Here is a 72089-nt window from a genome sequence, read left to right as displayed (position 1 = left end):
TAAAACAATAAATGCCTTTGATATTTTTTATTTGATTTTAGTCTCTGATGCATGATTTTGTATTATTAATTGTTTTTGGCTTTTAACTAGCTTTCAGTTACTGCGAGTTTCTCATTTTTAAACAGATTAAACCGTTTGTTTCCCCGTTTGAATGGCTTTACACTGATCATTGTTGGGGTCCTTAATATATGTTTTAGCTTCCTGATGGGTGTGAGTCAAGGATCCGTGCTAAAACCGTACTGTGATCTATAGTGGTTTACTTTTACAATTTGTGACTTGCGTGGAGAGTTGTCTCATTGGCACCCATACCAAAGCCTTTTATATTTATTTACAATACCTTAATTGTATTAAAGACCGGACGTTTAGCATGATTGTAAAGGCAGCTTCAGACATACAATTTCGAATATAAAAAAGAAGATGTGGTATGATTGCCAATAAGACAACTGTCCACAAGAGACCAACATGACACAGACATTAACAACTATAGGTCATAGTACGGCCTTCGACAATGAGCAAAGCCAATACCGCATTATCAGCTTTAAAAGGCCCCGATATGACAATGTAAAACAATTCAAACGAGAAAACTAACGGCCTTATTTATAAAAAAAAATGAACGAAAAACAAATATGTAACACATAAACAAACGACAACCACTGAATTACAGGCTCCTGACTTGGGACAGGCACATACATAAATAATGTGGCGAGGTCAAACATGTAAGCGGGATCCCAACCCTCCCCTAACCTGGGACAGTGGTATAACAGTACAACATAAGAACGAACTATAAAAATCAGTTGAAAAAGGCTTAACTCATCAGATGGACAAAAATACAAATGGACGTGGCCGGGTACTTGTACATCCCGACAACAAAAAGACACAATAAACAGATCTGAGAGTACTCGCTGTTATCTGACAGCTAGTTCAAAGTCACTAACAACTAATAAAAAAAATCATGCATCTAAGACTAAACTATCAATTCGTACACATCCAACATCCAATGGATTTAGTGTAAAGGCGTCATAAACAGTCAGAGAAAAACATGACCTTGTGCAATGCCAAGTTACAGGTATCGACAGATTGTAGATTCATGAATGTGTATATGTATATAACATACTAGTAATATTTAGTTTTCTTTTAATTTACTGATAACAAAATCAATATTTATACCAGTAAAAACAATATTCAATGATATTATTACAGTGTTGAATTGGTAACCTTGTAGAATAAGTTTATTTAAAGGAGCGATAAGTCTACAAGGATCATTTCTAAATTTCTGGGCACGGTTAACAACATTTCCGTAAGAATGAGGGTGTGCTATCCCGTTTGAAATAAGTTTTCTACAGGTACAACCAAACTTCAAAACCAAATCTTTATATCTATGGAAAAATTTAGTAAAGGTTTTAAGTAATTTATGGTAACGATATCCCTGGTTTAATAATTTACCAGTAATACATAGATTGCGTTCGTTAAAATCAAAAACGTCACAACAGACACGGGCATAGCGAACGAGCTGTGAAATATAAACACCGTAAGATGGTGCCAAAGGAACATCACCATCTAAAAATGGAAAATTAACAATAGGGAACGAAAAATCGTCCCTTTTGTCGTAATTTTTAGTGTGGAGTATTCCGTTCAAAACAGAAATATCTAAATCCAGGAAAGGACAGTTATTACCGTATAAATTTGATTTATTTAAAGTAAGTTCCTTGGGGTAAATTTCAGCAGTATATTGAGAAAATTCTTAATTATTTAACGAAAAAATATCATTAAGATAACGGTAAGTGTTGTTGAATTTATCAATTAAATCGAGGTTAACTACCAACAAGGAAAATATAATGTTTGCGTTGACTTCCTCTCAATAATTCAACACCCCGAAAACCAGCGTCAGCGTCGACTAGAGCTAGAAGAAATAGAAGCTACATATACAGCACCGATAACTCCAGAAAAGATAACAACCAACAGATTTACAACGAAGATCAAAGTTTAGTCGTTCAGCCAGTCAAGATTAAAGACACATACGAATTGCTGTATCAGAAATGAAGACAGTCACTGAATCGGTTAATCGTTATCGATCGTTATGTGGATCCATGACTAATCATGAAGACCAAAACCACAAAGCTCACACCGGATAGAATCCAGGCTGCTCAAAATGAAGACGACGTTGTAGTCCGAGAGTAAAACCATTAACTTCTTTATGGTGGTGTACTGTTTCATAGTTATTATCCGTTATTATGTAATGCAGCAACCGAACGACAAAACCGTACATTGGCTTCATCTTTGAGAATATACTGTAATGATATGGTATAATAATTTAGTCTGTATTATTTGGTTTTTGGAAGTGAACCTCGGAATCCTATCGACATCGCACTTATTCCAAAATCTACTATAGGATTGAAAAAAGATGCGAAGTCGGCCCTAAAATTGATTGTTGATTGATAATCTCGCCCTTGCCAGACACATAGCTTAGAAGAATATTGAAGCTGCAAAATAGAAATCACAGCACGACAAAAACGTCGAAAATCAAGGTTGTATATTTTTGTCAAAATCTGACTGTATTGTACACGAACACCAGTTAGTTCGTCGCCCAAACTTCAACAAAAATGAATGCTCCAGTACATGCATATCGATTGAAGCAAGAGTCTACCCACGAACCCATCCGATTAAGTTAATGATGATCACAACCTATACCCAGAGGAACTCACGCACATGCCTGAAATCCTTGCCTCAATTATCAACCATACACAAAATCAATCAGTGACAATTGATTTGTTTAGAAAAAATATTTTGAATCAGATGGTTATTCTTGTCATTACAACTTCTAAATTTCTATTTTAGTTTTTACGATAACAGTCAAAACCAACAAAGATTCACACAGGTCATATTGGCCAGATATTTTTATGACATTTAACTTCAGCAATGAACGAAATTATTTGACAAAATACGTAAAGATATATGACAAATACACAATCAAAAAGTTCACATAGTATATCATTGAGCACTGTCATATTTGAAGGAAATAAGTTTTACTCACTTGATGGCTAAATTTTAATGATTTCTTATTCGAAAAAAATTAGCCAAATGTATAAACCACATGAGTTTTTGTGAATCTATGTAATACTTCTTTGAATAAGAATATTTGCCATGTCGTCGGGAGTGGCAAATAATTTTCAGTAGGAAATAGACCGTACAAATGCATCAAAGCAATCTTTCAAAACTTCATTAAAATACATTCCCTTGAAGCTGTGAATATGATAACAACAAACAGAAGATAGTTAAAAAATCAACTTCATTTGAATTTGCATTTTTAAGATTGAACACGTTGGTTTTTACTTATAATATTAGAAAGCTCAAAATTAAGGACCAAATTGAGGCCTTTTCTTAAAATTGACATTACATTAATCACTCCAAAATTGGTTACCTGATATCTTATTCTAAAATGTTATTCAGACACCGGTATAGAGTTTATTATAAGCCTATGTATGTTTTTCTTCTTTTGTATTAATGTCGCTCATCTTTTCAGCAAAGCGCTAAACTAAGTTGTATAAAATTTATCTAATTAAATAAGTATAATATCAAATGACCGAGAAAAAGTTTACAAATATCTTTCAGATTTATCATAGAGAAAAGGACAAGTCGTAGCGTTCAATAATATGAAATTGTTGTTAACTTTAAAATTAAAATGTAATACTATCTCATTTTCACAAAAATACTTTGTACATTTGTATAATTTATGTTTATAATGCACATACCGATATCAGCCTGTAGCGTTGAATATGCATCTGTTATAAACGCAGGATTGTTTCTTTGCACATCCGTATATTCATCAGATCTAAAAATGGATTCATAAACACTCACAACTGGTTATACATTTGTTGTATTTATAGAAACAGAATGAATAAAGTGTTCCGTGCTTAAAATGCCAAGTGATGATTTTTGTCTAGTAGTTAGACTAGTACCGTTATGACGCCTTTGGAAACTCATATGCATGATTATCCAAACGTGTTGCAGATTTTCTATGAATTTCAAACTGATTCCTCATTTGAATACTTTCAGCTTTTATTTTTATTTTTTTAATTTTTTTTCTCGTGTTTAAATTTAATACGTAGTCTTGGAAGTCTTCCACGAAAGTTCTTTATGTATAATGAAAATGCATAAAACAATTAGTTTCTCTTTGTTTATATAATTATCCTAATTTTTAAAGCTAAGTACATACTTAGATGATTTACACGTCTTTGTCTTTGAACCTTAAATGTAAATCAAAATGCCAATAATTTTAATGTTATTCACCCAAAAGGAATGTTGTTGTTCTATTAGAATGCATCAAGCTCAAATTGTATTTGCAAAATTGCATTTGGCAAATGATATAAAACTGTTGGAATCATTCATCTTGTTCATGATTACGTACTGTATTAATTTACCAATGGGGTTTTAAGTGTTTATGTATTTAAAGGTTTTCTGATCAGAAAGATGCCAACTTGGGTCACTATGTGATTACACCTTATCGCCTTGTATTATAAATTAAAAGACTTCATTGATGGTAATGCATTTTCGTGATTAAGTCCCAAACATCCGACACGTCATGGCATATTCAATCCTATCCTATTCCATGGCAAAAAAAAACACAACGTAAAACAATCAAACGAAAAACAGCAGTACATTAGACGCAACATAAAAAGCTTAGGACTGAGCAATACGAAATCCACTAAAATCGGGAGTGATCTCAAATACAGTTCGCAGATTTTACTCCACATGTGACGCCCGTCGTGTTGCTAATGAAAGAGCAAAAGTGATAAGTATAATTAGAGGATAACAGTCGAGGAGAAGAGGACAAGATTGTTTTTACGACAAATGTATAATCCGAACATGCATATCGTTATCTTTGAAACAGACATTGCATAACGGCCAACCAGCTCGTGATGGTGTTCATAAACATTTGGAAGAGATGATTAGGTTTAGTTTATCATCGTTACTGAAATGAGACGAACGGTTATTCATGAAAAGTTGACTTCATCCAATTCGTTTACACTTTTGTTTCAACAGATGCAACATTCGTTTCATACGCCTACATACGCCTACACACACAAAACGAGAAAATAAAATAAAATAAGGAAGGCACGAGGGAACTTGGTTGGATCGCTGGTATTTAATATACACAAAATGTGATGAAGTAAGTCGCATGTTTTTTCTCCAGAAGTGAGCAGTGGTATTGAATACTACATTAAAATAAGATGTATTAATAACGTCAAATTGACATAGTTGTTCCAAAATGACATAAAACGTATGAAATCCTTAGCTGCTAAGAAAAGTTAGTTCCAACATGCGTTCAGTGCTTGTCTTCTATCACCAATAATTAGTAAGGTTACAACGATTCTTGTTATGTAAATTAACGTATTTTATAACATTACTAACTATATTTGAATGCATATGTCCTAGGTTAGGTCATATACTAGCAAATCAGTGACTCTTAAAGGTTGTTTCCCTCTTTAAATGTTTTGATGATTTGGCCATTTAATTTGTCTAGTATTAATCATTAAGGTTTTCCAATTAGTTTTGAAAGTTTACATTTAATTTTATTCAGTTAGTCGACTCGGTTACCTTCAATTGAAAGGTCAATTCATATAAAGTCACATGATGCTACGTTTTTGTTTAGCTCAATAAAATCATTGTCCCAAATAAAATTTAGAGTTGTACAAAACCCATATGCATTCACACGAGATAACATTAATAACAAATATAGGGCATGCTTTTATCCAAGTAATGCTCGTTGTAACGTTAATTTGAATACAATGGTAAGATAATATAGGATTAAACGCCTTTTTAAAGGAATTTATTGGTGTATAAACTGGACCAATTCACTCACAAACAAATACAAGTCCGAAGGACTTTCATGATATGTTTGTGAGTGACTTGGTCCAGTTTATACACCACTACATTCCTTTAAAAAGCCGTTTTATCCTTATAATTCTTTAAAATTGGAGATAATGAATATATTGTTCCTCACTCGTAACCTCTATCGCACGTAAATTGTATATTTGTGTCATTAAATAGGCCTGGCGCATGAATTTATTTGTTGGCTTACGCAAAAATGTGAACTCCATGAAATTTGCGATCTGATAAAAAATAACCTACAAAAACTCTTATTATCATTCATACGAATGCTTTTGTTTTTGTTATTTTATTTAACGATTAACGTGCCGTGAAATAAATTTTGTTAACGTCGGTGTTATTATCGCCGCCATATTGTTTACATTGGTTACGAAAAGAAGTTCGGTCAACGTCAAGATCAACTACCGGAAGTTCTATCGACCTATCATATCAACGTATTCCCTTATATGCAAATCATATCAGAATTATTATGAAATGAATTGATTTTATCAAATCAGTCATAGTTGTAAACAAAATTATAACATAGAAGTAAGAATTATAAATTTTCTATCAAACGTGGCATAGTATATGTAAAAGGTTCTGTTCACTGAGTATGGTCATAAAATGCATTCAGTAAATTATGTCTACTCAGTGATTGTCTGATATCGTATCATGGGGATTTTGCGGGTCTGTATTTGTTTTTAGAGTTTATATGTTGATGACAGATATCTATCTATCTCTCGTTTAGAAGAGAATTCATTTTTAGCGAAGATACTCCAGCGTGAACACCTGAAAACTACCAAGTGTGTGATATAGCAGATTACCAATTTGATATAACAAATTATCAATTTGAAATAACACATTATGAATGTCTCTACCAGTAGTATGATTTGATAATAATAATGATTAAATGAAAGATTCCGTAACCCAAACAAGCGCATTTTTTGTATTTGTTGATTGTTTATTTGACGTTCAGTGACAAATATATAATGCATATTAAAAACTCTATCAACACTTTAATGTTCCCATCTTCCTCCTCCCACTTCTCATTTATTTGTGGCAGTTTTGGGGAATAATTTCTCTATTTAAAACATTAAATCTTGCGTTGTTTCTTAAAACAAACGAATATAAGAGCAAAAAAGGGGGCATCTTTGACCAATTTATATTGCATATTTTCGAGTCAGAACGAAATAAATAGTTCTATTGAGATATTGTAATGTAAGGTGCTCTTTATTAGGTATAGTAGTTTCGACACGCTGACGTCTTGAATTGCGTGTCAAAAAAGATCCACAGAAGAGGTAGATCGGATATTTTGATATGTGTTATTCTGTGATATTTCTGTTAATGGTATTTACAACATCTATGTATTACGGATGACTGCATATTGACCTCTAGATATCATCTGGTTGTTATATATCACTGTTTATTGACGTGCATCAAAATTAATTTTCCTTAACCATAATGCATTTGAATAAATAAATTACTTACTGTTCCGGACCACAAAAAATACAGCTGCTGTAAGGGTCAACAATCCAACAACTAAAGTTGTTATTCCAGCAACAAACATGCCGGTATATTCATTTGTCAGCTCACATATCTCTTGTGTTAAAGATGCTATAAAATATATCATATTAATTATAAAGATGATTTTTTTCTGATTTGGTTAACTCTGCATGCATCGGCATAATACGTTCTTTATTTATATCATGTTTTCTGTTTCAAATATTTAGCACGCAGACGCAATCTTGAATAATATGTTGAGCGGAAATCAGGTGGAAATCATGTTCATCTGATTTCCGCTCAACATATGTGTATGCCTAAAAGTTTTAGGCTACACATATTTTTCTTTTAAGTTTTAATCAAATTTTACAAAAAGTACGGGATATTTCTAAATCCATATAACTGCCCTGCTTTTTTCATATCAATTGGGAGTATGCTTGATTATCATAAATTTATATAACGATACTTCGGCAAAATCAAAATATAAGAAGAAGTTGCACGGTTCGTACTTGGTATAATAAACAAAACTACGTATGACAATATTTATTTGAGCTCCGTACCTACCTCACAGCAAATAACATCCCATGGCCAATAACATAGATAATTATCCTCATCATATAACAAGCAAATACATGTTACAAAAGAGTCCAAAACCCCCAAAAGGGGTTACTAATGTGGTATAAGGGAACTAAAGGTTGAAATGGCTCTTCGACGTACATCCATATCAGTGTCTATATACCGAGCAAAAACAATCACTTGATCACGCAGTATCCTTATAACCTGATGTCACTTTGCGAGAGTTCTACTTTACTACCCCATATAGCTGACCCTCGACGAAAAAAACGACCGCCATAACTTGACTGATCCATTATGAATGTAGCAACATAAAACGGAAGCTATTTAGATATACACTAAAAGTAAGACAAGATTGTTCTGATAGCAAAAAAGGGGTCCAATTGATCTCTTGCTAAGGCTACGACATTAGACATGGCTGAAGCGGACTAGTGTGAAGCTAGCCTGTTATTGATGGCTAGCTTCACACTAGTCTGTAGTGGGACAAAAAGGATGATTATCCAAATTGAAGTAAGGCAGTTCAACCTCTATTGACTAGAACGAAACTGAAAGGTCTTGATTACGTGGAGGATAAGCAACATGCCCGAACTACATGACAAAACATAATTAATCTCTGGATTAAACGTTCTCCTAACTAAGGAATTATTAGGTCGCAAAAAAACGAAGCCCCGGTTAAACAAGCAGGTACAAAATTATTATGATTGACATATCTAAACATGTTTTAACATTAAACAAAAGCTAGGACTTTTTTTTATAGTGCAGCAATAAGAAACTCAAAGTACTGTTTGAAAACATGGTCCACTGAAACAAGGCTTGGAAAATTTGGGTTGTCATAGGATGCAGACTAAAAATTCCTGTTTTACAGTAAACAGCCAAGCAGAAATTACGTTCATTTATGCAATTGATTTGATATTAACTTCATGAAATAAAACACTCTCCTCAAAGGTGAGTAATTAATAATTTACATTTGTCATTAAATAAATAACAAGTGTTTATTTTTTACACTGGCACAAGTGCTTTTGAGATTTTTAGCATAGCACATCAATTAGATTGTTTTTCATGTTTGATTTAAAATATCCACAGGTGTCATGTTTGTTCCCCACATTCATTTTGTTCCTTACTTTCCATAATATCCATTTGGTAACAAAAATCCTTAGAGACTACATAGCATGTGTCGCTCACCCAGGTCTATATGCATCTTCAACAATGGAAACTCTCCAACATTGTAGACGAGACTATAGTTCTTGACAAAAATATGTTTAATGTAAATCGTGTAAAATAATTGCTGATATTTTTTTTCTGTATACATTTTCTTTCATCTTCTTTACTTCTTAACAAAAGAGATAAACAATCGTCATTTATCGGCAAACACTCCTATAAAGTGTCAAAACACCAACTTTTGCAAAATTTGACTTATAAATTGTAGAAATGATCTTGCTCACGTTTGTTCTCTTCAAAGTGTTATTAAGACAAAAACAGGCAAACACAAAAAATAAATAACAAAAGTGCACACGCTGAAATGTCTCGACTTCTTTACTAATCATTAATATTATGTGGATAGTCCTAAATATAAAGCTTTATTACAACTGTCACATAAACTTAACATTGACCAAGAAAACTAAACATTGACCAATGAACCATGAAAATGAGGTCAAGGTCAGATGAACCATGCCAGGCAGGCTTGTACAGCTAACAATTCTTCAATACAACAAATATAGTTGACATATTGCTTATAGTTAAAGAAAAACAGACCAAAACACAAATAATTAAAACTGAGCAATGAACCGTGAAAATGAGGTCAAGGTCAAATAAAACCGAGTGACGGTCGTGTTTTTATAGCTAGACAGAAATCCTGTCATTTTACCTTCCCATTCCGTACAGATTTCCAACTCAATTGTTTACTTCTTTGGAATACGTTTCCAAAATGTATCGCATTTCAAGCACATTCGAGCACATAGGCTAAATGATATCAAGTTTAACTATTAAATGTGTACCAGTACTTATCATATACTTGTATCAAATAATACATTTTACAGTTCAATAACATAAAAAAAAAAAAAAAATGCTATGCAAAGATTATAAGGTGTATTAACCAGATTCCTACAAATTTCCTCGTTTGGTTGATAAAGGGACCTTTATTGATTGCTTCCGGAATGTTATCGCATGCCTTTTCGTTATTGTCCGTGGGGTTTATCACATGCAACTTCGGGCATTTCCGGAAATTCCAATTGTTTGTAAACATGGCAGACGACACGGACACTGCTGCTTTTGTCGAGTCGTTGAACAATGATAATATAGTTAGGAAAACTGCTAGTGATATGAGACTTTTTACCAAATGGTTAAAGTGCAATAACGAGATGAGGCTAGCGGAAGACATTCCTGTTATGGAGCTTGATAAATGTTTGGCTCGTTTCTTTATGACGAGTCAAACTATGAACCACAATCTGTCAGATCAATGCAGAGCAGCATTTCAAGATATCTTACCGAGAAATTTGGAATTAATATAATGAGTGACAATGAATTTCATCATTCTAAAGATGTGATGTCTGCCAATCTGAAACAATTTAAATCTATGGGAATGGGAGCCAAAAAAAAAAAAAAGCAGACCCCTTCAAAGCTGAAGAAGATAATATACTATATGAAAAAGAGCTGCTTGGTGCAGGTAACAATTTTTTGTATAATTATTATTTTTGTTATTGCTGTTTTAAGTAATTTTGTCATTTTGTTTGATTCTTTGTGACGTTTCAATTTCCTCTAAAAAAGCATGCATAGTACAAAATGATATGACACAATGTATGATGTAATTAAAAAATGATTTGACAATAATTTGAATGATCTTCTCCTGATATTGTACTGTCTTAGAATATATATCATTATAACCTAATTGTATATAGCACACAAGTCTAAATCAAATATGTTTTACTCAAACAAATCTCTCAAATTTATTTGCTGGAAATCGCCAATCTCTTGTAAGAACAGTATAGATGGATAACACTTTACATTTTGGTTTGCGTTCCCGGGAAGAGCATACAACTTTGAGATGGGGAGACATTCAAATGAAGGCTACTACTGATGGTCAGCAGTATCTTGAACACACTGAAAGAATAACAAAAACAAGAAATGGTGCTAACTTGGATACACGTGCCTTTCAAGCCAAGATATTTGCTGACACTGGTAAATTTTTAATTTAATTACAGAAAAAAATTAATTAATAAGCACACAACATAGTATACATGTGGTGTAAATGCATATTAAACAAGATATCAAGATATTGCTATCACAAAACAACAACCTTACATTATAATTGTAGCTATATATATTGTATGCATGTGTATAATAACGACATTTTAACAATCAATATTGAACTGTTTATTCTTATTTCAGGTAATCCTAGATGTCATATATAACAGAAGATATGGTTGCAGATGATTGTCCTTTTTATTTGGGGTTTTCCAGGCAAATAAAGGATGTCTGGTTTTCGAGACAAGCTTTAGGAAAGAACACTTTAAGTACTTTTGTTAAAAAAATGTGTGAAGACCATGGTATTCAGGGTAGAAAAACCAATCACAGTGTCAGAAAAACTACTATCACTGCCTTGGTACATGAGGACATACCTGACACACGCATAATGCAGCTGAGTGGACATAAAAACGTTCAATCCATAAATTCCTACAGCTCAGCATCAATTGAACAACAGAAGGAAATGTCTAATATTTTGAATAAAATTGGTACAGTGAAAATAACTTCAGATAAAAACCCAAGGCCTCTGGACGATAACAACAATGATATACCATCAGATGATGATGCAGAACTTTTGTCTGCTTCCCAAGAAGCCGAACTTTCTATTGTATTGAAAGACATTTCAAATTTCGAGTCTAACTCTAAACCAGTTTTAGCACTAACAACTACAGGAATAAATGAAATGCCAAAAATCGTACATGAAAATTACAAAGGGAAAGCAATGCATATGTTCTAAGGGGCAACTATTACAGGAAATGTGACAATTAATTTTTCCAAATAAGAATATTATACATGTTCTTGTTGTCATACATTTATACACATAAAATGCTTTTTATATCATTCAATAAAAACCATTAAAGTTCAGAAATTTGTATTTGGTTAATTAAAATTATTATCTTATAGTTCAAAGAAAGACAACATTTTTAATGGTTCTTGTCTGTATTTATTCTGTTGAAGTATATGATAAAAAGATAATTACATGTCATTTTTCATATCATACCCTTTATCAGCCCTCAGTAATGATATCATCCCTCGAGCCTGTGGCTCTTTGGCTGATATCATGATCTAGGCCCGATAAAGGGTATGATATGAAAAATGCCATGTAATAATCTATACTTATCATATACTTGTATAAAATATTAAAAGACTATGAAAGGATTACTATGTTTATTAACCAGATTCCTACGAATTTCCTCGGCGGGTTGATAAACGAACCTTATATATAAACGGGTGCCACATGTGGAGCAGGATCTGCTTACCCTTCCGGAGCACCTAAGATCACCCTAGTTTTTGGTGGGGTTGGTGTTGTTTATTCTTTAGTTTTCTATGTTGTGTCATGTGTACTATTGTTTGTCTGTTTGTCTTTTTCATTTTTAGCCATGGCGTTGTCAGTTTATTTTCGATTTATGAGTTTGACTGTCCCTCTGGTATCTTTCGTCCCTATTTTTTAATTGACTGTTTCCGGAATGTTATCACATGCCATCCCGTTCATGTTCGTGACGTTTATCGCATACAAGTTCGTACATTTCCGGAAATTTGTTTGTAAACCTGATAGGCTGCGTTTGTCGAGTCTTTGAAAAACGACAATTGAGTGCGGAAAACCGTAAGTGATTTAAGACTTTCACAACATGGTTAAGGAGCATTAATGAATTAAGATTAAACATATTTTAAACACATATTTAACTTAAACTCCAACTATATAGACAGGTTTCAGCTTCCAACAACTTTAGGCATAAATGGAATACCAGAAATTGTCCATGACAGTTATAAAGAAAAACTATGCAGATGTTTTCGGGGGCATCCATTTCATGAAAGGTGACAATGAATTTTTCAAACTAAGAACATGATAACTGTTGTGACAAGATAAAAAATGTTTGTAATATGAATAAAAACAATTTAAGTTAAGAAATTCGTATTTGGTTGTCTAAGATAGTGTCTGTAATAATCTGATAGTATTTATATTTTTAGTAATACTTTGCATAATAGCATCTTCATTGATGTCATTATCGTGATTTACGATGAGGGTTTGAAGTATTTAAATATTACTTCTTTTTATTTTATCAAATAAGCACCCTTTCTTTCATGGGCTATCCGTGAGTATCCTTTTGTGTTACCGTTTCGATCGTATAAGCTTTTTTCATTTAAATTTAGAACCAAAAAAGATATTTTTAAACATGACCATTCGTTTTTGCAGGTATACATGTTTGTACAGCATCACCATGTATCCTTTTCGTTTGTATAGTAAAATGGATTTTGAATCAATCTGTTGACATCACTTTTATTTCGTCCGTTGACAATATGTTTTTTTTATCGATATGCGTGATGATTGTTTTTAGCACTTTAAAAAAACAACAACAGACAAAACGTGAATTTGTGCTATGATATAAATTAAAACAAAATTCAAGAAATGTAACAAAAAGTCCTTTATACTAATTCAGCATAAAATGTAAAATTTCAGTAATGATGTAAAATAAATCCTATACTAGCGATTTATTTTTCTTCAAAATTTTCACCACCTTTTACTACAACTTCCATACTTATAAGACTTTCAAACGTCCCCGTTGGAACATTCCTAATACTCAATAAATGGCAAAGTGTTTCCTTGAATAAACGGAAGTTGGGCATCTTATACCAGCTAGACCAAAATTTCCAGGTAGGATAAAGCACGGATTTGTTTTCAAATAGGTCCAAAGTTGGGATATGACCCCTACTCCACCATAATTTTGAGAGTTAATAAAAAATTGCCTATGGCAATACTTTTTTCAACACTACGTACAAACGGAAGTTGAGCACCTTGGGCATACTTGACCAAAATTTCCAGGAGGGATAAACCACGATTTAAAAACTAATAGGTGCAAAGTTAGATTATGACCCCCTATCCCACCCTAACTTTGATAGCTAATACAAATATTTATACGTTACGGCAATAATTTTTACCACAAACGGAAGTTTGTCACCTGGGGCCTCTGCTCAAACATTAAAGGGTATAACACAGGTTTATGAAAAAGAGATCCACATTTTGGATATGAACCGTTACCCCACACTTACTTTGAGAGTTAATAAATAAATTTCCTACGTTAATGTTTTTCGCCACTATTGCTAATCATACCATGTTTTCTTACTTTAATTATGATAATTTAGTCTGCAAGACGCGGTTTCGTCAACGTTAGACTAATCGGTGTACTTAAAAGAATAAAAGTCGAATTCCAAAATAGTGACGAAAATAATGAGCATTGAAAAAATCCCAAATCAAATCCTTAACTTAAAAATGCACTTTGATACACAGATAGACTGCCTGTACTGACCAGCTACTAGTTATGTTTACAACAAAACTTGTATAGAACCAGTTTGGCAAATTAAAAGATACATATATTAAATCACAGTCCATATGGTGTTGAAGAATTGATATTTCAGATTATTCATATTTCAGATTATTCAAAAAGCATGTCCTTCTTCTCTTAAGATTGTGTATATATTACAAAGCTGTTTTACTGTATATGAAAAGCTTTTTTGCACCTACCAAAATGCAACTTAAATGAAACGATGGTCAGTGCCTGAAAATAGTATATGACGTGACGTCACTTGGATGAATCTCCTTGATGTCTCAAAGCGCCCAAAATTAAGTACACAACCTGTCAATATTTTTATTTTTTTACGCATTATAACCAGAAATATACAAAGACAACTATTAAATAAACTGTTAATAAAATAAAATCTTATAATTTGCCAGCTTGGGTTTAAATGACTGAATGGATAAATGGATAAAAGCTACAAAGTTTCAAAACATTGACGGTCTGTTTGATGTACTTTTCGGATAAATATGCATGCAAATACGTAGAAAAAGTTTGTGGAGTACAAAGTTTTAAAATAATTTTTTTATTGATAAGTTTTCAATAGTTAACTGATCTCTTCTGGGTTATATGTAAGTCGTGTATCGCATTCATTTGAATGGACTTATATGTCGGATAGTCCTCTTGCAACTCGGCCAGTGGTGGACAAACATATATATATGTCCGATTGGGATTGAGAGGGTTATTAACCTGATGATTAACATTGAAATTGATATATTTTCAAAGTGACCATTCTTGACAATTGCTATCCATTTCGATACTTTATAATTATAGAACAGATCCTAGGTTTAGATGAAGAGAATCATTCGTTGTATTGAACAAGAGAGCTCTGAGAAGGGACGAAAATCAAAATTGGATATGAATATAAAACAGTCTCCGGGACAAGTTTGCAATTCCGCTGAGTGCAAAAGTTGTCACCTTAATTTTTGGAGTTAAGTCAAAATGAAGTTGATAACTTGGTTGGTATTGGTTCCCTGATATTTGTCCTAAAAAAATTGGCTCTAGCACCACTGTTGAAAAAGTAATGCCCCTTTTTTTTAACAATTTCCTCAGAGGAAAAGTAGTTTTCCTCAAGGGAAATTATTTTTTCCTCAAGGGAAAAAGATTTCCCTTAGGGAATTTGCTGCATGAATATTTCCTTCGAGGAAATTCTATTTCCTCTGAGGAAATTTGCTGCTTCAAATTTTCCTTTGAGGAAATTCTTTTTCCTCTGAGGAAATTTGCGGCTTCAAATTTTCCCTTGAGAAATTCTATTTCCTCTGAGGAAATTTGTGGCTTGAAATTTTCCTTTGAGGAAATACTTTTTCCTGTGAGGAAATTTTGAAAACTACAATTTCCTTTGAGGAAATTCTTGATAAACACTTTTTCTTAAGGGAAAATTCAAGACTACAAATTTCCTCTAAGGAAAAACAGTGTTCTCTAAATTTCCTCTGAGGAATTTTTTGTACATCAAATTCCCCCAAAGGAAATGTTTTCCGCTATTTTTCCTCTATGGAAATTTCATAACAGTTCAAACAGTATGAATATAATTTTTTCTAGTATGAATAATTGATCATTGTTGATACAAATGATAATTGACATAATTAAAACTTCAATAAATTTTCATTAATGAGTAAAATACAAAAACAATAGTCATGATAGTCTGGTTGATTAATACAACTAGAACACACCCGTGATATCACGGGTCCGTGACTGAATTAAAGTATATAACTATGTGCAAGCCTTATTTTAGTATTAGTATTGTCATCTGATAAAGTCATGCCGATTATAAGATACACAGTTTTTCTCTGCTTTCAAGTCTTTCTGTTTGAACCCGTCGAACTGAAACAATAATATTAATTATTTGGAAAACAAAAGGTCCTGGAATGGAGTATTTTTTAATCAACAGCATTGTCCTATATAAGTTATAAATAAAGTTGAATTCTTTGCTTCGCTGTTTTACGTCATGCCCACTAACAAATTGAAAACTACCTATACGCCTTATTTTTAGTCCAGATTTTTAGTGTTCGTATTGTTATCTTAGAAAGTCTTATTGATTAAAATACTACAATAGGTAACAATTTGACAATTTAGTAGTGTCAACCCTGTGGTTATGACCCGTGTATATAGCATATTAATCCTGAATACAACGTTTGGTGGTGCGCCTGTCAGATGCGGAACGTACAGATAAGGTAAAAGGTAACAGGTGAATATACTATTGGTATCAGTAGCGGACTCGACCCGGAACTTCTTAATTATTGGCAATATTAATTACGTGGAAAACAAAAGAGCCAGGAGTGGTGTAATTTTTAATCTACACCTTTGTACTATATTAGTTATATATAAAGTTGAATTCTGTGATTCGTCGTTTTTACGTGATGACGGCTAACAAATTGGACCTCGTAATTTTAGTATTATAGATACATTTAAAAAGCAAAACGCTATGAATATCATACCATTTGTGATGTTATTAATATTGCACTCATATATATTTGCAGATTAAATAAAATAAACACTTTTCATGTTAATTCAATTTTTCTTCTGTTTCAGCTGCTGTGTACAGTTATTCAATCCCCTACATAACAGTTCAGTACATAAATAATTCCATCCACCAGACATCTTCCTTCAATTGACAGAGAAAACATTTTTGCAATCTGTTCTTCAAACATCTTCCTCTGTCATTGGCTGTATATTTGATATGACGGAGCCATGTACATAAACAGATAAAGCAGTTGTTTATTTTTCTACATTTCTTACTAATCCTTCAGTGAATATGTAGGTTGTTGCGTTTACACAATTGTGTTCTTATGCATCTATGATAGTACTCCATTTTTTTTTATAGCCATTTTGTTGAAATTTTCTATTTCTTTTTCCTGGAGAGCACACATTTCATTTCACATTAATCCAATTAGCACACAATGATGAAAAGTATTAACTTTAAGTTTCCTCTTCAGTATTGACCTGTTGATGAACATGAGAACCCAGATGTCTGACCTATAAATACAAAAAATGAAGAAAACAAATTTATAAATGGAGAAATAACAGCGATATAAAATAAGCTTATTCTTTCATGTTTAATATGAACGTTTGAATAAACTTTTATTGGATATTCTTACTTATGAGTTTTCTTATTTCAGTGCCTTGTGTCCACGACTTAATATTGGTTGTTTTAGTGCCTTGCAGTGATATTTTAAGTTGAGCAACTTGCAACAGTTTTTATTTGTTCACATGTTGTGCTATTTGAACCACTGTCCTAGAATAAGATTATGGTAAGGTTGAGTGCTCACAGACATTTTTTTATTAATTGTTATTAGTTTTGAATTAATTTGGATTGCTTAAAACTTTTCATGTTTGGGTCTTTAACAGCTGACTCATAAAGTTTGGCAATGGCGGATCCAGAACTTTTCATAAGGGAAAGGGGGCCTCTCCAGTCATGCTTCAGTGATTCCCTATATAATCAACCAAATGTTTCCCACACAAGGGGGGACAATCGGTTTTCTCATGATCGAAGCCCACCATTGGCCTTTAATCACTTGCATCAGGACCACTTCATTGAACTCTGGTGGAAAGATCACTGAATTTACCATACCGAATCTTCTTATTTTTTATAATAGTCATCATTCAAGGGCAATCACTTTTATTATATAGAAGTGGCCTTACCATTTAGGCAGTGTTGTCTTCTGCTTATCTTGTTTTGTCTATCATTTCTACTGTAACTGTTTACATATTTCTTTATCTTCTATATTCCTTGCCCTACAGTGGGAAAGCCACAGATCAGTTCTGCGCCTCCTTCCATATGACGTAACGGCCAAAAAATCAAGGGCGACAATCGCGATTTTTACATAGACGGCGACCGTATCGCGCCATCTCGGTAATTTGTTTACATCGTGTACGTGTGATTTTTCAAGAAATTTACTATTAAAGACAATTAAACTTGTGTCATTTCATCATTAATTAGTTATATAGGTAAGTTTTACAGGTGACTATGCTATATTTTCTTCTTAGGAGATTTTATTTTACAAGAAACAAACATCTGAAACTGGCAAGACACGTTGTTATTTTGGAAGATAAAAATATGGCGGGTGTTTTCCGCTTCTGAAAATAACTGATACATTCGCATCCTATTGGCTATTTAAATATAAAATGACCAAAAATAGTATCTATGATGATAGGAGTCCCTAAATATTTGCATAAATACCCATCACTCCTTGTAAAATTGTAACTGAGGCTGCGAAAAGGAAGCACATAAATCGACGCCATTTTTCAACAGATTAAGGTTTCTGAGCTCACGAAATCCTACTATTATTACTTTTAATGGTTAGTAGAAAGATATCAACATTATCCATAACATAATTCATTGATCAGATCGGGTTATGGCTATATGTTTGCCTCTTTTAGGATGCTGAAATCCATTAAATTCCCCCAGACCACACGAAATAAACGCCCCTTTTTCAGCCCGAGACTTCAATAATTTTGATTAAAACTTGAATTTTGGCATGTTAATGTTAGTTTTATAATTTTAATTAAATTATTACGGTTGTGTTAAGCATTTGTGCTGATTTGTTTGGTTGTCTCGAATAGTATAAAGGTTAATTAAATGGTTTTATATTATTATTTTTGAACCCAAAAAGTGTGTGACACTCAGGTGTGACAAAAACAAACAAAATAAAATTATAGGAAAAATATAACAGCTACATAAGTATAGTTTAATTTTATCCTAAACCTCTATCCATCATTTCTTACAGATAGTACAGGGTGAGGGTTCACAAAATAGGGAACCAGGGGTGGATACAGCCATTTTGAAAAGGGGTTCCCTACCCAGGATAAAGGGGGGTTCCAACTATAAATGTCCCCTTTCAAATGCATTGATTGTCCATAAAAAGGGGGGATTCCAATCCCGGAACCTTATCCCTGGATATGCCACTGGGAACTATGGCTAAAAGTATAAAAAAAAAATTGGAGAACTATGACTAAAGGAACAAAGAATAGAGAAAATTGACTGTAATAAGGAATAGAGCAAATGACATGCTAGTCAAAATAATATGACATCTGACAAGGCTATTTTATTTTTTTATCTAGGACGCCTTCCTACGCATCCCAGAAAAAATTATAAACATCCTAGCCAGACGTCATAATATTATTTGAACTATTGATGTGCTAATTTATATATTGAGAAAAGAGAAATGATGGACAAAAAGTATAAAAAAAAATAGAGACAAATGAGCGTAAAGAATAAATGATAAAGTAATGGAAAACACCCCATCCAGACCCTTGTTTATCTGAACAACAGAACTATTATTTTTGCTGAATAGTGCATATAGGCATTTCCCATTTGAATGGTTTTACAGTAGTAATTTTAGGGCCCTTTTTAGCTTGTTGTTCGGTGTGAGCCAAGGCTCCGTGTTGAAGGCCGTACATTGACCTATATTGGTTTACTTTTATAATTTGTTATTTGGATGGAGAGTTGTCTCATTGGCACTAACACCACATCTTCCTATATCTATGTAAAATATCTTTTAAAGATTTCAGGTACATGTATATGAAATATTAACCAGTAGGACAGTATAAATTCTGTCCCTCCTTCCATGCAAAAAAAAAACAAATTATGTGATTTATTGTTGAATTTTATTGCCACATTCAGTATTGGCTAGGTGTTGTGGCCAGGTTTTATTGGTGGTGGATACATTTAATATCTATTACTGGTATGAAGAATTTAAGATATGAATGATTGAATGAAAAGTTACCTTTTAAATAACAGATACATGTAAGATAATTTAATGTTGCATATTAAGTAATACTTTATTTACACATTATTTAATATACCTATTAAAAAGATTGATATGTTATTATGTTGATGGATTTAAGATATTGAAGTAAATGAATAAATAAATAGAAAATTTGTGTTGCTGTATATGATTATTAACTTTTCTTGATGGAGGGCAGGACTTTTTCGGGACGTTTGGATTGGGTGTTTTTAAGCTCAGGATTTTCTTTCGTGATTTTTTTTTTAAATTTGGGACCTCAGAAGATCATGTTTTTAGCCCGGGATTTTGGGATCAGGACCCCTGCAACATCTCCCACCTCCTTCTTTGACATATAATATAAAGTCAGTAAAAATATATCAATTATTTACATCAAAAGTCTAAAATAATTTCTTTATTTTTGTTGAATCATATAAACCTCCTTTTGATTATTTAAGATTAAAATAAGAAAGATTTCAATTTAAATGAAATGATAACACACATCTGAAAACAATCATAGTATATACATTATGAGATTTTCTCATGTTTAAAGGCTTTCATGTAGCAAAAAAATGCCTATATATCCACTCCAAATGAGTATTTTGGGATAGTTGTCTCATTGGCAATTATTCACATCTGATTAGTTTTCCATTAGTAAAATTCAAATAAAAAGCATTCAATTCCAATTTAAATGTGAACCTTCTCATTCTTGGACCACATAGAAATTTGTAGACAAGTAAAATATATTATAATTTCATATAACAACTGTAGAAAAGTTCAAAATTATTTTCATTTGATAATATCATCTGCATATATTATATATTTTCAGATAACAATAGGAATAAGAAGAGCAGGATTTCTATTTTGAGGATTTACATGTATGGGACAGAGGACTATTTGACTTGATTTTACTTTTAACTTGGACTTTTTAACAATAATACTCTTAAATTATTTAAAATATTTTATACGTATGTTTCATTTTAACATTATTTTTATGACTGTATTTATTTATCATTTAATAAACGTTTATTTCTAAACATTTTTATATTTTTAAATATACAATGTGAAACACTCAACAATTTTATATTGATAACGTGGGGTAAATGTACATGAGACAATAATGCTGTTGCAATACAATAAAACTTATTGTCATTGAAAAACCTGAGATTCATAGATGCAAAGCTAGCATATTCATAGGGGTCCCTTTTGTGGTTGGTTAAATAGGGAATCACTGGAGCGGGTCCCTCTTAAGTCAGTCAGCAGCCCCCTAGAAAAAGTTCTGGATCCGTCACTGATATCAGGCATATACATGTATGTACTGTAGTATTTGAGACATAAAAAAAATCAAAGATATAAAAAGTAAACTTGATGGTCTTTAATGATTGATTATAGGTGTGAAGGACTGAAATAGAAAGGTTTTAAAATCGTTCAGTTCTCCTAGACATAGTGAGGTATCCTTGAGGTCTCTCAAATGGCCTATCATGACGACTTTTCACTGGGTTTTTTTTAAGTGTGGTAACCCCTGCACCTAAATAAATCATTTTCAGTAGTCTCTCTTTTTTTCATACTTTTTTGATGAAAAGTCTAAACTAATATTCAAATTAGAAAAAAGAAAACTGAGCAACTTAAACCCACAACATACAATTGATATCAGGTGTTCTGGAAGAGTAAGTAGATCCTGCTCCTTGTGTAGTATTAGGAATGAGATGTCCTGGTGCTCTTTTCCTATATGTTATCACATGATTTTGCAAATTATTGCAATTGTGTGCTTTTTAAGAATGGAGAAAAATGTGTGAAAAAGTATTATATTGCATAAAAATCAGCACACAGATATAGGAATGGTATGATTCTGATTAGACTATAGATCCTGTGTCCAAGCTTTGTTTTCTTGTAGATTGGTGTAAAATAAAAATGTGGGTCAAGCATTAATATCAATGCAACAAAACAGGATCCCCAAAATCAGAGTGAGACTTTCATATGCAAATTTCAAAGTAGACCTTAGAAGTGATACAGCATTTTGTTAATGCTTTAAATGGTCATATAGCTCTGACATGTATTAAGAATTGGATGTACTAGGCATTGTGCATTCCTATTGAATGTTAATCTCAAGTTCTCAAGAGTTAAACATGCCCCACGGCCCAGACACACTCAAACATGAATGGTTAGTGTACACCATGTTGCTTGATATGCATGATAAGGACAGGACAGACATCAAGTTATAAACATGTTCGAGTGTCAACTTCCAACTTGCTTAGTTTTTTTTATAGAAACAACAAGAACGAATACTTAAAATAAAGTGAAAATTATAGATGCAGCAGATTAATATTTGTTGATTGGTACTTTTTTTAATTGACAAGTTGATTTCAGATTAATATTTACTGAATCAAAGAATGACTATAACCATTACCCTACAAAAAATGGCTTAAAACAAAGATTAACTGAGTGCTTACACTTTGCACATGCGTAGGATTTTTATCCAGACAATAACTTTTGACTTACCCCTTCAGCTGAAATTTTTGAAAAGTTGGGGGAAAAAAGGGGGGTTCTTCCAAACAACTGAAGTCATTTATATGGACAAATTCGTTCATAGATTAACCTAGTTTCAATGTACTACATACATCTGTTACACACTGCAGCATAATTAAATAACTACAGAAAATGTAATACTGCGAGGAGTTTGAGCAGTCTGAGCAACATGAAAAACATCAACAAATGACGGTGTAAAGCCTTCAACCCATCATCATTTTTAAGTAAAATATATTTAAAATCCTGGAAACATCATCACCCTTCATTGTCTCAATCAGTTTCGTGGTTAAAAACTGTAAAATATGACATAATTTGCTTAATTTTGCGCCGAAATAACTCCAAAAACGTTAGAAAAGTGTTGAATTTTGACCTCCGGTTGAAGTATTTATTATGTAAACAAGACTCAGAGTGACGGGGAATCCTATACATAGTCATGTGCCCATATGTTTCTGGGTCACATTTATTTATATCTCGACCAATGAAAAGCTTTAGGATGCATTTGTGTCAGTTCCTAGCAAACAGGGGGATTACCCGCGGTTTTTTGGAAATCTACGGAGGACGTCTTTTGATTTATCATATTTCAGTAACGCAGCACTTATTTTAATACCTATTTTGGCAGTCGTGTGACAAAATCTATTCTAATGAAAAATTAACCTCAAATACTGATGGATGTTTAGTTGTTTTAATAAATTTATTGTCTGAAGCACAGGCTATGTTTTTGTTTACACGCTGGTTACAGCGCCACCTCAAAATTTTTAGATTATCTCCCCTTTCCCGCGTGACCACCGGAAGTAGCTCTTCAATGTCACTGGCTTTCCCACTGCTAGACCTAAAAAGGGTGAAAACTATCATTTAATGACTATAGTTACATTACATTACATTATTATACATCATTATGTGTTTTTCTATATACAATAATATAAAATAAGGAATGAAATATTTCTGTTTTTTTTTCATTTCACAGACTATTTGCCAGTCAACAGTTTCAAAGACTATTACCATGATTACCTCGGTCAATAGTTTAACAAATAAACATTCCCGTACTTTTTCTTCATCGTGTTCATACTAATTTTTCATTGGACAACAATGACCTGATTAATTATTCTTTTATGATTGGTAGCTTAACAAGGTTAAACTCTGAAATATTACTAACAGTATAATCTGCATGTGTCTGTTGTCATAAATTCAAATTAATGTATTACAGTCTGGGATATGACTCTACTGGGTTTTAATATAACTTACATGTATGTTATTACAGATACTTGCATGACTTGTCTACTCTTTAATCCTATTTTTTTCTAAATCTGTAATAACAAATGTTTGTTATTTTAAAAAAAACTTTCTACAGTTAACATGGTTAACTATACATAAAGACAATAGTAATATTAATAGAACTTGTATATATTTTGACAAAACTAATGATGTATATTATTGTCCCTTTGAAACATTTAACATTCTTTTTTTTTTAGTCCACAACAACAATTGTAGGTTATTTTCTGTAATAATCCTATAGAGTTATATCCTTGACTGTATTACTTACAGAAGCAATTAAAACAAGGGGCTCTCAATTAATTGCCTGAATTGCTTTTAAAAACTCCATTTAAATGTTCTTTGTATCTGTCATATTTTCTTCATAAGCAAAAAAAAAAAGGCATTTTACTCCTATTTTTAGTTATGGTGGGTATGTTTCTTGAAAATAAAATACATAATTTATACTATATACTCTGAAACTCATTCAGCTGTTTCAAAGGAGATTTTTTTTACAGTATACCATGTATACAAACTAAATATACAATTTTTGGAAAAACTGTCTTTAAAGGGCAATAATTCCTTAAGGGGTCAATTGACAAATTTGGTCAAATGAAACTTATTAGTAGATTTTACTTTCAGAGGCGGATAGCATACATGTATACTGGTACATTAAAGACTATATGGTCATTCTTATGTTTCAACTTTGCTTTGGGGGTTAATTTTTTAATGTTTAACATGTTTACGGCTTACAAATTCAACTATCAAGATTTGGGCCAACATAATTTTTAAAAATATTGCAAAATATTGCTTTGTATATATATATATCTCAATTGATCTCAATCTATATAAAAAAGATGCCCGAATGGTTGGCTTTAGGACTAACATCACCCGCCTTAGACCCTGGATAAGAGCTTTAAACCTTTATTATTATGAATATATGGGGAAATTAGAAACCCGAGACATTTGCTGGGCAGATAGCCCCGAGGTAATCACGAAAGATGACCCACTTAAAACTATCGCTGTTGAGATCAAAACATCTGAGGACAAATTGAACCCCCTTCTTTATAAGATAACTTTATTTGTGCGAACTGGGTTCATACAAGCACAAGGAAACCACTTTGAAAAGTTTGCAAAAGAAGACTTTCCTCAACTTATCCACATAATGGGAACTCTTACTGATGAAACCTCACAAAAACAAATAATAACCGACACAACACCGCCAACAGATGCTAATAATAATGGCATTTACACGAAACTCAAAACTCCAATTTCAACTAAGAACCAACATACTGAAACTGAACAAGTAGACACTAAAATCACTGTTACTGATGAAATTCAACGTCTAGAAACCAGTGTTACACACAAGATATCACAAATGCTGGATAATCAAAATTCAAATTTTCAAACATTGAAAACAGAGATAGAACAGGTAAAGTTGATAATAAAGTGTACTAAAACAGCAGATGAACTTGACACATTGTTACAAGCATCAAAAAATGAAGTAATAATACTAAACGAAAGATTGAACAATAAAAAGGAAGAGATAAATCATCTCCATATTAGTAATCAACAACTTAAGGACACTCTTAAGGAGTCAATAGAGGACCTTAATACTGCATTACAGTCATCAAGAAATGAAACCCATGTTTTGATGGACAAACTCGACAAAAAGGATGAAGAGATCGAAAAATTCAGTACCAGCAACAGAAGTTTAAGCGACAAGTTGGATAATCTTTTTGAACATAATCTTAACCTCAAATCACAACTGCTTACATTACTTGACCCACAACAGGCAATTCAAGAAAAAACACAGGACATATTCACCTTACAGAAGGCAGATACCTCACACCTTGAACAAGAATATGTCCCAAAAGTTCTTCTGATTGGTACCTCAAACACTAAAGGAATAAAAGAAGATAAAGTAACTAATGCAGTCAAAATACACAAATCAATTCAATACACAATAGACGAGGCAACTACTTACATCACACAATATGAAGAACAACCAAATCTAGTGATCCTGCACATTCTTACAAATGATCTAAAAAATATGAACCTACAACATGTGTTGACAAATTAATGCACCTAGTGCACCTTATCGGACAAAAATGGACTCAAAGTAAATGTCTGATATCACTAGCTACACCTAGAGCTGACGATATTAACCACCACACTAATGGTGTGATCATAAATGCCTTGATCAAACAGAAAATATCGAATTGTCACCATGTTACGGTTGTAGAACACACAAACATGCTATCAGGAGGAAACACCATGATGACACTATTGTCTGATGACAAATATCACCTGAACGACAAAGGAACCTCAATACTGGCAAACAATCTGAAACACGCAATACATTCAACCCTGAATATAACAATACAGCCTAACAGAAGCAGATCCAGAATACAAACAGTGGACAAGTAGGACGTGGACGTGGTCGTGGCCGTGGCTTAATGGGACCGGCACCTCATAAATAACTTTAATTATTAAGAGTTATAAAAGAAAATTATTGTATACAAAAAATATTGGACAAAAATTTTTACTTTGTAAATTGCTCTAATTTTTCTTTTTTAAGATTTTCCCAGTTTACAAGTACTTAAATCGAACTATTTTTCTAAAACAAAGAAATTCTACCAAATTATCTGATTTGAAAAGTTATTTCAAGAAAGAAAAAAAAAGAAGAGGAAGATTTTTTTTTAGCCTAAAAAAAAAAAAAGCACTTTTAACTTTAGACTCATTAATATACTGGAGTTATTCCTCTTTAACTGAACATTGACTCTTTTTGGTTTATCAATACCAATATTTTTGTACTCTAAAAACTACTGGTGATAATTTTAAGTAATATTATAAATATTAGTTTTTATAGTAGCAGACAACTACTTAAACATTTTTTTCTGTATCTTATTTTGTTTTATTTGTTATACATATTTTTTACAGACTAAGACATGACTATGTTATTTTCAACATTGAAAATGTGTACTTGGAATGTTGGAGGGCTCTTTTCTGGTGACATTGATAAAACCCAGGATAAAACCTTTATAGACTCAATTTCAAAATATGACCTAGCATTCCTTGTAGAAACCCATGTTGGTTATAATAGCAATATTAAAAATGTGGGCCCTTTTAACTACTATCCTGTATGTAGACCTATCACTAAGGCTAACAATAGATATTATGGTGGAATAGCCATTTTGAGAAAACCTCACATAAAAGATCATGTGAAAATTTTGAAAAATTCGAACACTGATTATCAATGGGTTAAATTAGAAAAAAAATTATTTGGCTTTCACAGAGACCTATATATTTGTGTTATTTATTACCCACCTGCAACATCAACTTACACAAAGAAAGGAGGCATGAACTTTTTGAATGTCTAGAAAATGATATCACATTATTTTGTAAAGATGCAGATATACTTCTTTGTGGTGATTTTAATGCCAGAGCTGGATCACACCCTGATTTAATTATACAGGATGAAATAGATTTTCTTCCTTTATACAATACATATCCTTTGGATAAAAATATTATGTTGCGTAAAAACAGAGACAAAAAGCTTGATTGAAGAGGGAAAGATTTATGTGAATTTTGTATTTCTCATCAGCTCAGAATTTGAAATGGGCGTACACTTGGTGATTTAAATGGTAATTATACCTGTTATACTCCTAATGGAGCAAGTGTTGTAGACTATTCTATTGTGTCGGAGAGTGCCCTTGATTATATTTTGTACTTTAGAGTGGCTGAATTTGTACCTACATTATCTGATTGTCATTGTAAAATTGAATGGGAAATGTCAGCCCAATTTAGTGCTAATTTAAGAGATGATTGTATTGATCATGATTTGCATACTATGCCTTCTCGATACATGTGGTCAGAGAACTCAGCTACAGTGTTTCAGGAGGCTCTAACTTCTCCATCTGTACTTCAAAAAATATCAGATTTCATACTTAAGGGGCATTTTACTTCCAAAATAGAGATAAATGAAGCCTCAGTTAAACTAACTAACATTTTCATTGAGGCTGCTGAACAATCTTTGAAAAAAAACCCTAAATATAGGAAAAAGAAAAAGAAACACAAAAATTTCTTTGACTCTGATTTGCACTCAATGAGAAAGAATCTTATAAATTATGGAAAAATTTACTCTTCTAACCCGAAAGATCCAATGGTTACAAATCATAATTACAAATTATATAGGGAATATAACAAATGCAGAAAAACCAAAAAGAAAGTTTTTAAGGCAGATATTTTGGAACAGTTAGAAACTCTTCATGAGGACAATCCCAAACTATACTGGGGATTGATTAATAAGTTACAGGACAAAAATCATGATTCCTCAGTTAACAATATATCACCATCTGATTGGCTTCATCACTTTCAAGATTTAAATTAGGTTAATGATAATTTTTTAGATAGGGTTAAACATCTTGAGGAGAGTTTAGAATCTGCAGAGATATCCCCGAAATGTTTTAATGAATTAAATTTTGTAATAACTGATAATGAAATTATCACTGCCATCTCAAAATTAAAGTGGAATAAATCCCCTGGTTTGGACAATATTACAAATAATATGATTAAATGCAGCCAAAGTATTTTAGTTGGTTGCTTCAAAAAAATATTCAACTCTTGTTTGAGTAATGGCATTTATCCTGAAAAATGGGCAGAAGGATATATAGCACCCTTACATAAGGCTAATGATATTCTTGATCCTAATAACTATCGTGGTTTGACCATAACCAGTTCAATAGGAAAATTGTTTAATTCTATTTTAAATTCCCGACTTGACAAATTTCTAGTCGAACACAAAAAAATTGATGGCTGCCAAATTGGCTTCACAAAAAAAGCTAGGACCTCTGACCACATGTTTGTAATCAAGACAATTATTGATAAATATTTTAATAACCCTGGTAGTAGACTATATGCCTGCTTTGTTGACTTCAAAAAGGCCTTTGATACTGTTATTCACACTGGAATCAAATTGAAACTACTAGATATTGGGGTGGGATCTTCTTTTTACAACATCATCAAAAGCATGTATGAAGTAAGTAAATCATGTGTAAAGGTAAATTAAAACTTGACAAATTCCTTTTCAACACACCTGGGGGTGAAACAAGGAGACAATCTTAGTCCAAACCTCTTCAAGATCTTTATTAATAATTTGACAAACTATTTAAAACACTCTGAAGACCCAGTTTCAATAAATGATCAAGATTTACACTGCCTTATGTATGCTGACGATATTGTTTTATTGTCAACATCTCCGAATGGTTTGCAAAAAAAATTGGACATTTTGCAAAATTACTGCAATGATTGGTGCTTAAGTGTGAATACAAACAAAACAAAGGTTCTTATATTCAACAAGGCAGGTAGATTGATTAACAAATATGATTTTATGCTAAATGGTGTAAAACTAGAGTGTGTTAACACATATAAATATTTGGGTATACATTTTTGTGCATCTGGCTCCTTTACAGTAGCCCAGGATGAATTGTATAAAAAGGCACTAAAAGCCTATTTTAAGTTATCTAAATATTTTTTATCCTTGCATCCTTCAGTCAAAACAAGCATGCATGTTTTTGATCATACCATCAAACCCATCTTACTATACAGCTGTGAGATATGGGGTGCCTTTAATCCTATGTCGTCTAAATATAGAAATGGAATTTTTTCATTTGACCATATTTATTCTAAATTACCTGCTGAAAAACTTCATACTTAATTCTGTAAATTTATTCTTGGAGCTCCAAAAAAAAGCACCAATTTTGCAGTATTAACTGAGTTGGGAAGACAACCAATATATTTTAACAGGGGCGTAGCTAGAAAGAAACGATGTGGAAGCAACTACCGCCGAGCGGAGCGATGCGAAAAAATTTTGGGACCCTATTATGCAGATTTTTTAAATTTTTTTTCGGTTTTCGGTCATAGGACGGTTAAAAGAGGAGCTATATGTAGATAAAATTTATGAATGTAAAACTATTAATAAATCTTCTGAATATAGTAATACATAAACAACACATATTTGTGATACAGAATTTACTCAAAATTGTCCAAAATCTGCTCTTCGGGTCTGGGCAGAAACAAACTTCTCTATTACCTTGTCAACATTCACACTGAATCCCGATGAATATGCAGTAATGCTATGCAACTTTCGTTGTTCACTGTTGATCGTACAGTTTGTTTTCAATTACATGCGTAGTACCGTGACTGATAGATCTCAGGGCCATCATGGCATGGTAGCACTCGCGAGATGTTATAAACCAGCGTACGTGTTCGACATCGAGCGACCTCCCAATTGAATTAGTCAAAATTACATGCTAGGTCAGTTTCGTATGTTTCAGACAATATTGAGATTTGTTCGTTTGTGATATTTCCTACAACACGATGAAGCAGATACAGCACAAAGAAGCGATTTTCTGATAACTTGAAGCGACTCCACTCTCCAGTTGCCTTATCATATGGTCTATGAACGCAAAAAATAATGAGACTTTCCAATACTGTTTTGGCATGGTTGCAAGGTGATTGGCTCCGGTAGTCTGTCAACCACATCGCCTCGGCATATTTTCAACGATATCGAAGGGATCTGATAATTCTAATGCCGATTGGTACATCTCATTCCAAACTGATGAACTGTACACTGTAAAATGTGCTCCAAAACTACATATCGTAGACTGAGTACTATTACAAATTCAAAAGTAAAAATCTTGTAAAAGATACAAGTAACCTTCCTATTTTGTCATAATCTCCAAAAAAAAAAAAATTATTTTGAAACCAAATGTCGTTATTTAATGATATTTCATCAATTAAAAAAAGTGACAACATAGGTGTTTCCTTTAACATTCAATTTATAAATTTTTATTTTGCCATTTCTTTTTTTTGCATGGCGAATCAATGTGCACGCAACTTCAGAGCTACGATCTTTTTCTGAATGAACAGCTTCATCAACACTTGTAACTAGGTTGGCAAACTAATATCAGGGATAGACGGAAAAGACACCAACAGTCTCCGATTCCAATTGACCAACTCATCTCTCTCTCTTCTGCTTTTTTTTTTTTTTTTTTTTTTTTGTGAAAACGACGTGGATGCACGTGCTGTCGTGCCTCCGGGTAGCTACGCCCCTGTTTAACATGATTAAAGCAATGACTAAATACTATTACAGATTAGAAAAGTCAGACACTAACTTTCCATTGTTATACAATGCATTTATAGAATCAAAGAAATTGTATGAGTCAAAGAAACCATCGTGGTATATGTCATCTGAAAAACTTCTTTCACTGATTAATAAACATCAAATATCCTCAGACACGGCTAAACCAATTGACAACAAAAAACTAAGAATTGCCATGTTAAAAGATTGGGAAAAGAATCTCAAAACTCACTCAGAAGGAAAACTTTGCACATATGTTACCTTTAAAGCAAATTTTGGTTGTGAAAAATATCTTGATATTGTTAAAAAATTTGAAGATAGACGTAGTCTAACAAGATTTCGCATATCTGCTCACCATTTACTTGTAGAGAGAGGTAGATATAGTAATACTCCCCGACACAATAGAATATGTAAGAGATGTTGTAGTAATGAGGTCGAAGATGAAACACATTTTCTTTTTAACTGTGATAATTTATCAGATCAAAGGAAAGACATGATAACAATGATAAATAATTGCTGCAAGAATTTTCAAAATCTTGACCCTAACCAAAAACTGATATGGTTAATGAATAATGAAGATGAGAATTTATTATCAGAATTATGCATGTTCATTAAGAAATATGAAAAGTTTTAATGGGATTTATCTCCCTCTACTACTTGTAATTTGAACTTTATATTTTCTCCATAGTGAGTTCTAGAGCACCGTCCCTTGATGAATATTGTCCAGTAGCAATGTTAACCCTTGCTGTTGTACATTAGTCATGAGGAGAATCACTATTGGAGTAATCTCATGTATCTGTAGCTAGTTCTGAATGATCTCCCCTTGATGACCTTTGCATTGTTGTGATGTAAAAGACCCTCACTACTGTGCACTGGTCATGAGGAGAACTACTGCAGATTGAGATACTATATTCCCGGTTCTATTTTTACTATTTTTTAGTTTCCGTACTTTAAAATAAACTTAATATCATATCCTTTTAATATAAAATCCGCCTCATTACACTCAATGTCTCTCACCATAATTATATCCTACATTGCTCATATTATCAATTTATTATTTATGTATTACTTATTGTGTATTTCACTAATGTTTATATAATCATTGTATTATGATGTTTTTGTATCTTGCCTGACAAGGGCCCATGATTGGAAAAATAAAATAATGTCTAATGTCTAATGTCTATATGACTTTATAATTTTGTATGTCACATGCATAAATATTTTAATGTTCATATCATTTGCTGTCTCAAGATTTATTTTAATTCTTCAAACATCAAATTTATATGAGCCTATGTCTGAAAATAGAGATTTATAATCGGGCGGATCCAGCCATTTTAAAAAGGGGGGTTCCAACTATATGCTCCCATTCAAATGCATTCATCGTCCAAAAAAAAGGGGGTTCCAACCCCCCGACCCCCCCCCCCCCCCCCCTGGATCCGCCAATGTTTAATTAAAGGGCGAGGAGGCTTATGTCAAATTGATTTTTTTTATACAAATTTATTAATTTGTAAAGTAATTTTTTTTATATCTAATTCTTCCATATATACCATGTCTGATTCATGTATATATAAATATAAAATAATGTATATATATATAATCTTCATATTTAACAGTGGCGGATCTAGAGGGGGGGGGGGGGTTCCGGGGGTTGGAACCCTCCCTTTTTTTGGCCGATCAATGCATTTGAATGGGAGCATATAGTTGGAACCCCCCCTTTATTCTGGGTTGGGGACCCCCCCCCCCCCCTTTTTAAAATGGCTGGATCCGCGTCTGTTTAATGTATAAATATCAGAAGGTAAAGAGTTACTTATTAATCATAATCATAATCATTCCACATTCATGAGTAAAACCAGGTCCCTGTTTAGGCCATGTCAGTTTCCGAATTTTATTTTTTCTGTGACGCCATAGCCGTAGGAAAAAGAAGTGAAGTGACTTATACTATATATATAATCCAGAGACATGTAATACAATGTCTCTTATATATCATACAAACCCAACAGTAATAATTATACCTTTTAGATTTTCATCGTTCAGTGCAAATGGATGGCTAATAATAGGCAGCCCATAAAATTGTAGGGGAATGGAACCAATACATTGATCGGATCCGATATGAAGTTCCCATTAACGGAGAATCTCCAACTTTGAGGTAATATTATTAGTGTCGTTGGTCTCACAAATGAATCTGAATTAATGTGAATATTGCAAGTACATTTTTTAGCAGAGAAGAGACAATTGTCAACTTGCGCATTATTCATTATCTCGCAGTTATTTGCGGTTAATTATAGCAGCTGACAGGTACGTGCTCCTGAATACAATGTATTTTAATAATCAATCAATAGAATTTTGTGTATTTTTCTGCTACAAGATATTGTTTTTGCTTATTATCATACTCGTTGCTGGACAGGGTACCATAATTAAAATTGTGAACCTGAGTCCTCAGTACTAGTCTATGACTTTTCTCGTCGGGCCGGGGGTGGCTCGGTTGCACCTCAATAATTAATTGACAGGGGGTACCGCTGTGTTATGTTACCCCACCCTTTTCATATAATTTAAATTTCTGAACTATATACCTTTTCATATGATATATTGCGTACGGGTGAAAATGTTACTTTTTCCATTTTTTTTGTGTTCGTTTGGTGGGGGATACGTGTATAGCCGAGATGATAGTTTCCCCGACCTATTCACATATTTTCAAGCTTGAAAAGATGACATATTCCAGCGGCACGCCCAATCACCTTGTATATATAGGAAGTGGACCCTCCGAGAACTTTTAAATAAAAATTATATTTATATTCAGTTGTGGATCGAAAGAGGATGGGATACGAAGGTAGGACTCCTCTTTTTGTGAACAATCAATGCATTTGAATGGAGACATATAAGTTGGAACCTCCTTTATCCTGACTAGATCTGCCCCTGATATTGCATGCATGTTTATCAAGTGTTGGGTTACTTTAGCATAACGGATATCACAGAGAGGGTTTTAAAATGACAAGAAATTATAAGTATACAATTACTGAAAAGAGGAAGAGTGCAAGGACGAATGGGAATTAAATTAAAAATTTGCCACTTCACGATATTCGAAAAAGTACCTTGAACGTTGTTTTCATCATCTTGTCTGAAATACTCAGAATAATGAGCTTCAAGGCGAAGCGCGAAAACATATTAGTCATTTGAAAATAAATACCATTGACAAACGTTGTACGGACAAACCCTTTAAAAATCCCTCAATAAATATTCATGTTGCGTTTTCTTCTTCCAGTAGCAGTCACCGTCAACTGGTCACTATTTTGGAGTGCGCTCATGAAAACAATTTTAAATTTCATAACAAAAAACAAAAAAATGTGTGAAATGAATTAGTATTTTGTTTAACGACAAACTTTTTTTTTAAATTGTCGTGGCATGGTCAGTTAACTGATTAATTGCATGGCTGATTACCATTATACAGGTGACCCAGTAATTTTCCATATGACAGTAGCGTGTACTACCCTTGGGGTGTGTATAACTTATTTTGAATACCTTAATTTTCTAGGGAACATCCTGTACACGTGTAATACTTAGTATATATTGCAACTGAGGACATTAAACAAATTTTCATTTTAGCATCGGTGTCCATTTCATGCTCAACCACTCAAATTATCACAAAAAAAGGATAATATTATAAAATCATTAAAAAGACACTAACAAATAAACTTCGTATTGAGTAAATGGGGATTTGTGTTTTAAAGGTCTTATTTCCAGTGGACATATTTCATACTATACATAACTAGACCTGAGATAACTTTAACTATTTATATAGGACAATTAAAAAATCGATCTAATACACGTACCTCCAAAGAACAAAATTTTGAACAGCTTCACATATAAGGCCTTATCATTGGTAATGTACCATATTTGTCTCACTAATTGCTGAGAGTGTAACCAAATTAAAACGACGAAACAGGCTCGAAACCGCATTTTTTAAAGATATTTTTTTATCCCAAAAAAGAGAATGGACATAAAGATTAGAGTCCAAATGAAGATTTATATAATTTAACTTTCTTTTCTACCGAAGTAAATATATTAACAATGATTAAAAATATTAATAAATGATGAAATTCATCAATTTTTTTTAAACTGGACAACTAGACTAGTCAATTATAATTAGTTTATAATTGTTCAAATATATAAGAAAAAGTTCTAAAAATAGATTTATATTTTTTTTTTTTTTTTAGTTTAGGAAAGTGTTTATTATCCATGAAGCCATTTACGTACCTGCCATTTTAAGTAATTGTTTGCTTAAATTAATTAATCATTATTGACTTTTAAAGAATACATTTTTAACTAAATCAATTTATTTATAGTAGTTCAAGAAAAATATACATATTTTAGATAACTTTTTTCTTTATAATCAATGGAACAAGAAGCAAAATTCGTTAGCGAACTAGGGTAACTATAGAAAAAACGTCGTTACAGGTCTTCTTCTGACCGGCAATAAAACTTTACTTAGAAGTAAAGAGGGACGTCCATTGGGCTGTGCTGAAGCCACGTCCAACTGGGGACGTTGAATAATCGGATGCCTAGCTCGTGTAGCAATAGTGCAATACTTTTCCACATGAAGAACCCTTGCAACAACTCTACCATGCAGTAGACCGTAAGTAGCCTAATATAAGGCCAAATTTATGTCCCTCCCTTTTCAATGGTAGTCGAAAATTTTCCGACCGTGTCACGGCCGGTCTCAACAAGACGGTCTATCGTATCTATTGCTATTTTTTTGAATTTGTTTTCGTCCTGAGCATACATTAAATATTTTCCACTGGACATTAATTAACCAAAACTCAGGACATACAAAGTGCACTAAGGACATGACATATATGTTTTAGTGAGTGGTGAAGGTATGCATTCGATAGATAATTTAATTCTCCATCTTATACTTTTTGTTTTGATAAAATCATTTTAACATTAAGGAGTTATTGAAATTTTCATCGGCACGCGCCGTTTTTGTGAAATATGTCAGGCATGACCGAGGATTATATTGAATAACAATTATCATGTTGATTAGGTCGTTTGATCTTTAATAATTAGGAGTGATAAGGGGCGTATGACATTTGCGCCGATTTTGAAAATTTTCATTCTTTTATTTGCGCCGATTTTATATTTGCTCCTAATTAGATTTACAGGTAAGTTAAAACTTGTACATGTACTGTGCTATACCATTGGTAAAATCTGGTTATAATTGTTTTTCATCCATGTTCAAGTTAATTTTGATTCATATTGTTCTGGAACTTCGTAGTAACTTGATGGTCATTTTGCACATTGAAACGGACCGAGAAGTAAATTCTTTAATCATCGAGGGCCATACATATCGGAAGGTCAGTGTTCTCAAACATAACTACATATCTTACTAATGTACCATAAATTCGTGTAAAGCCAGAGTTACCACGGATTCTATTGTCAAAACACAGATCGAGCATAACCATGAGGTAAATGTCTGAAAGACAGATGCTAAAGAACTACGGATACGGTAAACAAGGAAAACAGTCTGGAGATGTATCTTGTAGGCCTTCTTCCACCTCCCAGTGGTGAGCAGGGGACAACAGTTATATACATGTTGTGATTGACAATTCATTACATTTGTACAAGTGGCAAATGGAAGAGGTCTATAATGATAAATGAAAAATAACATGACTTGGATGGAGAGTTCTCTCATTGACACTCACATCTTCTTATATCTATTCACCTGTAATTTACCTGTAATAAAATCGGCGCAAATGAAAACAAAAATCGGCGCAAATGAAAGAAAAAATCGGCGCAAATGAAATGCAGATCGGCGCAAATGAAATGCAGATCGGCGCAAATGAAATGCAGATCGGCGCAAATGCAAAACGCCGGTGATAAGTGATGGTCCTAACTTCATACAAGTAAGCTTGGCAAACAAACAAAATCAAGATGTCTTTTAAAAAATAAAGAACAATGAAGATATATTGTTTTAGAAAAAAACCGTTATATTCATAATTTTTTAGGAAAAAAAAAACGTTAAATAATCATTTTTCTTTGTGTTTGTAACAATTGAAGCCAGTCGAGAAATATGAGAAATCTACATATATAGTTGGGAAATGTTCGATAAAAAAAATAAATATCGTTATTATTTTCTTTGTATGTTTTCGTATTTTATTAAAATTTCGTGCAATAAAAAGTTTAGTTTTATTCTTTATAGTTCAAAAATTAAGAAGAATAATTCTTTCGTATTTTCATATCTCTAGATATATAATATACAATAGAATTAAATTGCATTGTTCCATAGTTAAAAAAAAAAGAATCGGTGAAACACTATTTATAAATAATTTACTTTCAAGCTAACAGCTGTTAATCTGATCACTCACTAAAAATAGCGTTGAATTAAAAAATATTGGTATCATTGCGTTCTAATTATTATTTATAAAAAAAAAGATGTGGTATGATCACTTATGAAACTCTCCACAAGAGACCAAAATGACACAGAAATTAACAACTATAGGTCACCGCACGGCCTTCAACAATGAGCATAGTCAGCTATAAAAGGCCCCGAAATGACCACGTAAAACAATTCAAAGGAGGAAACTAACGGCCTTATTTATTTCAAAAACAAATATTTAACACATAAACAAACGACAACCACTGAATAACAGGCTCCTGACTTGGGACAGGCACATACACAATAATGTGGCGGGGTTAAACATGTTTTGTTCTATTTTCTTGTCTTTGAGATTCATTCAAATAATTAAAACGTTTTAACCAATGAGAGGCTGTGTATGTATAACATAACGATTCAATCAAAATTTCATTTAGTTTGATTTATTCCCCTTTTAAAACTCGTTCTTGCTCAGTAAAAAAATCCTTGAACGAGTTTGAAAAGGGAAATTTTGTCATACTTTTTCATGAATTAAGATTTAGTTTTATAAATGGAACCCGTTCTTAACTGTAGAAGCCGTACTGACCAAAATATCATACGCTTTTCAAATAATCAAATCTCATTTAGTTATTGTCCTTAAACGAATTCTAATGTGAAAATAATTTCTGAAAAATTAATATATCATATTTGGGTATTATTTCTAAATAATTTCTAAGTAAACGAAGTCCGTCCAAACCACAACTTAGTCTTCGTGCCTATAATGGTTTACTTTTATAAATTGTTACTTGGATGGAGAGTTGTCTCATTGGCACTCATACCACATCTTCCTATATATGTTGACACATCTGTGTCATCTCTGCTATCGTTCACTAAAATATCGTCATTTGAGCTTAATGGACCAGCAATAGGTTGTAATTTCGGTTGGATTGGTAGGTCCGACATCTCTGCTTGCTCCCTCTGCCTCTACATCAACATCTACTAGACCACGCCCACGTGGTCTAGTAGATTTTGGTGGCATGACTGTATTGTTTCCGAGAAATCTACGTATTAATCAGAAATAGAAGGAATGGAACTGTATTGATATGGAACACGATGTTGATGGTATTGCTGAGAGCGTATAGTTAGATCGCGATATGAACGTAGTATAATCGTCAGTGGCGGATCCCAGCCGGGGGGGGGGGGGGGGGGGGTTCCGGGGGTTGGAACCCCCTTTTTTTGGTCGATCAATGCATTTGAATGGGAGCATATAGTTGGACCCCCCCCCTTTACTCTGGGTTGGGAACCCCCCCTTTTTTAAATGGCTGGATCCGCGCCTGATCGTAGTAAGAACGTGCTATAATCGCAATAGAAGCGTGGTAAGATCGTGTTGCAATCGGGTAACTCGTGGTATGGTCGTAGTGAGAACGTGATGAGCGTAGAAAGATCTTGATAATTGTAGTGAGGTCGCAGAATATGTCCGATGAGAACGTGGTATAATCGTAGCGGGATCGTTGTAGAAGCGTAATGAGGACGTAGTAGCATCATTATTTACATTTTCATTTTCATTTACATTTCCATGCCGCTCATACCGCGACCTCACCACGATCTGAATTTATTTTAGATCGCGGTGAGCGTGGTGCGATCGTGGTCTAGTGGGAATGGGGCTTAAGCAAATCATATAAATAGATACTGATCTGTCTTATTTAGGTTAAATTCTAAATATTGTCATTGAAAATATAGGAACAGTTCATAATTTCAATAAACTTGTTATCTTTATTAAGGCTGTGAAAATCTTGAATAAATTTTGAACATTCATGAAAAAGGTTATAACGAATATCGTCGTAAAGTGTGCATTCCATAAGTTAATGTTTTTCAGTCTCTTCACTGTAACTTTCACAAAACTTAATTTATTCATTTTAAAGAAACACAGTACTAACAACACAATTCAAGATAAGACAAGACAATAAAGATAATCCAATCAATTTTTGTTGATTAGATAATTCACGGCCCAGTAGATGTGTAATCAGTGCCACGTGCCCTCATTGTTTCATAAGAATTAACATATCTATCGAAGTTCGATTTCAAATTCTACCAAAATTTAACTCTTAAATAAGCAGCGTGTAACGAATATATTCATCCATCCTGTGTGCAGATATGATGACTATGAATGGGGTAATTATTACAGCCAGATACAGCTAACAATTTATCTAAAGAAAACGAGATGCTATATTCCAATTCTAATATATGAATCTAGTTCTGTTAAAAAAAAAATCAACATCAAATTCTACACTTTCATTTATCTGGGTGGTTTTTTTTTGTCTCCGCTTCGAAGCCGCCATCCCGTACCAAACATATCTGGGCGATATCTTTTTGCGCCAAAAAGTAACTCATTTGCGCCACAACTTAATTGCGCCAATACCTCTTTAGCGCCACCTAATTTTCAAAACTATAGGTATCATTTGCGCCAATAAAATAATCATCTAATTGCGCCATTTTTATATATTTTTATTTATATATAACAACTAAATGATTGTCTAGGTACCAACAGCAAAAAACTCATCTGAAATTGTACACTGAAATTTCAAATTAGCCTCGCATCCTAATAAAATTATACCGCTTTCTGGATCGTTACACAATACAAAGTCATCATCTTTGTTTGTAACAACACCAATATCATCCAATATTCTGTGAAATTCTGCTCGATTTTTAGATTAAGCCGGACGCAGTTTTCTTCTCTCTCTATACATAGGCTAACACACATATTTTAAATCTTTCTTTTCTAAATTTTCTTCTACAATTTTGAAGATCTCTGAATTTATTTTTGTAGGTCGCTCTGACAACACATTGGTTGCTTTTCTTTTACACGCAGTTCTCAAAATTTGACGTTCTAATTTCTGGACACTAATAACGAAAAAAATATTTCTTTTTACAAATGACAATATGGTATTTTATACTGCCAAAATCTGCTATGAAATTTTGATAAAGCGAAAATGTATTTTATATTCGTGATAGTTGACTTGTATTTGCATTATAATTTTAAGAAAAAAATGTTTTATAGTCTCTCAAAACTCTTTATAGAGTGGCTCTTGTTGTTAACTTGTGTTTTAAAAAGCTGTATGTTTTATATGTAACAAGTGGCGAGACTTTAACAAAGTATTTGTCTTGTCTTGTCTTGATATAGGTAAAACATGACGTACAGGTATGATATAGGTAAAAAATATTAACAGGTAAATGTGGCGCAATTTCATTTCATTTATTGGCGCAATTAATACCATCAAAATAAAAGAGAGTGGCGCAATTAATACCTTTTCAAAACTGCAATTGGCGCAAATTGATTCTGCCCACATATCTATGCACACGTACGATGTTGGGGTTTGGCAATATACAATCAAAGTTAGTAATATACAACAGGCAGTATATCTGAATTTGTAAATTGGTATTTTTGATTTTACCTGATTAGGACGTGTCTCGTTGAATTTTCTAATAAACTTACACACACATAATCTAGCTGACTTTTAAGGTTATGAGATCCATGAGAACATAGAGCTATAGACCTAGTTGCATGCAAATCTATACAAATTCTTCAAATTAAAAGAAAAGAAATTAGAATTAGCTTTTTTTTTATAAATATATAATAAATTCACCGTAACAGACATAAATACGATAAAATAAGTCCGTGAAAGCTCTCAGACTGTAAGATCCCGGCACTTTTAACTGTTTTATAACGCGTGCAAAAAAGGCAGCACCGGGTTTATGAATGTGACCCGGGGAGGGGGGGCACTTAAATATTTCATTGATAGGGGATGTGACCGTGTCGCTGGGGTTCTGTTACCCCACCCTTTTCATATAAGTTAGATCTTAAACATGTATGCCTCATTGACAAATCATACCACATTTTTTTTATATGTATACCTTTTCATATAGTGCGTAAGTAAAATTGTAACCTTTTCACATATTGGTTAAGTTTGGGGGAGGGGTGTTGGAAAAGTGGAATATTTAAGGCTTAGATTCTGTGTGTAATGTTTACATTCGGCGAGACTTTTGGCAATGAAAAAAAGACCGGACTTCAACTTGAGTACATGTATCAGTTTCATATACAAGTAACTAGATTGAAACGTTATTTATCAACCTCATCATATATATTTCTGATAGTTTTCCCCACCTATTCCCATATTTTTAAGCTGGTTCAGTAAAAGTAACCTATTCCAGCGGAACGTCCTATCCCCCCTTTTCCCACGGAACTGTGACCATGCAGGGTTTCATTTGCCAAATTATTTTCATTCAATTAAATATGGTCGTAATTTAAGTTATGATAAGACGTGATCTAAAATGTTGCATGCCTTACGAGTATTTTCACTTGAACGTTTTTTTTGTTGTGAAATGAGTCTAAGAGAATACATGTAAATCAGGATACCGACTGCATAGTAAAATATGCTGACGCTCATTTTGGTCTTTTAAGTAAGTTTCCTTCCCCTGCATTTCTTTGTCGCCTTTGTAAAAAAAAACCAACCAGCACAACAGCAGCACTCGACGTCAGTATTGTACCAAAAAATGAAAAATTATTCAAAAAGAAGACTCAGAAAATTCAAATATTGGTATGCACACACACTAACATCTCACCACAGACATGATCTTTTAATATATAAATTATAATGCGCCAAAATCGTTTCCTCCGCAGGACAACTAAAATGTATACTCATAGATGTAATACACATCTATGGTATACTTGAGCATGTTGAGTGTTGGGTCAAAGGGGTGTCATTGACGGATCCAGGGAGGGGGGGGGGGTTCCGGTGGTTGGAAACCCCCCTTTTTTTAACGATCAATGCATTTGAATGGGAGTATATAGTTGGACCCCCCCCCTTTTTTTTAAATGGCTGGATCCACCCCTGCACCCTTTTCGAGTCATAGGTTGACGTAGATGTAGATGTAGACAATGATGTTGATGGTGGAGAAAACCCACCATATCAATATTTCTCAGAATGCGAAACTATCCTGTAAAGGTTTTTTAACACATATTTCATATTGGAAAGGCACATGTATATTAATGAAAAATCATTATATGATTTGAAGTCAGAGAGATAAATAGTCCATGGTCTCCACAAACAGTTGTGATGTTGCTTCGCAAAATTCGCACCATATAGAAAGCTGTAAATATAATAGAAGGCCTCGAAATGACAAATTTATGTAAAACAAATCAACATGAAGCCTAACATTTTAACAGTAGCGGATCCAGAACTTTTCCTAAGGGGGGCCCGCTCCAGTCATGCTTTAATGATTCCTATATAATCAACAAAATTTTCCCCACGAAAGGGCCCCCCCCCCCCCCCCCCCGGATCCGCCTATGATTTATAATAGAATTTAAAATATAATTGAGATTCGAGAAAGGGAATGTGTCAAAGAGACAATCACTCGATCAAAGAGCAGATAACAGCTGAAGTTCACCAATGGGTCTTCACTGTGGCGAAAAAAGTTCCTGCACATGGAGTCATGCTTCAGCTGGCCCTAAACAAAAATGTATACTAGTTCAGTGATAATAGACGTCATACTACATGTACTAAACTCTGAAATATATGAAAGAAACTAATATTAAAAATCATATATTACAAGACTAACAAGTCAAAGGCTCGTCAGTCATGACTTGGGACAGGCGCAAAAATGAGGTGCAAAAAAGACTATATACTGAAAATATCAGACTGTCTGTCTGTCCCAAAGTTGTTTTTTTGTCTCGCTTGACAGAGTCAAAAAGAACCACTAGTGGTAAGTCAAAGATATTTGGTATGCAGTTGTATAAGTATTGGCACATCTCATTACCATGGAGATTATTTGGCCCCACCCCCTCATTTATGGTCTGTTGAATTTTTTATAGGCAAACCACTAGTGGTTTGTTAATGATAATTGATATGCAGTTGTATATATATAAGCATTGGCATATTTCATTTCCATGGAGATTATTTGGCCCTGCCCCTTCAGTCATGGTCAAGTGACTTTGAAATTTTTGCTTAGTTTTCATGTATTATAGTTTGTGATTAGTAGATATAGGAAGATGTGGTGTGAGTGCCAATGAGACAACTCTCCATCCAAATAACAATTAATGAAAGTAAACCATTATAGGTCAATGTACGGCCTTCAACACGGAGCCTTGGCTCACTACGAACAACAAGCTATAAAGGGCCCCAAAATTACTAGTGTAAAACCATTCAAACGGGAAAACCAACGGTTTAATCTTATAAAAAGGTCAGTTTATCATGTTTATGGGGAACCACTAGTGGTAAGTTAATAATAATTGATAAGCATTGGCATATCTAATTTCAATGGAGAATATTTGGCCCCGCCCCCTCAGTCATGGTCTATTGACTTTGAAATTTTGCTTAGTTTACATATGTATTAGTTTGTGTTTAGGTTTGTTTAAAGGGAAGTACTTAAGATAAGTCAATGGTATTTGGTATGCAGTTGTATTACAATGGACACATCTCATTTCCATGGAGATTGTTTAGCCATGTACTTTCAGTCATGATTCATTGACTTTAAATATTTGAAAACTTACATGTCAAAGTATTGCTATTTTAATTTCAACATTTGCATTATCGAAATTACAAAAAAGTGAGACATATATCTGTGATAACAATTTATGTTCTCTAACTGTAGTTTGCCTCAACCAAATGTTTTGAAACTAAGCTTATAACTACAAAACTCGGATCAAGTGTGAGTTTTTAGTAGTGTCAGTGTAACTTTTTGTAGAGTTATGCCCCTTTACAATTGGAAAAAATTGCTGAATTTTTGGTTTCTCGTTCCTAACTTAAGTTTGCCTCAACCAAATGTTATGACACTTGCACACAATGCTTTTAACCACAAAGTACAAATTAAGTTTGAATTTTGGTGGTGTCACTTTACTGTTCTAGAGTTAATAATATGTCCTTTACAAATGGAAAATTGGTGATTTTTTAGTTTCCGTCCTCTACCTGTCACTTTTACCGTTCTACAGTTATGTAAATAGATATAGGAAGATGTGGTATGAGTGCCAATGAGACAACTCTCCATCCAATATTTGCACAGTGCTCACAGTTTTTCAAGTTGACCATTAAAATTCATTTAAAGCCAACGACCAGCTACTTATAAGGCACTCTGGTACAACTTTTTATTAAACCTGCATTAATATATACATAAAACAGCAAAATAATTACTGATACAAGATGTCATTGAATAATATTTTTAACTCTTTTTATGTACAGGACAAGAATTAAAGAAGATACAGAGAAATTATAAACAGCAAAAATGATAGTCAACTAAACTTAAATGGTAAGGCCACTTTTATAAAAGTTATTGCACTTGAAAGATGATTATTATAAAAATAAAAAGATGTCATATATTAAATATGAAAACTTTTGATCATGGCTCTAAGACAGCCTTCGATAATGAGAAAAATATCGAATAACAACAACCACTAAATTTTAGTGTCATACTAAACTACAGGCTCAGAAATTGGGACAGGCACAATAAGAATATGACAAGGTTATATAAAAATAAGAAGATGTGGCAATTAGACAACTCTTCACCAGACAACAAATGACATAAATTTCCTGCAAAAAAAAAAACACTGACCGGGCTAAGAAGGAAATTTATATATTTTCCTTAATCGAAAAGAGACAAAGATCTGTTAGTACATTTACTCACAATTACTGACAGTTAATTTTAAATCAAGAACAACTAATACATATGTTTAAAAAAAAACCAAGTTTGTGAGCAGTCAACCCTACCCTAACTTTGGACTGGTTTAACAGCTCAACATATAAAGAACAAACTAAGATAACCTTTTCAATTTCCTCAACTGAAAAGACTGATAAAATGCACAAAATCAACTGATATAAAAACCTGGATAGACAAAATAGCCCTGAATTAAGAGAACTCACAAATTAGAAAGGAAATATTCTGTAAATGTTCATAAACATGACAAATAAGCTTTTTAGCTCACCTGGCCTAAAAGGCCATGTGAGCTTTTCTCATCACTTGGCGTCCGTCGTCGTCGTCGTCTGTCGTCGTTAACAATTTTTCAAACATCTTCTCCTCTGAAACTACTGAATGGATTTGAATGAAACTTAAAATGATTGTTCCTTAGATTATCCTGCACAAAGTGTGTGCTTCAATTTTTGATCCGTCAAAAAACATGGCCGCCGTTACTTAAAATAGAACATAGGGGTCAAATGCAGTTTTTGGCTTATATCTCAAAAACGGAAGCATTTAGAGCAAATCTGACATGGGATAAAAATGTTCATTAGGTCAAGATCTATCAGCCCAGAAATTTTCAGATGAATCAAACAAACCTTTGTTGGGTTGCTGCCACTTAATTGGTAATTTTAAGGAAATTTTGCAGTTTTTGGTCATTATCTTGAATATTATTATAGATGAAGATAAACTGTAAACAGCAAAAATGATCAGCAAAGTAAGATCTACAAATAGGTTAATATGACCAAAATTGTCAATTGACCCCTTAAGGGGTAAAATGTCCTTTAATGACAATTTTTCACAATTTGTTCATCATATTTGCTAACTTTAAAAAATCTTCTCCTCTGAAACTACTGAATGGATTTGGATGAAACTTAGCATGATAGTTCCTTAGATTATCCTGCACAAAGTGTGTGCTTCGATTTTTGATCCGTCAAAAAACATGGCCGCCCTTACTTTAAATAGAACATAGGGGTAAGTTTTTGTGTTTTGGTCTGTTTTTCTTATACTATATGCAATAGGTCTACTAAAATTGGTGTATAGAATGATTGTAAGGTGTACATGTCTAGCTGACATTCTTTATTTATAAACAGTAAGTCATATATATTTGTAATATTGAAGAATTGTTAGCTGTACATGTTTGCCTGGCATGGTTCAAGATGTTCAATAAGGCATTGTTTACCAGGTGAGCGATTCAGGCTCTTGAGAGCCTCTTGTTTATTGCTGTTTCTCTTTCCATCATGTCCAAAAATTTATAACATTTTATTTATTTATTTATTTGTATTTATAGGTCAGACATCTTGGTTTTCAGGATCAATAGGTCAATACTGAAGATGAAACTAAAAGTTGATATTTATCTACATGGTGCGCCAATTGGATTAACAGATTAATGTGAAATGGGATGTAAGCTTTCCTGCAAAAAAGAAATAGGAAATTCAATCATAATCAAATGATAATGGCTATAAACAGAATGGAGTTCTATCATAGATGCACAAAAAACACGATTGTATAAATGCAACAACAAATGTTCGTGTAAAGAAGGAGAAATGTAGAAAAATTAGTATTTTGTTGTTGAAAGGAACACAAGCTTTATCCACTCATTCACATCGCTCCCTCACGCAGTAATGTTAAGGCAGTTCTCCATAAGTTTTCAACGATTCTATCGCAATCTAATTGTGACGTCATGTAGTCGTTTCTATTGGTTGTCAGCACATTTATTCTTACACTCAACGTCATTTCAAAGCTTGAAAAGGCATCAAAACAAGCAAGTGCGTGTCAGCTGTTTATGAGTTTTTCATACAATTTGATGATGTTCCTGACGGAAAACATGACTCAAGTATCCAACTGTAAGTACAATATGACTTATGTCATGTTTGTTTTCATACGATGTGTTAAATTCGCGAAACGTTAGGTGTTGTTTTCTTTTTCTTTACAAAAAAGGGGGAGGTGTTATCGAATTCCAACTTGACCATGTTAATTTTATAATCTAACCGCGTGATCACTATGAAGTGTTCGTTTTTTAAGTCGAAAATAAATCTGGATTCGGGCATATAACAGTATTTGTTATTTGTAGTGTTCGTTATTTACTTACAATAAATTGCCATTTGATTTCAGAAAAATTCAATTATAAATATTTACAAAAATTTACTGATTGATTGTCTAATCAGACTGACATGTATCATTAGACAAACCTGAATTTGTATTTATTTCATCGGTACTTTATTTCATGGAAAATAGTATAGAAATAAAAATGTGGGGATATTTTTCAAATGAAAAGTTATGAATAATCAATTTTAAATATTGATGTATAAAAAAACCATAACTCTGAATATATTGAGAGTTCAAATATATTGTATGACAAACTTAATTACTTCATTGTTTATAAATCTTTGTCAAAATAACTATAACTTTCATTCAGGAGAAAGAGGAGGATCATAATTGCCCTTTTCATAAATGTTTCATTTATTTCTCTATAAATTATAATTATCCAGTATCAGGCTAAAAAGTTGTAAGTGTGTGCACATTATATAAATGTCTGTGTAGCTAGCTAGCAAGTACAAAGTATTCATAGTTTAAGGAAAAATGCCTTTTTTTTTTTATCCTTTATCATATCACAGCATGAATAAGTAAATAAATATATAAAAAAAGGTGTAAAAAAGATAGCCTTGCAATATAAAAGGTATAGATAGATCTTTAATCATTTATTTGATTGATCAAGATTGTTTGGATAAATTATCTGATTTAATTTTGGCATATCAAGTTTTTCAATTATTCATGTGTTCTCTGTTTTCTTTAATACAGGATGTGACCAAACTGTGCTGTACTTTGAAATTAATATGTCATCAATTGGAATTGACTAAACAGGTAAATTTCAGTATAAAAAAGAGGTGTGATTGCCAATCATGATTAAATAATGATAGTTTTTCCATCTGTACTACAAAATGTATTCTGTTTTATTAATTTATCAGTAGTTTAACCTAAACTCTAGTTTTCTTGTCATTTCAAACTAAATTTGAAATCAATAATTTCATTTAATGGACTGTTTGCATTAATGATTATAATTTAAATATGGTACTAGATTTGAATTTATAGAAATTCCATTGAACAAAATGCATCTCTTTAATTATATAACTTCAAGCTCATGTTCATTGCTGTCATTATATTTACATGTCAGAACACAATAACACTTTTTAAAATATGATCAGCTAATTTTTTTATGAAATTTCAAAACAATCAAGACTTTTAATAATTTAGAGCTGCACATTATTAGATTTTACAAACAGTTTCATTACATATGTATAAATGGTATATGACATGTATTTTCTTGGGTCCTGATTTCACAAGTCTTGTTGACAGGATGAATTCCTGATAGTGTGTTTTGAACAAGCATTTATGATGAAGGTGATCACAATCTTTGGAGAAGTTATAATGATCATAGTATATTTGTATATTAGTTAAAATATTCCAATGCATTTGAAACATCTACAATGTACATGACTTGTTTGAAATTTTGTGTTTAATTATTATGAATAATGGTGGTTGACTTGTTTACAGTGAGTTAAATGCATAATGATCAATGATTTGTTAATTTTCATTATTATTATATTTCAGATCAAATGAATATATCCAAACTGTGTTAAAGTGACCTATATATTTACACTAGAAGTAAAACATAGCTTTTATGATGTCAACTGGATAAACCCTAAAAAGGAAGGATTGATTCCAAAATATTCATCACAAGTCATGTGTTATTTTTACTTCAAAATTGCTATGAGAATAAAAAGTGATAAATCAATGTGAATAGAAAAAGAAAATTCAATGTGATATTCATGTACTACAAGGATTCAGTGATTAAAATAAATGTGTAGGAAATCATTCATTATTAAGGAGGTAGGAAGTATACATTATTCCTTCTAGGATATTACACTGTTTATTGGAAATGTTTATCAACAGTTTGACAGGTAACATTCTTTGTCTATGACATTAGTAAAACTACCAAATGAATGTATTTTATTCAAAACTTGAATGTAGTTTTTTTTACTTTTAGCAATAAAAATGAAAGTGTTCTTATGTTAGACAATATTTCCAATTCTTTATACAGATAAACCAATTCTGAGTAGAACCACTATTACTCCTATAATGCTGATTTTGAACTTATACCTATATATCAAAATGGTTCTCATTTGAGCATGATATTAAATTACATATATATGACCATGCAAAAACCTCTCCAGCTGAATAGTAAGTAAGTAAATTTATTTAGTAAGTAAGTAAGTAAAGTAAGTAAATTTTATTTAGAGTCGGCATATATATACATTAAAACAGAGAAAAAAAAACATGAGCTCTGGTGAGCTCTTTAACCGACTATCACAATAAAAATCATGCAGCATCATGCAAATACTACCAAATAAAACATGCAATATAATAAAGCAAACTTCTATTTGATTTGTGAGCCTCCAGAGTCAAAGCTCATGTGGCAAGCGCCTCTATGTGCATTGAAGCGGGGGAATCAACAAATCACTTGACGATCATAAAATATAACAAACTAAAAGCATACAAACAATAAATAAATAAAAATAAGCACTAGCATTTAATGGCAGATATATATTTAATATTATAACAGGGGTATAAAGCAAGGGGAAAAACTAATATTATCAATATAGGGCCCAACTTGTGAAAAATATGAAAGATAAGTATAAGCATTAAGGATATTTGCAATTAAACATATTTAGTGGCCAAGTCAAAAGCCTAAACAAGCCTTGGCTGATAGTGCCCTGTTTGTTAATGTATTTAGATATAGGAAGATGTGGTGTGAGTGCCAATGAGACAACTCTCCATACAAATAACAATTTAAAAAGAAACCATTATAGGTTAAAGTATTTGCTCATTAATGAACCTACAGCAGACCATTTAAATATATAGCTAATTGCTACTCAATGGGTAATTCCATTATGATCTAGGGAGAACATGACATTATTAGAATAACAATGCAACAAGTACACCAAAATAAATTCAACATTTCTCTGAGCAAGAATTCATGATTCATGTATCAGAGTCTGAAAGGGATAATAATGACCAATTATATACTCACTGCACAAAAATAAAAAGGGAAGATAGTGCTGGTTAGTGTCTGTCTGTTGTAATGATTATCAGGCAAAACAGTAAATAACAGAAAAGGTTACCTAGACATAAAAAAATACAATTTGTATGAAATGAAGGCGCTCTCAAGTATTCCAAGCTTAATTTTGATTATTAGAAAGAAAATCAGCGTTCTCTGTTAACAAAGGGGAGTAACTCGTTTGGAACATTGAAAGTCAATGGAGCGTTTTAATATCGACGATTTAACTGAAATTCTGAAGAGCCGGTTATAAAAACGAGTAGAACAAGGGCATACTGGCCACTAAGGTCGATATTTTTTGGTTTCCCAGAAAGAGAATTTGAAATTACACTTCCCTAACATATGGCAAAGAATACAGATATTATAAGAAGTGATAAAAATGTGTCCGAAACTCCGAAAAAGCACGAAATGTGAAACGATTTGACTTTGAAGTTGGGTTTATATGCATTATCTTTAAAAACAACACTTTGCCATGATTTTTTAATGAACTTTAGATCGTAGGCTACCGAAAGGTGTCTTAAACTTTAAATTTAAACGTCGGCATGCCCTTGTTCTACTACGATTTATTTGTCAGTATTTTACTTTCTATTTCGGGTGGTCACGTGACCTTTTCCCTTGGTCTAAAAATAGATTTGTATTTTTTTTTCAAAATCTACATCTATTGTCTTTATACACACCGACTATACCATGATTGGAGACAACTATTTATTTACCGGACACTGAAATTGGAAACACTGCAATTTTGTATCTTTTCATGTGGCGAACAACCTTAACATCACTGCGCATATCAACTATACCCGTTACCAAAGAAGATCTTTGAAGAACAAATTGCAAAAATGTTTTCTCTAAGAATTGAAGGAAAATGTTTAAAGAATGGAATAATTTATGCAATGAACTCTTATGTAGTGGATTGAATAACTGTACACAGCAGCTGAAACAGAAGAAAATTTAAATTAACAAGAAAAGTGTTTATTTTATTATTTGATCTGCAAATGTGAAAGCATTCTTAAGAACACCACAAATGGTTTGTCATTCAAATTGGTTGCTTACTAATGTATTGCATTGAAACAATAACAAAGAAAACAGAATGTTTTGCTAAAAAAATTAATTTATAAATCAAAGTTAAAGTCACATATATATAAAGTATAACAATACCCAAACCTATTGTTTGAATATGTCATGATAATTTTGGGTACAAAATTTATTAAAGTTTTAAATATTATTTGTATCAATTTTATTTAGTCTTGTAAAAATTATTTTCAAACTATAGCGATAAAAAAAATATAGGGGAAAACATTTCCTTTTGGGAAATTTAATGTACAGAAATTTCCTTTGAGGAAATTTGGAAAACAATGTTTTCCTTAGAGGAAATGTATAGTCTTGAATTTTCCCTCAAGGAAAAGTGTTTGTCAAACATTTCCTTAAAGGAAATTGTAGTTGACAAAATTTCCTCACAGGAATAAGTATTTCCTTTAAGGAAAATTTGAAGCCGCAAATTTCCTCAAGGGAAAATTTGAAGCTGCAAATTTCCTCAGAGGAAATAGAATTTCCTCAAAGGAAAATTTGCAGCCATAAATTTCCTCAGAGGAAATAGAATTTCCTCAAAGGAAATAGTATTTCCTCAAAGGAAATATTTAAGCAGAGAATTCCCTAAGGGAAATCTTTTTCCCTGGAGGAAAAAATAATTTCCCTTGAGGAAAACTACTTTTCCTCTGAGGAAATTGTTGAAAAAAGGGGCATAACTTTTTCAACAGTGGTGCTACAGCCAAAATTTTTTAGGACAAATATCAGGGAACCAATACCAACCAAGTTATCAACTTCATTTTGACTTAACTTCAAAAATTAAGGTGACAACTTTTGCACTCAGCGGAATTGCAAACTTGTCCCGGAGACTGTTATAAGTCCTTTTATTCACACACGGTTATTCATTTACAAATTTTATGGTTATAGAAATCAATCATTTGTTGGGATAAGTGAAAACATAATGTATCTCACGACCAAATTACGTGGTTTATAGTCACAGTTTTGATAACTGACGGCACATTAACCATTGATAATAATTTCCATAAATTAACATCAGGTAAAGTTCTAGGAATGTCAAAAGATCTGAAATTTAATACTCTGATACCCGGTCATGATACTTGAGTACTCGCGAGTACTCGGATGAATCTTAAACGTCTATTGAAAAGTTTAGATTTTAGGTAGAATGCACTGCTTTTGTTATTACCTTTCATATCCATATTAACGAAAGACAACCGCACAAAAACATAGATTGATCCTCTTTATTTTTGTGTTAATAAAACAATGAATTACCGACCTCCGTTTCTACAAACAACCTATCATATTTAGCAATTATTGTTTGTGTAAGTGTTCATGAACCAAATTCGAATTAAATCAAAAAGATTGACAATATATGTATATTCTGTTGCTGAGGAGTTGGTAATTTTTATAATACGACTTAATTTGTCAACAACAATATTGGACTTCAAATTACTTGCGCTTTTTCGTGTTGCTCAGTCTGTGTGTTTTTTTTACACTGTCGTTTGTCTGATTTCCTGGTTTTTTTTAAGCCATGACGTTGTCAGTTTATTTTCGACTTTTGGGTTTGAATGTCCCTCTCGTACTTACGCCTATCTTTAAATTGTAAATTAACAACAATTATAGTTAAGTTTCAAATACAGAGCAACTTAATTAATTCAAAGTACATCTCAAACCAATCACGTTTACATAGAAGTCTTGATTAACAAACAAAGGATAGTTTTTACGGCTTGTGATGAATTAAATATTAATCCATGAAAGTGTTGATCCGTGTATAAACACCGTTAAAATGTCTCTAATCAGTTGCGTAGGGTTCACCGCAGGTCACTTTGATTTTGTTCTTGTTTAGAAATATGATCAGATCAACAATTTAGACGGAAGACTGTTTGACTTTTTTTATTTTTTGTTACAAGTAGTGCACATGAGAACATTCCCTCGGAAGGAAAGGAGGTTGCTGGTACTTCTATAACAAATATTATCCCCATGATGAACATATTTATGTTGTTAATTGATTTTATTTAGTATTACGAACGACATATTTCAACGGAACTAAAGTGAGTGGAAATGTGAGGAGAAATATCTCAAAATGTATTACAGGCAAACGAGTATTCGAGTACTTACGAGTACTCGTTGCCATCTCTAGGCTAAACATATAACGTTGAGATATGAACTACACAGCTGAGACAGACATCACCCCATAAACTATACTATAAATACGTCAAACTTTATAAACTTAAACTTACTTTCTTCCATGTAGGTCACAATAAATCTTCGAAAAAAGATACCAGCTGTATTTGTAGCTGTAAACGTATAATCGCCAAAATCTTGGCTATGTATATTATCGATCAATATTGAAGATGAAGTCATAAATCCAATGGTACTTGTGTTGGATGATATTTTACTAAAATTGCATGATTTCCAGTCCGATTCCGCCTTAAATAACCACTCAATTGTAGGGGTCGGCTTAGCATGTATCGTTATCACTATCTGAATAGTTTTGTTTTCCATGGCCGGAATATTTGAAAGAGAATATGGTCTTGTATTGTCAAGAAAAGGTTTATCTGAAAAAAATTAAAACAATTATGTCTTTTACCTTTAAAAATGAGTTGGTTGACCATTGAATACTAGTATCCGCTTCACAGATGGTATTGGATAGGCTCCTAATGTTTTAAATACAATCCCGTTCCCTTTTCACGAATGTGACCTACCGAATTTGACTATTAACCGGGTTTTTAATAACATGAGCAATAGGACGGATGCCACATGTGAAGCAGGATCTAATTACTCTCCCGAAAAACGTGAGATGAACCCTAGTTTTTGGTGGTGTTTGTGTTGTTTAGTTTTTAGTTTTTGTCTCGCTTGACGGAGTCAAAAAGCGAGACATAGGTATGCTGTTTCTGGCGTGTGTATTAGTTTGTGATTAGGGCTAGTTTATGGCGAACCACTAGTGGTAAGTCAAAGATATTTGGTATGCAGTTGTATTAGGATTGGCACATCTCATTACCATGGAGACTATTTGACCCCGCCCCCTCAGTTATGGTATATTGACTTTGAAATTTCTGCTTAGTTTTCATGTATTAGTTTGTGAATAAGTCAGTTTATGGGAAACCACTAGTGGTAAGTTAATGATAATTGGTATGCAGTTGTATAAGCATTGGTATATCTCTTTTTCATGGAGATTATTTGGCCCGCCCCCTCAGTCATGGTATATTGACTTTGAAACATTTCCTTAAGTTTTCATGTATTAGTTTGTAGTTCGGTTGGTTTATGGGAAACCACCAGTAGTAGGTCAATGATATTTGGTATGCAGTTGAATAAGCATTGGCACATCTCATTACCATGGAGATTACTTTACCCCGCCCCCTCAGTTATAGTTTATTGACTTTGAAATTTTGCTAAGTTGACATGTATTAGTTTGTGTTTAGGTTTGTTTAAAGGGAACTACTTATGATAAGTCAATGGTATTTTGTATGCAGCTGCATTAGCATTGGCACATATCATTTCCATGGAGATTGTTTAGCCAATTTCTTGAAAAGAACAGTTTCCAATCGATGTCAGGAATGAAGCAACGCATCAAATCTACTCTTTCTCCGTACATATAAAAATATATATATTTGTTTTACATGCACACGTATAAAAATTGCGGTTTTTATCCAACGCAATCATAGGTTGAACGTTGTTTTCAATATAAACTTGTTTATATTTTTTCATTTCGGCTTGTATTATATTTTCCTTCGGGTTTATGTGAATGTTCATTCTATTTCGACTAAAATTCGAAAGTCTATCCTAAATTGAGAAAAATTATATGCCTTCCAAATACCTTTACTGAAGAGACGTTTATTGTCGAAATCCGGATGTCATGTTTGCGGTACCATCTTCTCCGCAAGTTTATTGTTTCCTGTTTGGTATTTAATTACTAATTATGATCCATGTTACATCTCGTGATTAATTTATTTAGCAATCGTCAATGGCCGTCAGCAGGGTTTAAAAACATCAGTTGTTTCACCAAATGGCCGAGCGTTTATTTAAAATTTAACTGTCGAGAGTGGATAATTATCGTATTACACGAGATTTAATTGTGGAATCTGTTTCACTAATGATTTTAAAACAATATGCAGGCAAACTTATTCCTTCTTTTCAAATGAGTTTCAAAAAGATGTGTTCTTTCTATGTGACGTCATCAGGCAATGTCGCCCTTTTTCATGCCTTCAAAATATGAAATTCAGAGGAAAGCAAGAAAATTTGACGTCATAATCGAATTGTGACCATATATATATCATGTACTGTGTTACGACGTTAGATTAAAACTGACGAGGAAAAGTAACAACCGGCCATCGAAAGCTCTTTTTTAAGAGCCTATGTAGACGAGTATTCTAGCGCGTCGGTCACAGTGCAATGCGATTGGGTGCCACGATATCTCAGTAGCATAAGTTCGAATCCCGGCGAGGAACAAAAAATTTACTACCGCAAATTGACAGATCTAACATTGTTGGGCTGATGTTTAGACGAATTATTATGAGCCGGCACTAAGCTGGTCCATTATATGATATGATTTTGAGATTGTTACATGAGTTTCTGCAGATCTACATTATTATTTTCTGCAGTATATGAAAATTCAAGATTTTAGGTAATTGAAATAAATTCATTTTATTAATTTTTATATGAGAAGAAGATGCCAAATATGTATAACAATGAATGTTCATTGTTTTATTATGCACAGCTTTCCGACTCTTGAATGTAATCTGATATGTTTATGACGACAAAAGTGCGCTGCCTTTATCTGCTGGTTTTATTAAAATTTCGCCCCATGATCTGCGTTTAAGCAACCGCACAGCTTCATTTTCTTCAGACAATAAATTGCTAAATGTTTTGGAAGTGGCAGTGGACATGTGTGTTTAACATTTGAGTTTATTTTTAGACGGTTAAATGGTAGATAACTCCTACAAAGAGAAGTATTCGGTAACGCAGGGTGAATTTCAAAGGCGCATAAACTGTTCGATATCATATACCAAACATCTAAGCGACACTTTGCGAAACAAAATTTATACGCAAAAAATAAAAGTGGCGGAAGAAGAAAAAAATAAAAAAATAATTAAAAACCAATTGTTCAGAGAACAATTGAAGATCTTTCCACAACTAACAATATATTTTGATAGGAAAACACCAAACTTCAGTTTAAAATGTCAGTTCCTATTGCTTCATGATGTATAAATATGAATTTAAAGCAATGGTCAAAATCTAGAACGTCCAATCAACCAATGACCTTGACCTCAATTTCAAGGTTATAAACCAAGGACCTCAAATCAAAAACCATTGGTCTTTTATATGTATGGTTAATGAGTTATCACTTTACGCATAATTGGAATAGGATCCCAGTTATGGCAACCAGTCCGGTACCCACGAATGTAGTTCTTAAAAAAAAATATATAACTTTTGTTATAAATTTTGTAGTGTTATTATTTCACTAGTTCTGTAACTGAATGTAGATTTATTTGAAAGGGTAGGCTTTCTAGTTTGAATTTCTGTAAAAAATTTGATTGATTTAAATGTAATCTGGCGTCAGTACATAGAGTAAATTGCCTAAAGTCTAGCCTTTATTCTTCCCTGGAAGTAGACAGACTGACCCTGTTGTCAATAAAAACAAATTTTTGCAACGGAATGCCGGTCATGAGGCACTGAGATTGTGCTTAGACCCTTCAAAATGAATGCATAACATGAACCGGAAGTCCCAAGGTGGCTATCAAAATTATTTATTGAACAGGACCCTATGTATTTACTATGATTTTCAATGCGTTCCAATGGGACAAATAATTGGGTCACCGTTCCAATTCTAAATTTAAGATGGGCGAAAACTCCCATTGATTGTTTACTCACCCTCTCAACCAAAATTAAAATGTTACGACACATCGCAACTAACAATTTAGTTAAAATAATTTGTCGATATCTTATAAGGTTTTTGAAAATAAGTCAAAATAAGTCAAAATCAAAATTTAGAATATGACCTTGACCTTTGACCTTGACCTTATTTTCATTTTGTTTTACCAAGCACCTTAAATCAAAAGATCCTAGGTCTCTATCACTTATGGTTTACAAGATAGAAATGCATATCCCCTTATATCAAATGCATAAGGAGTGTTCATATCACTTCGGTCAAAATAGGACAAATCATGCGAAGGATATAATGAGCAATTTTATAAAATAAATTTGTCACTTTATTTTACAGTTACGGAGGAGATGTAGTCACATGGAAAACAATGTTCAGGGAGATAACTCTTACACAGAAAAGTATTTGGTTTAGAATGGGTGAAAATAAAAAGCGCATAAACTGTATGATACTATATAAGAAATATCTAAGCGACATATTGCGACACACAATTTTTACGCGAGAACAAAATTTGGCGGAAGAAAAGAAATTAAAATTAAAAACTAATTGTTCAGAGAACAATTGAAGGTCTTTCCACATCAAAGAAATTTTGAAAAGAAGCTAGTTTCTCAAGCTGATTCTATAACTAATAGTTTTGATATGCTTTAAAGTGAACTAAAGGAGATAGTGTACTACTACCCGTTAAGGAAATGTTACTTCCGGTCTCAAATGATAGCTTATTTCACTCTGATTCCAAAAATATATAGTTTCTATATACTTGTATGTGTACAACGTAAGATAATTGGCCATTTCCGGTTTATCGAAAGTTATTTCTTGTCTTGAGGGATAGGTTTATGTATCTATTATTACAAAATATATGGATTCCGAGTACTTTTACATGAAAAAAGTGCAAAATATGTATTCCGGTTTTCTCAAAGTCACTTCCGGTTGTCATTTTTCAAGGTCATTTGTCACCTAACCTTTTGTTGAAGGTCAAATTGCTTTATAATGAACCAAGTTGAAGTTGTATTCAAATAACCTTATAACCAGATATTTCAGGGGCATTTACTTCTGTAAGATGTCATTAGATGGTATCAGACCAAATGTAACATATCTTTATTACCATCTAACAATCATTTTGCATTTGTTCTTTTATAGATATCTTTTAAAGTGTTGGAGGAAATGCAAAAACATGAAAAAGTCAAAATTTAGAACTTGACCTTGACCTTTGACCTTGATCTCATTTTCTATGTTAGGACCTAGGGACCTCAAATAAAAAGGTTCCAGGGTTATACGGTGAAAGGTTAATGAGTTAAAAAAATAAACCATTAAATTTATTTAGTAAAGGTAGATAACTCCTATAAAATTTCATCGAATCGCTTCGATCCAAATAAGCCAAAATATTCTGAGGATTTAACTAACAATGTAGAAAAAGAATTTTATCGATATCTTTTTTTGTTACGAAGGAGATGCACTCACTTGATAAACAGTGAATAGGGAGATAACTCTTACAAAGAAAATTGTTTGGTCAAGAATGGATGAAAATAAAAAGCGCATAAACTGTATGATACTATATAAGAAATATCTAAGCGACATATTGCGAAACAAAAATTTTACGCGACAACAAAATTTGGCGGAAGAAAAAAAAATTAATAATAATTAAATAATTCAGAGAACAATTGAAGGTCTTTCCACCAAAAACAATGTATTTTAATATGAAAGTTGTAAAATTAAGTTTAAAGTGTCATTTCAATCGTCAAATGATAGCTTATTGTACGCTGATTCCAAACATATATGGTTACTATACAATAATTTTTAAATAAAGGAGATAATTTGTTACTTCTGGTTTGAAAAATGTTACTTTCGATAATATTTGAATATTTAATTGACACTGATTCCAAAAATATCTGGTTCTATATACTTTTATATTTATAAAGTACAAAAAAATGATACTTCCGGTTTACAAAAGGTCACTTCCGGTTGTTTTTTCAAGAATAAATGGTTTGATACCTTTTGCCAAAAGTCTCATGGCTTTATCATGTATACATATGAAGTAAAAGCAAAGGTCAAAATCTAGAACGTCAAATTAAGCTATGACCTTGAGATCAATTTCAAGGTCATAAACCAAGGACCTCAAATCAAAAGACCATAGATCTTAATTATATTTGGTTAATGAGTTATATCACCATACGCATATTTTTATATACAAGAGGGGAGAAAACTCCCTTTTACGTTCAACGTACCTTTGCAATCAAAATTTACGTGTTGCGACATGTTGCAACTAATAATTTAGAAAAAAGAATTTGTCTATATCTTATACGGTTTCTACAAATAAGTGTAAATAAGCCAAATTCAAAAATTAGAATATGTCCTTTTACCTTGACCTAATTTTCATTTTTTTTGCACCAAGGACCTCAAATCAAAAGATCCTACGTCTCTATCACTTATGGTTTACAAGATAGAAACGCATATCACTTATATCAAATGCATAAGGGGAAATAACTCTCATATGGAGCGTTCATATCGCTTTGGTCAAAATAGGACAAATCATGCGAAGGATATAACGAGCAATTTTATAAAATAAATTTGTCGTAATCTTTTACGGTTGCGAAGGAGTAGTGGACACAGAAAAAACAGTGTTTGGGGAAATAACTCCTACAAAGAAAAGTATTCGGTTACGCAGGGTAAATTTCAAAAGCGCATAAACTGTTCGATATCATATACCAAATATCTAAGCAACATATTGCGAAACAAATATTTATCGCAAGAACAAAATTTAGGTGGAAAAAAAAATAATCAGAAGAAAACAATAGGTCTTTCCACAGAAAAGTGGAAAGACCTAATAATAATAATTAAAGGTATTTCCACCTCAATGTTCAAAGGTATTGAAGAGAAGCTAGTTCCTGTTTACTCAAAGTTAAAATTGGCATCCAATCATAAGTTTCTTCATACAGATAGGATAAATAAATGGTTCCTATATATTTATGAGTAAAATAAGAGAGATGATGTTCTACTTCCGGTGAAGTGAATATCACTTCCGGTCTCATATGATAGCTTCTTTCACACTGATTTCAAAAATATATAGTTTCTAAATACTTTTGTGAGTAGAACAAGAGATAATTGGCTACTTCTACTCGCTTCGATTCAAATTAGTTAAAAATTCCTGAGGATGTAACGATCAATTTGTAAAAGAAATATTGTCGATATCTTTTTTTGTAACGAAGGAGATGCACACATATGGTAAACAGTGAATAGGGAGATAACTCTTTAAAAGAAAATTGTTGGTCTTAACAGGGTTAAAAATTAAAAGCGCATAAACTGTACGATACAATATAAGAAATATCTAAGTGACATATTGCAAAACCAAAATTTTTAAATTTCAAAAGTTGGCGGAAAAAAAACATAATAATTAAAAACCAATTGTTCAGTGAACAATTGAAAGTCTTTATAAATCAAAAAACATTTGATAAGATAGTTTTTTCATAAAGAAATGTTTAATTTTAATTTTGAGTGAAATAAGGGAGATAAAATGCTACTTCTGGTGAAATAAATGCCACTTCTGGTCTCTTATGATAGCTTCTTTTACACTGATTTCAAAAATATAAAGTTTCTATATACTTTTGTATGTAGAATGGGAGATAATTGGCCACTTCCGGTTTGTTGGAAGTCATTTTTAGTCTTCAGTATTCAGTTTATGTATCTATATGACAAAATATATGGATTCTACGTACTTTTATATGAAAAAATTGCATAAAGGCTACTTCCGGTTTTCTCAAGGTCACTTCCGGTAGTCATTTTTCAAGCTCATATATCACCTAACCTTTGTACAAGGTCAAAAGGCTTTATTATAAACTTAGATGAAGTTATTATCAAAACACCTCATATCGAGACATTTCAGGGGCACTAATTCCTATAAGATGACATTAAATTGTATCAGACTTAATTTAGCATATCTTTATTATAATAAATCAAACATTTTGCACTTGTTCTTTTATATGTGTCTTTCAAAGTGTCGGAGAAAATGCAAATACAAGCAAAAGTCACAATTGAGAGCTTGACCTTGACCTTTTACCTTGACCTCATTTTCTAAGTTAGGACCTAGGGGCCTCAGATAAAAATATCCCAGGCTTATACGGTTAACGGTTGATGAGTTGAAAACACATACCGACAAATTTATTGTGTAAGGGTAGATAACTCCTATAAAATGTCATCGAATCGCTTCCATCCAAATTAGCCAAAAATTTCTGAGGATGTAACGAACAATTTATAAAAGGAATTTTGTCGCTATCTTTTTTTGTTACGAAGCAAATGCACACACATGATAAACAGTGAATAGGGAGATAACTCTTACAAAAAAATGGTTCGCCTTAGCAGGGTGAAATTTAAAAGCGCATAAACTATACAATACCATATGAGAAATATCTATGCGACATATTGCGAAACAAACATTTATCGCAAGAACAAAATTTGGCGGAAGAAAAAAAAAATTAAAAACCAATTGTTCAGTGCACAATTGAAGGTCTTTCCACCAAAAACAATGTATTTTAATATGAACGTTGTAAAATTAAGTTTAAAGTGTCATTTTTATCATGGACGTCAAGTTGGTTACCTATTCCCTATTCCCTATTCATTACCTATTCCCTATTCCCTATTCCCTATTCGTTACCTATTCCCTATTCCCTTTTCGTTACCTATTCGTTACCTATTCCCTATGCCCTATTCGTTACCTATTCGTTACCTATTCCCTATTCCCTATTCGTTACCTATTCGTTACCTTTTCCCTATTCCCTATTCGTTACCTATTCGTTACTTATTCCCTATTCCCTATCGTTACCTATTCGTTACTTATTCGATTTTTAATATCCTTCCCCCTTTTTAATTAATTATTATTCTTCTTCTTCCTCTTCTTCCTCTTCTTCCTCTTCTTCCTCTTCTTCTTCCGCCACTTTAAAAATGAACTTATCCGCAGCATTTCTCGAAAACTACTTGTCAGATTTACTTAGGGTTTCATAAAATGTTAGACTAATATGTCTAGGTGAGCCATCAATCGCTCATTCGTGCATTGGGGTCTATTAAGGGGTATTTTGGGGGGCAGAAAGAAGGGAGGGTTTACTATAGAACCCTATGGGATTTCATTTTCTAAAATTTTCAAATGAATATAACTTGAAAACTGTAAGTGATAGATACATGCAGTCTTCAGAAATGATTAAAGGACAATAACACAAATCACATGAAATATAGGGGAGTCCCTGGGGAGTCATCCCTACCCCCTTCCATTCGAGAATATGCTTTTAACTTGTAAACGGTCCAGATCCCCACCCCTAAACCATATATATTCTTGTATGGGACAATAAAACTAATCAAATGAAATTAAATAAAAGTTCCTGGGGGTCACCCCACCCCGTTCAATTTGAGAATGTACTATTATCTTGTAAACGGTCCAGATCCCCACCCCTAAACCATATATGTTCTTGAATAGGACGATAAAACAAATCAAATGAAATTAAATGGAAGTCCCCGGGGGTCATCCCCACCCCATTCAATTTTAGAATGTGCTATTATCTTGTAAACGGTCCAGATCCCCACCCCTAAACCATATATATTCTTGTAGGGGACAATAAAACTAATCAAATGAAATTGAATGGAAGTTCCTGGGGGTCACCCCACCCCGTTCAATTTGAGAATGTACTATTATCTTGTAAACGGTCCAGATCCCCACCCCTAAACCATATATGTTCTTGAATAGGACGATAAAACAAATCAAATGAAATTAAATGGAAGTCCCCGGGGGTCATCCCCACCCCATTCAATTTTAGAATGTACTATTATCTTGTAAATGGTCCAGATCCCCACCCCTAAACCATATATTTTCTTGTAGGGGACAATAAAAAAAAATGAAATGAAATAAAAGGAAAGTCCCTAGGGGGTCACCCCACCCCCTCTTTTTTGAAAACTTATAAACGGTCAACATCCCCACCCCTAAACTATATATATTCTTGTAAGGGACAATAAAACTAATCAAATGAAATTAAATGGAAGTTCCTGGGGGTCACCCCCACCCCATTCAATTTGAGAATGTACTATTATCTTGTAAATGGTCCAGATTCCCACCCCTAAACCATATTTTCTTGTAGGGGACAATAAAACAAATGAAATGAAATAAAAGGAAAGTCCTAGGGGGTCAGCCCACCCCCTCTTGTTTGAAAACTTGTAAACGGTCAACATCCCCACCCCTAAACTATATATATTCTTGTAAGAGACAATAAAACTAACCAAATGAAATTAGATGGAAGTTCCTTGGGGTCACCCCCACCCCGTTCAATTTGAGAATGTACTATTATCTTGTAAATGGTCCAGATCCCCACCCCTAAACCATATATGTTCTTGTAGGGGACAATAAAACAAATAAAATGAGATAAAAGGGAAGTCCTGAGGGGGTCATCCCACCCCCTCTTGTTTGAAAACTTGTAAACGGTCAACATCCCCACCCCTAAACCATATATATTCTTGTAGGGGACAATAAAACAAATAAAATGAAATGTAGGTAAAGTCCCTGGGGGTCACCACCACCCCCTCCTGTTTGAATACTTGTAAATGGTTGAGATCCCCACCAGTAAGCCATATATATTCTTGTATGGGACAAAAAAATCAAATCAAATGAACATGGGACCATATGAATTGCGAGTTATGGGAGCTTTGTTTGGGAGACTTCGTAACAGCATCCTGTTACAATTACTTCTTGTTGTTTATACTCTTATATCTGGTACTAGTTCTAAATTTGTTGAGGTAAAATGATCTTTTTATGACCTATTTATATGTGTGTGTGCTCAACCGATCCTTTTACTTTATGTTCGATACTCATTTGTTCCTTATTTGATTTTTATACGTTCTACCTTTTAACTGCTTTATGTCCGTATGTTTGAAGATGGATCTTGGTTGGAAGGGATGAAATCACCGTGTTAGCGCTCGCATAAAAAAAAAGATGTGGTATAATTGCCAATGAGACAACAACCCACAATAGACCAAAATGACACAGAAACTATCAACTATAGGTCAATGTACGGCCTTCAACAATGAGCATAGCCCAAACCGTGTAGTCACCTATAAAAGGCCGATATATGACAATTTCAAACAATTCAAACAACAAAACTAACGGCCGTATTTCATATACAAAAAAATAACGGAAAACAAATATGTAACACAAAAACAAACGATAACTACTTAATTTCAGGCTCTTGTCTAGGGAGAGGCACATACTAACATAATGTGGTGGGGTTAAACATGTTAGCAGGATGTACATCGTTTCGGAGCATGCTATTACCTTGTTTAATTCGTTCCATCACTCGCTTATAATTCGCTTATAATACGTGTATCATACGTTGCACCTTTTAAAACATGATTTTCAATTGTTTTGTTGTCTCTGGTGGTAGATTTGGGTTCTTAGGGGTGATATAACTCTATAAGCGCATATGTACCCGTTCCAGCGCTCGGATAATACCCTGTTACTTATTCGTTCCTTATTCGCTTTTAATGCGCGGGGTAAGTATACGTTGCACCTTGAAATAAATCGTTTTTTAATTGTGTTCATGTCTCTGGTGGTAACAATGTGTTCTTACCCGTTCCAGCGCTCGGTTAATACCCTGTTACCTATTCGTTACCTATTCATTTATAATACGTTTGTTGTACGTTGCACCTTTTAGAAAAGGATTTTTAATTGTGTTCATGTCTCTGGTGGTAACAATGTGTTCTTAGAGCAGAAATGACCCTATTAGCATGCATGTACCCGTTCCAGCGCTCGGTTAATACCCTGTTACCTATTCGTTACCTATTCGTTACCTATTCACTTATAATACGTTTGTTGTACATTGCACCTTTTAGAAAAGGATTTTCACTTGTGTTCATGTCTCTGGTGGTAACAGTGTGTAATTAGAGATGAAATGACCCTATTAGCATGCATGTACCCGCTCAAGCGCTCGGTTAATACCCTGTTACCTATTAGTTACCTATTCACTTATAATACGTTTGTTGTACGTTGCACCTTTTAGAAAAGGATTTTCACTTGTGTTCATGTCTCTGGTGGTAACAATGTGTAATTAGAGATGAAATGACCCTATTAGCGTGCATGTACCCGTTCCACCGCTCGATTATTACCCTGTTACCTATTCGTTACCTATTCACTTATAATACGTTTGTTGTACGTTGCACCTTTTAGAAACGGATTTTGAATTGTGTCCATGTCTCTTGTGGTAACAATGTGTTCTTAGAGATGAAATGACACTATTAGCGCGTATGTACCCGTTCCAGCGCTCGGTTAATACCCTGTTACCTATTCGTTACCTATTCGTTACCTATTCACTTAGAATACGTTTGTTGTACGTTGCACCTTTTAGAAAAGGATTTTCAATTGTGTCCATGTCTCTGGTGGTAACAATGTGTTCTTAGAGATGAAATGACCCTATTAGCGCATATGTACCCATTCCAGCGCTCGGTTAATACCCTGTTACCTATTCGTTACCTATTCGTTACTTATGCGCTTGATATACGTTTGTTGTACGTTGCACTTTTAAGAAAAGGATTTTTACTTGTGTTCATGTCTCTCTTGGTAACAATGTGTAATTAGAGATGAAATGACACTATTAGCGTGCATGTACCCGTTCCAGCGCTCGGTTAATACCCTGTTACCTATTCGTTACCTATTCGTTACCTATTCACTTATAATACGTTTGATGTACGTTGCACCTTTTAGAAAAGGATTTTCAACTGTGTCCATGTCTCTGGTGGTAACAATGTGTTCTTAGAGACGAAATGACCCTATTAGCACGCATGTACCCGTTTCACCGCTCGGTTAATACCCTGTTACCTATTCGTTACCTATTCGTTACCTATTCACTTATAATACGTTTGTTGTACGTTGCACCTTTTAGAAAAGGATTTTCAGTTGTGTTCATGTCTCTGGTGGTAACAATGTGTTCTTAGAGATGAAATGACCCTATTAGCGCGCATGTACCCGTTCCAGCGCTCGATTAATACCCTGTTACGTATTCGTTACCTATTCGTTACCTATTCGTTACCTATTCGTTACCTATTCGTTACTTATTCGATTTTTAATATCCTTCCCCCTTTTTAATTAATTATTATTCTTCTTCTTCCTCTTCTTCCTCTTCTTCCTCTTCTTCTTCCGCCACTTTAAAAATGAACTTATTCGCAGCATTTCTCGAAAACTACTTGTCAGATTTACTTAGGGTTTCATAAAATGTTAGACTAATATGTCTAGGTGAGCCATCAATCGCTCATTTGTGCATTGGGGTCTATTAAGGGGTATTTTGGGGGGCAGAAAGAAGGGAGGGTTTACTATAGAACCCTATGGGATTTCATTTTCTAAAATTTTCAAATGAATATAACTTGAAAACTGTAAGTGATAGATACATGCAGTCTTCAGAAATGATTAAAGGACAATAACACAAATCACATGAAATATAGGGGAGTCCCTGGGGAGTCATCCCTACCCCCTTCCATTCGAGAATATGCTTTTAACTTGTAAACGGTCCAGATCCCCACCCTTAAACCATATATATTCTTGTATGGGACAATAAAACTAATCAAATGAAATTAAATAAAAGTTCCTGGGGGTCACCCCACCCCGTTCAATTTGAGAATGTACTATTATCTTGTAAACGGTCCAGATCCCCACCCCTAAACCATATATGTTCTTGAATAGGACGATAAAACAAATCAAATGAAATTAAATGGAAGTCCCCGGGGGTCATCCCCACCCCATTCAATTTTAGAATGTGCTATTATCTTGTAAACGGTCCAGATCCCCACCCCTAAACCATATATATTCTTGTAGGGGACAATAAAACTAATCAAATGAAATTGAATGGAAGTTCCTGGGGGTCACCCCCACCCTGTTCAATTTGATAATGTACTATTATCTTGTAATGGTCCAGATCCCCACCCCTAAACCATATATTTTCTTGTAGGGGACAATAAAAAAAAATGAAATGAAATAAAAGGAAAGTCCCTAGGGGGTCACCCCACCCCCTCTTTTTTGAAAACTTATAAACGGTCAACATCCCCACCCCTAAACTATATATATTCTTGTAAGGGACAATAAAACTAATCAAATGAAATTAAATGGAAGTTCCTGGGGGTCACCCCCACCCCATTCAATTTGAGAATGTACTATTATCTTGTAAATGGTCCAGATCCCCACCCCTAAACCATATTTTCTTGTAGGGGACAATAAAACAAATGAAATGAAATAAAAGGAAAGTCCTAGGGGGTCAGCCCACCCCCTCTTGTTTGAAAACTTGTAAACGGTCAACATCCCCACCCCTAAACTATATATATTCTTGTAAGAGACAATAAAACTAACCAAATGAAATTAGATGGAAGTTCCTTGGGGTCACCCCACCCCATTCAATTTGAGAATGTACTATTATCTTGTAAATGGTCCAGATCCCCACCCCTAAACCCTATTTTCTTGTAGGGGACAATAAAACAAATGAAATGAAATAAAAGGAAAGTCCTAGGGGGTCAGCCCACCCCCTCTTGTTTGAAAACTTGTAAACGGTCAACATCCCCACCCCTAAACTATATATATTCTTGTAAGAGACAATAAAACTAACCAAATGAAATTAGATGAAAGTTCCTTGGGGTCACCCCCACCCCGTTCAATTTGAGAATGTACTATTATCTTGTAAATGGTCCAGATCCCCACCCCTAAACCATATATGTTCTTGTAGGGGACAATAAAACAAATAAAATGAGATAAAAGGGAAGTCCTGAGGGGGTCATCCCACCCCCTCTTGTTTGAAAACTTGTAAACGGTCAACATCCCCACCCCTAAACCATATATATTCTTGTAGGGGACAATAAAACAAATAAAATGAAATGTAGGTAAAGTCCCTGGGGGTCACCACCACCCCCTCCTGTTTGAATACTTGTAAATGGTTGAGATCCCCACCAGTAAGCCATATATATTCTTGTATGGGACAAAAAAATAAAATCAAATGAACATGGGACCATATGAATTGCGAGTTATGGGAGCTTTGTTTGGGAGACTTCGTAACAGCATCCTGTTACAATTACTTCTTGTTGTTTATACTCTTATATCTGGTACTAGTTCTAAATTTGTTGAGGTAAAATGATCTTTTTATGACCTATTAATATGTGTGTGTGCTCAACCGATCCTTTTACTTTATGTTCGATACTCATTTGTTCCTTATTTGATTTTTATACGTTCTACCTTTTAACTGCTTTATGTCCGTATGTTTGAAGATGGATCTTGGTTGGAAGGGATGAAATCACCGTGTTAGCGCTTGCATAAAAAAAAGATGTGGTATAATTGCCAATGAGACAACAACCCACAATAGACCAAAATGACACAGAAACTATCAACTATAGGTCAATGTACGGCCTTCAACAATGAGCATAGCCCAAACCGTGTAGTGACCTATAAAAGGCCGAGATATGACAATTTCAAACAATTCAAACAACAAAACTAACGGCCGTATTTCATATACAAAAAAATAACGGAAAACAAATATGTAACACAAAAAAAAAGGAAAACTACTTAATTTCAGGCTCTTGTCTAGGGAGAGGCACATACTAACATAATGTGGTGGGGTTAAACATGTTAGCAGGATGTACATCGTTTCGGAGCATGCTATTACCTTGTTTAATTCGTTCCATCACTCGCTTATAATTCGCTTATAATACGTGTATCATACGTTGCACCTTTTAAAACATGATTTTCAATTGTTTTTTTTTTTGTCTCTGGTGGTAGATTTGGGTTCTTAGGGGTGATATAACTCTATAAGCGCATATGTACCCGTTCCAGCGCTCGGATAATACCCTGTTACTTATTCGTTCCTTATTCGCTTTTAATGCGCGGGGTAAGTATACGTTGCACCTTGAAATAAATCGTTTTTTAATTGTGTTCATGTCTCTGGTGGTAACAATGTGTTCTTACCCGTTCCAGCGCTCGGTTAATACCCTGTTACCTATTCGTTACCTATTCATTTATAATACGTTTGTTGTACGTTGCACCTTTTAGAAAAGGATTTTTAATTGTGTTCATGTCTCTGGTGGTAACAATGTGTTCTTAGAGAAGAAATGACCCTATTAGCATGCATGTACCCGTTCCAGCGCTCGGTTAATACCCTGTTACCTATTCGTTACCTATTCGTTACCTATTCACTTATAATACGTTTGTTGTACGTTGCACCTTTTAGAAAAGGATTTTCAATTGTGTCCATGTCTCTGGTGGTAACAGTGTGTAATTAGAGATGAAATGACCCTATTAGCATGCATGTACCCGCTCCAGCGCTCGGTTAATACCCTGTTACCTATTAGTTACCTATTCGTTACCTATTCACTTACAATAAGTTTGTTGTACGTTGCACCTTTTAGAAAAGGATTTTCACTTGTGTTCATGTCTCTGGTGGTAACAATGTGTAATTAGAGATTAAATGACCCTATTAGCGTGCATGTACCCGTTCCACCGCTCGATTATTACCCTGTTACCTATTCGTTACCTATTCACTTATAATACGTTTGTTGTACGTTGCACCTTTTAGAAAAGGATTTTGAATTGTGTCCATGTCTCTGGTGGTAACAATGTGTTCTTAGAGATGAAATGACACTATTAGCGCGCATGTACCCGTTCCAGCGCTCGGTTAATACCCTGTTACCTATTCGTTACCTATTCGTTACTTATTCGCTTGATATACGTTTGTTGTACGTTGCACTTTTAAGAAAAGGATTTTTACTTGTGTTCATGTCTCTGGTGGTAACAATGTGTAATTAGAGATGAAATGACACTATTAGCGTGCATGTACCCGTTCCAGCGCTCGGTTAATACCCTGTTACCTATTCGTTACCTATTCGTTACCTATTCACTTATAATACGTTTGATGTACGTTGCACCTTTTAGAAAAGGATTTTCAACTGTGTCCATGTCTCTGGTGGTAACAATGTGTTCTTAGAGACGAAATGACCCTATTAGCACGCATGTACCCGTTCCACCGCTCGGTTAATACCCTTCTACATATTCGTTACCTATTCGTTACCTATTCACTTATAATACGTTTGTTGTACGTTGCACCTTTTAGAAAAGGATTTTCAGTTGTGTTCATGTCTCTGGTGGTAACAATGTGTTCTTAGAGATGAAATGACCCTATTAGCGCGCATGTACCCGTTCCAGCGCTCGGTTAATACCCTGTTACCTATTCGTTACCTATTCGTTACCTATTCGTTACCTATTCGTTACCTATTCGTTACCTATTCACTTATAATACATTTGTTGTACGTTGCACCTTTCAGAAAAGGATTTCCACTTGTGTTCATGTCTCTGGAGGTAACAATGTGTAATTAGAGATGAAATGAACCTATTAGCGTGCATGTACCCGTTCCAACGCTCGGATAATACCCTGTTACTTATTCGTTCCTTATTCGCTTTTAATGCGCGGGGTAAGTATACGCTGCACCTTGAAATAAATCGTTTTTTCATTGTGTTCATGTCTCTGGTGGTAACAATGTGTTCTTAGAGAAGAAATGACCCTATTAGAGCGCATGTACCCGTTCCAGCGCTCGGTTAATACCCTGTTACCTATTCGTTACCTATTCGTTACTTATTCGCTTTATATACGTTTGTTGTACGTTGCACTTTTTACAAAAGGATTTTTACTTGTGTTCATGTCTCTGGTGGTAACAATTTGTAATTAGAGATGAAATGACCCTATTAGCGTGCATGTACCCGTTCCAGCGCTCGGTTAATACCCTGTTACCTATTCGTTACCTATTCGTTACCTATTCACTTATAATACGTTTGTTGTACGTTGCACCTTTTAGAAAAGGATTTTCACTTGTGTTCATGTCTCTGGTGGTAACAGTGTGTAATTAGAGATAAAATGACCCTATTAGCATGCATGTACTCGTTCCAGCGCTCGGTTAATAGCCTGTTACCTATTCGTTACCTATTCGTTACCTATTCACTTATAATACGTTTGTTGTACGTTGCACCTTTTAGAAAAGGATTTTCACTTGTGTTCATGTCTCTGGTGGTAACAATGTGTAATTAGAGATGAAATTACCCTATTAGCGTGCATGTACCCGTTCCAGCGCTCGGTTATTACCGTGTTACCTATTCGTTACCTATTCACTTATAATACGTTTGTTGTACGTTGCAACTTTTAGAAAAGGATTTTGAATTGTGTCCATGTCTCTGGTGGTAACAATGTGTTCTTAGAGATGAAATGACACTATTAGCGCGCATGTACCCGTTCTAGCGCTCGGTTAATACCCTGTTACCTATTCGTTACCTATTCGTTACTTATTCGCTTGATATACGTTTGTTGTACGTTGCACTTTTAAGAAAAGGATTTTTACTTGTGTTCATGTCTCTGGTGGTAACAATGTGTAATTAGAGATGAAATGACACTATTAGCGTGCATGTACCCGTTCCAGCGCTCGGTTAATACCCTGTTACCTATTCGTTACCTATTCGTTACCTATTCACTTATAATACGTTTGATGTACGTTGCACCTTTTAGAAAAGGATTTTCAACTGTGTCCATGTCTCTGGTGGTAACAATGTGTTCTTAGAGACGAAATGACCCTATTAGCACGCATGTACCCGTTCCACCGCTCGGTTAATACCCTTCTACATATTCGTTACCTATTCGTTACCTATTCACTTATAATACGTTTGTTGTACGTTGCACCTTTTAGAAAAGGATTTTCAGTTGTGTTCATGTCTCTGGTGGTAACAATGTGTTCTTAGAGATGAAATGACCCTATTAGCGCGCATGTACCCGTTCCAGCGCTCGG

General features: G+C 33.4%; 1 protein-coding gene and 2 long non-coding RNA genes across 3 annotated transcripts; all 3 read left to right on the top strand.

Moving 5' to 3' along the window:
• The first annotated feature begins 24962 nt into the window (after window positions 1–24962).
• LOC139525249 (putative leucine-rich repeat-containing protein DDB_G0290503) lies at window positions 24963–26105 on the top strand. The gene has a single exon (XM_071320446.1). The coding sequence runs from the start codon at window positions 24963–24965 to the stop codon at window positions 26103–26105; it is 1143 nt and encodes a 380-aa protein (XP_071176547.1).
• A 15906-nt stretch (window positions 26106–42011) lies between these two features.
• LOC139524473 (uncharacterized) lies at window positions 42012–46847 on the top strand. Its single transcript, XR_011664805.1, has 3 exons — window positions 42012–42107; window positions 44745–44811; window positions 46526–46847. It is a non-coding gene; the product is annotated as an uncharacterized lncRNA (long non-coding RNA).
• Window positions 46848–46853: 6 nt separating this feature from the next.
• LOC139524474 (uncharacterized) lies at window positions 46854–49301 on the top strand. The gene is made up of 3 exons (XR_011664806.1): window positions 46854–47081; window positions 48037–48099; window positions 48847–49301. It is a non-coding gene; the product is annotated as an uncharacterized lncRNA (long non-coding RNA).
• The last annotated feature ends 22788 nt before the right edge of the window (window positions 49302–72089 follow it).

The sequence above is a fragment of the Mytilus edulis genome, chromosome 5 (assembly GCF_963676685.1).
Source record: "Mytilus edulis chromosome 5, xbMytEdul2.2, whole genome shotgun sequence".
Lineage (NCBI taxonomy): Eukaryota > Metazoa > Mollusca > Bivalvia > Mytilida > Mytilidae > Mytilus > Mytilus edulis.
Note: the sequence above shows the minus strand (reverse complement) of the source record. Positions and strands in the feature narration are given on the sequence as shown.

Bases quoted from the DNA above. Each gene is read 5' to 3' on its own strand.
- LOC139525249 (XM_071320446.1), top strand. From the start codon at position 24,963: ATGGGGAAATTAGAAACCCGAGACATTTGCTGGGCAGATAGCCCCGAG.